The sequence below is a fragment of the Diadema antillarum genome, unplaced genomic scaffold (genome assembly GCF_040938485.1).
Source record: "Diadema antillarum isolate AM-2024a unplaced genomic scaffold, OU_Dant_1.0 seq00000861_RagTag, whole genome shotgun sequence".
In the NCBI taxonomy this organism is placed as follows: domain Eukaryota; kingdom Metazoa; phylum Echinodermata; class Echinoidea; order Diadematoida; family Diadematidae; genus Diadema; species Diadema antillarum.
This window is the reverse complement of record NW_027271731.1, coordinates 157,502-218,449: the sequence shown is the minus strand read 5'-3', so window position 1 is coordinate 218,449 and position 60,948 is coordinate 157,502. Positions and strand designations below refer to the sequence as shown.

Genomic DNA, 60,948 nt, shown 5'->3' with positions numbered 1-60,948 from the left:
TTTAAAATGTCTGAAAACATCTAAAATCCCATTGTTTTATTAATGACCCCATAGCAAAATGCATTTGAACATATTAGTAAAATGTATATGGAAAATGCGCCATACAACCCGTGTTATTTTCATTATTCATATATTATTATCATTATTCATAGCCCATTTTGCGATCAAACTCTTAAAACACAAATTTGATTTAGGGTATAATCTTCAATTTTTATCGAGAACTTCATTCTATAATTTTAATTCTTATTTTAATTCAATGTCATCTGAAAGTGATGGTAATTTCGTTCCTGTCACGATTGTAATAAAATCAAACAGTAAACTTTTATATTTGTTTTTCAACTAAGGAGGATCGATGCATCCACACATTGATTTCCTTGTCCTTCCTTTGACTCCTCCAAACGATCCAGCGCTGGGGGGGGGGGGGGGGAATTTGCCCCTTGACCTAACCACTTGCACTCCCCTAGCTCCCCCCCCCCCCCACACACACACAAAGTTCCTTGCCCTGTTGATTACTATGAACCTCGATCTTCTGTCATAACGCTGTTCTATAATGTATTTAAATGAGTATAAATGTTTAGCCATTATTCAATTGGGCTATGATTATTCATTAATCGTGTCTTGTTGTTTGTCATATAGGCCTACTCGACATGAGTAGTGGCTTTCCGATCGGGGCCCATTATCATATATGAGTCAGACAGGAGACTTAGCTACCTGAAGAATCAACAACAACATACTAAAGACTAAGCTATGTAAGATCATAACAGGCCTTTGCATCCAACATATTATACTGGAATACAGATGGGTGGGTGCAGTTGGATTCTATGGGCCTTTGTTGGTGCAGTGCAATTTATCAGAATTATCTGCATGATGTTCAGTCTTCTTTGATGATATTGGTTTCTGTGAGTGCTTTTATATAGGTAGGCTATCATTATTCCACTGGTTTCTATGTTGGTCAGAAAACTTAGTGATTTCAGTGGTCTCTTTGTACTCTGTCGGTTTCTATCGGACCATCACCACCACTACCAGCAAGAAATTCAGTCAGACAGTCTCCTGTCAGTCTCTACTGGATCTTCATTTAACATGGGGAAGTTTTTAATTATGTAAAGCTATACCATGAATAACATAAGAAAAGTAGCCCTACACCCTTAGAGAACATGATTTCATCAGTGACAAGAATTATATCTTTAGTTTTACATAATTCATATACATTGTACATCTGTATACTACCTGCCATCTATCTATCTATTTAGTTAGTTATTTATTTATCTATCTATCTATCTATCTATCTATCTATCTATCTATCTATCTATATATCTATTTATCTATAGTACTGTATATCTATGATAGCTATATAGCTATAAAACTATCTATCTATCTATCTATCTATATATCTATTTATCTATAGTACTGTATATCTATGATAGCTATATAGCTATAAAACTATCTATCTATCTATCTATCTATCTATCTATCTATCTATCTATCTATCTATCTATCTATCTTTCTATCTATATTATCTATCCATCTATATCTATCTATCTATCTATCTATCTATTTTTCTATCTATCTATCTATTTATTTATTTATCTATCTATCTATCTATCTACCTATCTATCTATCTATCTATCTTTCTATCTATATTATCTATCCATCTATGTATATCTAGCTATCTATCTATCTATCCATCTATCTATCCACCCATCTATCTATCTATCTATCTATCTATCTATCTATCTATCTATCTATCTATCTATCTATCTATCTATCTATCTATCTATCTATCTATCTATCTATCTATCTATCTATCTATCTATCTATCTATCTATCTATCTATCTATCTATCTATCTATCTATTAGTATCTCTATCTATTTTATGCGTGTACGCAGTTTGTAGTCATCGGTTTTTGATGACGCTGTGAGTGCAGTGACACACACAAGAGGTATAATAGAGAGGAGGTGCCGGGAATATCCGGAAGTGCTCCTTATCTGAAAGCCAGCGATCAGTGTTTCATCAAAACGTCTGTTAATTTACGCAATCCACAGGGCTTAGAGTACAATCTCCTGTAAATATGTCACATCAAACAGGAATCAAACGTAAGTTGCTCTTATTTTATACCAAGTCACAAGTGGAATGATGTTTCATTGTTTTCGCACCTAGCTGAATTCAATGCGTCTGTACTGTAGGCCATGTAGCATTTTTAGCAGGAACACCGGTAGGCGTGCCAGATGTGTAGCCCCATGCATTTAAATATGTGTCTGTTCAATGTAAAGCTAATTACCGTGTGTAACTTCACTGAATCGTCAAAGTCCTCAACGATCTTATTCTTAGCTTCGCAGCGTAGCTCTCACTCGACCTGTTTCTTTTGGAGATGTGTATTAAATATTAGACATTGACAAGGCGGGCTCCACGAATTCTCTCATATACCGTAAATGCTAATGGTACACATGTGTAGATTCTAACCATTTGCATTTAAAACTATTAGGTTGACATAGAGCCAGACATGACCTGACACAAAGACAAAGTATTAAAATGATAGCTAGGCTAACCCACCGAAGGCAGCAGGCCAAAGTAAATATTGAATAGGGATCTGAATTACTGTAAAACGAGAAATGTTCGCGTGCATTTTAATTTCACGAATTTCGCGAGCGCCAAGATTCGCGAAATTAAAATGCACGCGAAATTTCTTATCTACACTAGACTATATGCATTGAACGCAAGAGGCAATTCGCGAAAATTTCTTGCAACAAAAAAGGCCGTCGGCTCCAATTTGCGAAAATTTTGTGCCGTGAATATATCATGTTTTACAGTATCCAACAAGGCCCAAGCAAAGGAAATAGGCTGAAGATTTCAGACTTGGTGACTTGGTAGATATCTGTGAAAAGGCTCTATCGGTGCTATAGCTAGGGTAGAGATGCTTAGACTCGAGAGTTAGACTGGTGAGTGGTGGAGGTGTGTCATGTGCAGCCAGTCACTAACTTAAAATGCTGGTAAAATGTCAGATAAGCATTTTGAAATTGTCCGACATCCATACCCATGCTGGTTATAGACCCCTATAGACTGAAACGGCACCAGGAACTGACGACCGGGAGACTGACAGGACCTACATGGTACCTAGGCTACACTCCCATTGAGATGATGATGATGATGGTGATGATGATGATGATGATGATGATGATGATTATGATTGTAATATGATTATGATGATTGATGATGGTGATGATTGATGATGATAATGATGATTATGATGATGAAAGTACATTGTGAAATGGCCATTGCAGTCATTTAAACTAGAGTAAAGATAATTTTATTCTTTGTTATTGCAAGTAATTTACAGATTTAAAAAAAAAGAGTAAAGAAAAATATATGACACAAGAATAATTTAAATATGCAGTAGTATCCTCTGTCATATATACTGCAAGGGATCTGAACCATCAATGGCTATCGGGTGACATCTTTGTATTGGGTGTGATGCCTTTGTAGTAATCAGGAGTTCATGTCTTCAAATCCCATCAGAATATTTATAACCCATGATTTTTAAAACATCCACTATTCAGAATGCTGAATAATTGGTGTTTATTAATGTGAATGTAGGGAAATTTGTCATTCTGTTTTCTTCATTTACAATACTGTGGTTTTTATCTCATGTCTCCAAAAACATTAGCAATGGGGAATAAGTAGATCAATCTACTACACTAAATTACCAGTCAAATTGTGTTCCTGTGATTCTTTAATTTATGCCAAACTGGACTTCAGAAAAAGATGTTTGTCAATTAAATGCTGAAATCATCAACTGACCAAAACCATAATGAAATAAATGTCCTAAACCGCCTCCCTCCTTATCTTGTTGTTCATGATTTCAGACTATTTTTCATCAAAATTGCACATTCCATCAATTTGATAAACTTGACATTTGTTAAGGGTAGCAATTATTCCCCTGCTTTCTGAAAGCACTTAGTCAGGTGCTCTTTCATTATGCTGGAGAAGTGACTTTTGAGGAATTCCCTTTATAGTTTCTTTACATTGTATGTTGTTATCCATACATGACATCATAACCTCTAGTAGTCTCATCATCCAGCGGTTCCAATACCAAAACTTCAAAAATTCATAACTTTTGTATTGATTGTCAGATTTTCCTCAAACTTTCACTGATGTGTTCTACTAATGTTGCTGCTTTCACTCAATCCACATTTCTCTTTGAGCTTTGGTTTCCTTTATTAAGCGTTTGATAACATTGTTTGAAATGTTCTTGGATTTGTGAAGTAAACAACAAGTGACTGGGAATCTCAGAGATTCTCTTACAAGTTTGATAAATATATTTCAATCCACTTTTGCAGCATCTGAGGAGCTGGCAGCGTTCCTAGCATCATCTAAAGATGGACAGTACAGAGTCATCAAAGTTATTATAGACAATGGTAAGTCAAATTCATGATGATATAAATTCAGTTGGACTTGTCAGACCAGCCATGGAAAATTGAAACTGTGACTGTAGATCTTTGAAGGTTTGCACTTGTCTCTTCATTATTCCCTGTCACTCGTGGCAGTAATTCGTAACTCATTTTAGAGTGTGAATGTGTCAATAACCTACAACCCTTGTACAAGTTTACCTAATCTTACTCTACTAGAGAAACTGTTTTAGTTGATTCCTGATCTGGACAATGAATACTGGATGCAAATCTCAAAATGAGCAATTTGGGGTACACTTGATCACCACTGTGCTCAACATAGGGTGTGTGTGTTTGTGTGTGTGTGTAGGTTTTAAATTTGTATTCCACTGCAAATTCTATGCAAAGATTCTGCAGACAGGGGAGTTTAGTAGGTCTAGCTACATTAGTCTGCATGTAATCATTTGGAATGGGCTTTTAATATGACATCTAGGAATCACAGTGAACTGGTGGTCATTATGGTAGGTACAGTACTCTCCGCACAATCGGTTAGGCTCGGGCAGAGCGTTTCTTACCCGATTAAGCGGAGTACCTGATTAACAGAAGAACGTGCACGCATCTCATTCACACACAATGTATATTTATATGCATTGTACACTCCACCAAACACCTACACTGTATGCTCAACACGCGTGCTTGCATTGCACATTATGCATACCTTACACTTACTTGCTCAGTCATGAGCAATAATTTACACTCTTTTTATGGACAAATATGTCTTCAGAAAACTGTGTCGTTTGATTACAATAGACTCCTCCCTAACACGCAGGGGTTTCCCGAAACGAACACGTCTCTTTGCGTGCACTAGTAACGTAGAATGTCGGGTTACTTTTCGAGAATTGACTGGGGATAGCAAAATTATGGAGCTGGTACATGGCCTGATTTTCGTTGCAAACTTCTCGTATTGTGAATGTTGTTGCAGAGCAAGGGAGGAGCGCAAGTGTGTTCAACTCCTGTCTGTGATGCAATTGTGAGTGCCAGCTACATGTGGAAAGGAATGCGATTAGCCATGGAAAACTTGACATGCATGATTTCTTAAAGTGTTTATGCAATAAAATGTGGGTAGAAATTCGATTAGAAGAAAATTATTTACCCGTTTATGCGGAGAGGCAACCCTATTATCAGGTAATTTTAATGTGCATTGGAACTGACTCTGACATTTCTACCCAATTAAACGGAGTAACCGTTTAAGCGATACCCGATTGCGCGGAGAGTACCTAGTACTGTAATAGTTTCTGTACACTTGCAGAAACCGTCAATTTTTATTTTGTGTGTTAAAATGGACACATAATTACAAAGTCTGACTATCAGATATAAAATGATATTGGCTTGTTGGGAATATGATTGTTATAGGAAAAGATTGATCATCACGAACGTTCTCTCCCTACATGTACCAATTATTAGATGGCGAGGGTGTACTTGGGTTTTTGATTGTTATTTTCACGTCATGGTCACTGTGTTGAACTGTAGGATTGCATAAAATTGTCACTGCCATTGTTAATCGCTAATAAAAACATATTCTAGTCTTCAGATTGTTCCTTGTACCACATTTGACATACCCATTTAATGCTGTAATATGATCTCCTTCCTTTCACATGGAAATGTGTGCGGAAACATCTGCACCCTTAACAACTTTCAGACATGAGGTTCTAGGTTGTGTTGTGCCAATCACTCATTAAAGAGATGGTACAGTTTTGGTTTAGCTGCAGATTTCCAACTTGTGTGTGTGTGTATATATGATGTGTGTGTGACTGTGTGTTTGTGAGATAATGAGAAAATATGAAAGAACATGTAATTCTAAGGGGAATTCACAATTCATTTGATAAAAATTGGTTTTGATTTGGCTGAGGTATCAAAAAAAGCAATCCTAATGTGACTGGCCATGACTTTTATTAGAATCTCTTTCTTTTACTTTGTTTTCTTGGATATCTCAATCATTTCAAAACTGATTTTCATCAAATAAACTTTCAATTCCCTTAGAATTGTAAGCTCTTTAACATTTTATGTTTAGTTTTTTTTTTTTTTTATTACCATCCCTTTAAAACTTTGATGAGGAAGTGGGATGAAGTGCCTCGAACTTGACAAGGCTTGGCATTTTATCAAAAAAATTTAAATTTCAAGCGAAAACAAAAACAAAAACAAAAAGAATCTCAACCATTTAAAACTTGGTTGGCCTGTCAATTAATATGTGTCTGTGTTTGCGTCTGTGTCTGTGACTGTGTGTGTCTATACATACAGTATGTGTCTATGTCTACACTGTATAATTTGTGTTGCGTGTAGTAATAGAGAGGTCATTTGCCTATGTTATGAATTCATGTTCCAAATGGAAACTTGTTCATGATAAATCAGTGCACACATAGACCCTTTACTGTTAACCCATTGACAGAGACTCCAACCCCAAGCACCTTCTGATCTGGAGATTCTCCCACCCGAAACCCCTAGCAAACGGGAGACTCCAAGTTGATGTGTGCGAAGCGCGAAGTTCCTAGGATTCTTGGATGTTCTTTGGTGCTATCTAAGGCTTATTTTTTCAACATACGATAGAAATAAGTAAGAAATCCTTTCCACTGGGAGACACAGAGCCAGGGCGGGAGAAATTAAATCTCAAACGGGAGTACGGGAGGTTTTGCAAAAATGGGTTTTCGGCGGGAGATCTCCCGTCGAAAACGGGAGAGTTGGAGTCTCTGCATTGAGGACGAGTCCCGAATAAACTTAGGCAAGTGCCTATGGGAAATGCATGTTGTTGCAAGATCAGCCCGTCCTGAAAGGGTTAAAGGGATAATCAAGTGGTGGTTTGTAATTTAAACTCATCGTCAGAGTGATTGACAGCGATCTGTGTTCCCTTCTGTCACCACTGCATAATCAATGGTCTCTGTGACCCATTAATACTCCTGAATGTGCTCACCTGTAGACAAGAGGAAGGTTAGGGCTGGACTTTCATATGATGCATTCCAAGTTTCACCTTAGAACTGCACAAGAACTTAAGAGTTGTAATTACAGTGCATTTGTCCCATCCACACTAACATACTGTATGTAATTGATTTGTGATTTATGATTTTATGTGTATTTGCATTTACGTGAATTACATATGCTTATGCACTCACAAAAACAAACAAACTTTAATCTGACTTACAGTAGGGGATGAACTAAACTCTGCCATTATGTGTTTGTTCACTTTATTTTCACTTTTGCTTGCATTCTGATTTTCATTCATAAGATTAAACTGCTTTCACTACCTCCTGAGTGTAGCACACATCTATGTATGTTTCATTACTCAAATCTAAAATGTTAGTCACCGATAGCAATGTTAAAAAAGAAAATTGCAGATTTTTCAATCAAAGGGGGATTGTGTTCACTGACCTAATATCAAAATATTATTCACTATATTATAGAAAAGGTGGAGATTGATCATTTAAGAAATTTGCACAGAAACCCCATCTAGAATGTAGGGCACAATATAAGTTGTATGGTGTTACTGTAGGTAGATGTATGGGAGTATCAGTCAGAGTAGAAACTTCTGGATGTATTGCCATTTTGGCTTGTCTGAAGACAGCAAATTTTTACTATCAAAGAACATACATTTGAAAATGCATTTTTTAGCAACATAAAGTGCAGATGTACCCATACTACTAAATTGCATTCTTCAGATGGACTTCTGCTGTAGATCATCCCTGTTCATTGTAGTTTCTTTTTTTTTTCTTTTTCTTTTGTGGGGGGGGGGGGGGGTTGTTTGTTTGTTTGTTTGTTTGTTTGTTTTCATTTGGGTTCCTTTGTACTGTGCATTAAAGACATTTGACGGAAAGTGGGCCCACTGCACGTATTATATGCATTGCAATATTTCAAGGCAGAGAAAGATTTTAATTGCTCAGCCTCTGAACTATAGGTATTTGGCTTATTAATATGTCTAGGCATCAAATTACCGGTATGCAAAGTTACAGTCAGTTGAAAGTTTGTTGAAAACTTGAAACACTAGACGTGTAACCTGAGACACCATTGTCTTCAATCTTGCAGTTAGGATGGATTGCAAGGATAATGATTGGATATGGGGCTCTGCTTACTGGTGTTCCTTCTTAGTGACATACTTGCTCAGAATTATGTTGTTTTTATTTCCTCCGTTTTTGTCTTGCAGAGGAACTGGTACTGGCAGATCACAAGGAGACTAATGGAACATGGGAGGAAGATATCCTTTTGTTACTAAAGGACAAGTCCACCTTCAGTATTATACAGTGCACTCCCGTTATAACGAAATGCTTGGGACCGGCAGTTTTCTTTCGTTATAACGAAATTTCGTTATAACCGAACAAATACAATATATAACGAAAACAAGGAACCACATATATTATGTTTGCTGAATACTCATCATACAGCGTACACTGCAAAGCTATGTGAAATGTGATGGGATAACTGTATTACAATAATAAACGCAAGTTCCCCTCAGAAACTGTGTGTGACACAAGGAGCGAACACACAGTGGTGTGAAGCGTTCACCCATGCAGAGACGCTATAAATGCTTGTTCCGTTACGTATTTTCGAAAGCAATTCGCATTTCGTTATAACAGAGCACATATCTTTTGTTTTTCTTTGTCTGTGGCGCTCGGAAAAGACTTCGTTATAACGGAAATTTCGCTATAACCGTGTTCGTTATAAGCGAATTTTGTACCATAGACTTTAATGGTGATACAGTTTTGGGACCAGAAGATTTACTTCGTTATAACCTTGTATTTGTGTTCGTTGTAACGGGAGTGCACTGTACAAGTGGATTGAGTGAATGCAGCAATATTTGTAGAGCACATCAGTGAAAGTTTGGGGAAAATTGGACAATCTGTTCAAAAGTTATGAATTTTTAAGGTATCATGCACAGTCAGTGCTGGATGAGAAGACTACCAGAGTGTACGATGTCACATGCGTACAACGATATAAGGGAAATATAAAGAGAATTTCACAAAATTTTACTTATTGAAAAAGGTGCACATTTCCTCGACTTGTCACTGACGTATGTTAAGGGTAATATTATTCCCCTTGCCTTCTGAAAGAGGGAATTGAAGCGTCCCTTTATTATGCGGGAAAAGTGAAAATATCTTGAATTTTCCTTATATTTTCTTTATATCGTTGTACTCATGTGACATCACAAGCTGTGGTAGTCTTCTCATCCAGCAGTGACTAAACAGAAACTTCAAAAATTCATAACTTTTAAACGGATTGTCCGATTTTCCTCAAACTATTGCTGATGTGTTCTATATATATTGCTGCATTCACTCAATTCACATGTCTCTGAAGGTGAACTTGTCCTTTAATCATATTTTGTGTACTCTAAGGTGCATTAGCCCAGACACTTCCTCATAACCTACATTAATTGTACTACTGACTGATAGGACATGTCCCTTGGGAAAGTATAATTTGTATGGCCAATGCCATATCGGTGAAATTATGACTATTCCCATAGTTTTTAATCAGTTGTAGAAAACCTTGGCATACCGTATACATGTAATGACCTTCATGCATGGCTGTGTACAAACTGTGTGTTGTTGTTTTTTTAATTCTTTAGTGTTGAGAAGCTTTGCAATGGCTTTGCTTTGTGAGAGGGTACAGTACATGCACAAGGTGTAGGGAAGAGAGTTATCTTACTGATGCCCAGAATGCAAGTGATTTACTCAGGTGCTGTATCTTACTAGGTACCGGCATCCTACAAGAACAAGAGAGCCTTGTGACTCGTCAATTTCAGTGGTCAGTTTTCAACAGTGAGTCACTGGTTTTACAGGGTTACAACTACCATGAATGGACACAGGAAGTGGAATGTTTATGTTGGCTAGTACTGAAAGTAGATTAGTGAGTAACTAGACATGATGAACTGTATTACAGTCAGTGAATTACACTTCTAACATTTCTTCTTCTTTTTTTTAATTCCTCTTCTCCCTTCTTTCTTACTCCACTAAGAAAAAAGTCCGTATGTCACTGATCTTGTACTAAATGTAATTCAATTCAAGCCATAATGTAAGCTAGGAATCCCTGGGTTGTAATGATATGTTAAATATGTAGCAAGGGCAGATATAAAGAGATAAATAGATCATGAAATCATATGGGGTGAATGGTCAAAGGTCACCGTAGTTTTCCAGGCCTAACTTTAACTTCAAATTTCTAATAATAATTCATTCTGCTTTTAAAGATTTGAAGGAATAGGATAATTTTCAGTAATGGGATAAACAGATTGCAGGGGAATGTATCCCAGTCTACTTTGTGCTGAGCCTACTGTCAAATTGTTCCAGTTTTTATAAGGAGGGGTAGAGGAAGCCATCAAAATGACTTTGAAAATTAGATTTATTTATTATTCAGATTTCTTTTTTTTTTGTGGTGGGGGGGTACTGTAGGAGCTGAAATTTTTGCTGCGGTTTTATTTTCGCGAATTTCGCAAATCGCCTTTGAACCGCGAAAATAACATCACGCGAAAATAACAACGCGCAAATAACAAAGTTCAGTTTGACCCTCGCAACCGCAAAATTAACAACACGCGAAAATGTCCTCCACGTAGCAATTCACGAAGATATCTGTACGCAAAAATTTCAGCTCGTACAGTATTCATTTTTAAGACAGTCATTGAGGGAATAGTGTTGAGAACGATCTACAATGTATATCAGAGCAGTCTTCCTTAACAACTGGGCACATTATGACAATTGTGTGTTGTCGATGCTGGAGGAGAAAAAGGCGTGCTACATCTTTTACCGCATGGACACAAAAGACGAAACGGGGTACCGATGGCTCTTCATCAGTTACATACCAGACAACTGCCAAGTGAGTTGATTCATTTTGACATTGAGTGCTTGGTATTGAGTGCTTAGGTCTCCAGTGTACGTGGACACAAATCTAGCTTGCTTTACATGCTTGAGGTAACAATGACATAACAATATGTGAATAACTGCTATTATGGGCAAGACCCAAGGAAATTTTCAGATTTGATGGATCATCAATAGATTTAAACGATTTACAACCTGTAATGCAATGGAGTCTACAAGAGTGAGCCTAAGGAGTGTACAAATTTGGTTGAATGATTGCGTGTACAGTGAGTGAGTGTTGTAAATGAGCCTTAGATGGCTTTTTAATGCAAGATTTGCGATATCTAACAAACATGATGTCTAATTTGTGCACTAAAAATCTTTTCACTTGCCTGTTCATTGACGTGCTTGTCATGTATTTGAATAGACTGCAAGGCAATTTGGTCTGAAGTAGCTCCATGAAATTTGTTTGTTTGTTTGTTTGTTTGTTTTAAGATGTGTTTGTGGTAAGTAAAATTTGTCACAATGATGAGAGGTGGAAAGCTTGTTTCTCCAAGCCATCATTTTTTTGGAGAACAACTTCTGAACAATCTTTTTTGTGTTGCGTTTTCCAATCGCTGTATATTTACACAGGTTCGCCAAAAGATGTTGTATGCCAGCACCAAGGCCACAATAAAGATGTCATTTGGAGCGAGTCAAATACAGGAAGAACTTTCAGGAACACTGAAGGTGAGACAGATCTCTAAACATCTTTATGCTCTGTATATTGCTCGTCATGTGTGACTTTTGGCACATCCGCTCGATTGCTAGCCAAGAGGGACATGTTTGGCACAAACGAGCCACAATACACACAAAGTGCCTTACTGAAACTGTGAAGTGTGGATGAACACACAGTATAGCGCATAGCAATGGGATTAATGATTTTGGCTTTGTTGTCTTTTATAGATCTAAAGTTTAGGAGAGGGTAAGGCAGAGTGAATGACATAACCAGCCCAAGTGTGAGTTTTTTTGAGCCCACCTGGGGTGTTGGGAGACTAAGGGATCGCCTGCGGCGTCCGTCCGTCCGTCTTCCGTCCGTCCGTCGTCCGTCCGTCCATCGTCTGTCCGTAACGCTACAAAAACTTGAAAAACTCTCTGCTGAGGATTTCAATTTCAATCAAACTTGGAGGGAAGAGTGGTTATACACCACACAAACACATTTTACCAAACATGAAGGGCACCTCAAGGTCAAAGGTCACAGGCAGAGGTCAATGAACTTTAGGGCCCAACGTTAAGTTTTTAGGGCGCATTTCGTTTATGGCTCGTAACTTTTGATGTATCTGTCTGTTTGTGACCAAACTTATATGGTGGATGTCCCTTGGGAAGTTGAAGGTTACCACAAGGTCAACAGGGATCAACGAACAGACAACAGACAGGGATCAACAAACTTTTAGGGCCCAATGTTAAGTTTTTATGGCACGTTTTGATTACAAAGTGGGTATGGCTCATTGATCCCTTTGTCCGTTTGTGACAAAACTTGGATGATAGATGTCCCTTGGGGAGGTGAAGGTCATCACAAGGTCAAAGGTCACAGACAGGGGTCAACAAACTTTTAGGGCCCAATGTTAAGTTTTTATGGCGCGTTTCGATTGTGGCTCATAACTTTTGATCCCTTTGTCCGTTTGTGACCAAACTTGGATGATAGATGTCCCTTGGGGAGCTGAAGGTCATCACAAGGTCAAAGGTCACAGGAAGGGGTCAACAAATTTTAAGGGCCCATTGTTAAGTTTTTATGGCGCGTGTCGATTATGGCTCAAAACTTTTGATCCCTTTGTCCGTTTGTGACCAAACTTGGATGGTAAATGTCCCTTGGGGAGTTGAAGGTCACCACAAGGTCAAAGGCCATAGGTGGGTCAATGAACTTCTGGGAGTTAGCAAAATATTAATTTCTTGTACGCGAATGGGCGAGACACAATTTGGCGCTTGCGTTGTTTTTTTTCCAGTACAAATTTGCTTTTAGAAAGCATGGGGCCTAGTACATGTACTTGAATAGGATTTATTTTTATCCTCAATAAGTATATCTGTGAGCTTTATAAGCTCAACTGTCATTCAATCTCTTCAGTCTTGTCCTGCCATACATACTAGTTTAGATATCAGAAACATACTCGTGGCTGAAACTGGAAATTTCAGAAATGCACCCTTAAAGTAGTACAGCTAGTGCACCACCTGTCTTTGGTGTCTTCAACATCAACTTTGCAGTCTGAGGCAGCAGCAGACATCAAGCCGTTAGTCCATGCAAATTGCAAAAGTCCTCTATCTGCAGAAAAATGTACAGTTTGTATTTTAGATTGTATATCATGTGAAAACAAAAACAATGTGTATCCAAAATTGGAATAGACAAGGTCAAATACACTAAAACAGCCAGCTGGTTTTAGAAGGTGCTGTAAAAGTGGATTCTTTTGCGGATAAATTTCCACACCTCGAAAACTTCCACTTTTACAGCTAGTGTTTACATAGACCTACCAAAAATAAAAAACAAAACAAAACAAACAAAACTAAATACTTTGTACATTTGAATAGCTTCATGCTTTTGCACTTCAGTTGTTTGCACACACACAAAAAAAGGAGTAATCCTGTGAACTAATACACCAGATACTTTCAGGCCTATCAGGAAACGTCCTCATAAAATATTTTGTGGGCTGTGTGGTGCAAGGTCATTCATGTTGGGTTTATGTGTTCAATCGTGGTCTCTTGCACAGAGTGAGGTGTCATTAGATGGGTACGGCAAACATCTGGTATCCAAGGCCGCCCCAGGCCCACTCACAGACGCTGAGATAGAGCATAAAAAAGTGCTCGAGATGGAGACGCGGACAGAAATCGGCGTGGACACCAAGAGTCAGACACTTCCTGGTCTCGCCTTCCCCGTCGAAGAAGAAGCCCTGGCACGGATACGAGAAATAGCGAAACTCAGTACCACATACGTTCAGCTTGTAAGTCTAGCTAATGCAGTTGCATGTTTGTTGTGTGTGTGTATATATATATTTATATGTGTGTGTTTGTATGTTAAGAATTTATTTCATTGTCATTATAGATATGTGGACATTGATTATTTATAAGATTATTGCCCACCAAAATATTTGCATTTTACAACCACTGCAAAAATATACAAGAAAAGAACAGAAAAATACTTCATAGATGACCATATTAAAGAAAGACAGCTATATTTCTTTTGATTACCAAGCTATCAACAGGGTTATGCTTGTAGAACTTATAGGTAACACCAGATGCATTATTCCCAAGTGCCCTCAGAGAACAGCAATGAAAATCAAAGCCATACTTTCTTTTCTCGTCAAATGAGAATATGGATTGATTATTATTATCATTATTCTTCATTTGGCATTCCACCATAAAATACAAACAGGAAATGATATATGACATTATATAAATATTGTGGCGATTCTAGGTGCATATATAAGTGGCATCTAACACCAGTTACCCATTTGCGAATGCATTTAATTTTGACACCGGCTGCTCTTTTTCGAGCTGTATGGTTGTGGGAATCTGAAGCTGAAATGGCTACATCTTAGTTAGGAAATATAGAATGACACTTGCCTCATTGACATTTCCTACCCGAAATTCCAGTTTATCGATATGGAGGCGGAGGTTATCAGGCTGGCCAGATGTGAGGAAACTTCAGTGGCGGACCTCCCATCAAGAATTCCTGACGACAGTCCACGCTATAACCTCTTTGTCTTCCCCCACACGTACGAAGGCGATATCTACAACAGCATAGGTAACGCTGAATGTTTTTTTGTTTGTTTTTTTTACTCAACAGCAGTACTACCTGCGGTATTATGTTATAGGGATCAGTTTGTCTCTATACTGCATGTTGATTTTGATCTATACTGATTTGTTTGTTTTTGGGTGTTTGGTTTTTTTTTTTGCATTTGAGTGTGAACATTTGAAACCAAAATGTACTGAACTTTACTAGATTAGAAAGAGAGTAGACTATGACGGAGAACGTAATTTCAGGTTTGGGGTTTTTTTGTTGTAACTATGCAGTAAAGGTAAGCAGTGAAAGGGTAATGTCCATTTGAAAGCTTGTACATTGTCTGACATGGCATTTTATGGGCACCTCATAAAAAAAGCATCTCAATCATGTTGTAAGTCTTGGATGATGCCTGTGCTGTTTGTTAAGCATAAACATGAAGAAAATTCATGTTTCTTCTGGAAAAAAAAAAAAATGATAATCTGCAGAATAGTTGCATTTTGTGGACTAGAACGGAGGTTGATACTGCAAAACACGATATTTTTGTGGTATTATTTTTTTGAGAGTTTCTTTTTACATTCAATGCATATTATACAAAATTTGTAGTGTAGACAAGATCTGTAGCATGCATTTTGACCCATTCAGGACGAGTCCCGAGTACACTCGGGCAAGTGTCAATGGGAAATGCGTGGTGTAGCAAAATCAGTCTATCCTCAACAGGTTTATTTCACGAAACTCGGCTCTTGCGAAATCTGCAAAATTAAAATGCACATGAACTGAACATTCCTCGTATTAGAGTAGTTAATGTTGATTTTCTGACTGCACCATCCAATGAAGAAATAAAATCTGATTTCAAAACAAGCAATTTTTCTTTTTTCCTGTAAATTCTAAGGTAAATACAGCAGGCAGGAGCTCCCATGGAAAGTCTTTGTTTGTGTGTGCGTGTGTGTGTATGTGTGTGTGTGTGTTTGTTTGTGAGCGGTAACAGAAAGTCAGTCAGAATTGGAATCAAATTTGTGAAGTGCACTACATGTGTTGCCAAGGAAACATGACTCTGCAAGCAATCAGCTTCATGTGGCATCCTTTATGTCTTCCCTCCAGTTTTCATCTACACCATGCCCGGCTACAGGTGCTCCGTCAAGGAGCGGATGCTTTACTCCAGCTGCAAGGCCCCGTTTCTCCACGTCATGGAGCAGTTGGGGATGGAGATTGCCACCAAGGTGAGACTCCACAAGAGATTGAGCTTGAGAGGGGGGGGGGGGGGGGGGGGGGGAGGGGCCGTCTCAACATGTTCGATGAGAAGAGGAAAACACAAATAGGCAAATCAATGATTCTTGTCTAGAGGTGTTCATTTACAGTGTGTATTTACGCCAATGAAGGACAATTTGTCAATCATTTGCAATAAAAACAACTTGAAGCAAGAATCATTAATATGAATGAATATGCAGAACCAGCTGCTGCTACATATAAAGGGATTAGAACCATCACTGGCTGTTGGGCAGAAGCTCAGTAGTCTAGTGGATATGATGCCTGTCTAGCAATCAGGAGGTCAAGGGTTCAAGCCCCATCCAAATATGTACACCGACGGTATGCCCATGATTTCTGTCATGGCTATTACTCTAAACACTGAATAATTGGGTCTTATTTATGTCGATGGAGGGCAATTTGTCGAGAAATTGCAACACACAGACAAATAAACAAAAGCCTTTTTATTGCAGACTGTTAATCTTTGATAAAAATCAGCCCTTAGAGAGATATTTAGACATTAAAGCTTTGAGGAAATGGCTCAAGTGACCTATTGCTACAAGTTCTGCTCTTATTTATGGTCTTACAGTAGTTTGTCTCATAGAAATGTGCTTTTCCCTCCCCACTGTCACAGAAAACAATGTTTCAGATTTTGTGGGTTTCTTTGTTTATTTTCCCATTTGCAGATTGAGATTGAAGACAGGAAGGAGCTGACGGAGGATTTCCTAATGAGCGAGGTCCATCCCATCCGAATCGTCCACAAGCCAAAGTTCCAGAAACCAGCGGGACCAGCGGGAAGGAGAGGTCAATCCCGTGTCACAGGAGCCCGGGACAAGGCACAATAAGTGAACTGGACCGTCTCCGTGAGATACGATCCTCTCTGAAGACGTTAGAAAGAAAATTCAATAACTATCATAAGCTTTATAGATTTTTATTGTTGTTATTTACAGAGCTCAGGAAACTGCTCTTAGGAGCAGAGTTTGAAGCCCATACTTTCCTTAATTATTCCAATGCCCAGTCTATTTACCTGTGGCTAAGCTTTAAATCTGTACTCACATCTTTCACCAGTGCAGAGATACTTTAGAAATTTCTTCTATTGGACAGAATCGGTGTGTCTACTTTTGATTTGATGCACGGCATCTTTATATCTTCATTAGATAGAAATGCAACAGAGAGTCAAAAATAATCACCCGGGGGCCGACCCCACCCACTCTTTCTTTTGTATTCGAAGAGAGTAAACTTAACTGTGCTCCTGTATATTACTTTTTTGCCCGTTATTGAAAGCTGTGCAAATGATGACATATATCAAGCAATATGCCAAACTGTGTGCCACATCATAGATTGACACACAGAGAGAAATTCGGAAGGAAGTTGGATGTTTCTATAATTCGTTCTGCATTTCTGTGGAATGGACATTGCTTTGCATGTAGTTTCCATAAAAGAACATGCAGTGTCGTATGGAGACCATACCTCCAACAAAAATCATCTTCAGTTTCAGTGGTTCATTTGGAATACGATTTCAGCAATGCCTGGCATATCACATTTGTGTCAGAATAAAGTGTACAGACACTTTGTAAGCCTGATGTTGTCACTCTTTTGTTTGTTTATTTTTATTTTTTTTTGCTTGTTACCATAATCATGCATGTTTACAATCATCCTGATGGTATATGTTTTAGAATTGATTTTCATCCATTCCCTTTTTTGTAATACTTCATTTCTTTTATCGATCCATGTTATGCGTTATTGTGGATAAAATACGTTCAATAATTATTTAGTGTCAAATTTTGACATCATAGTTATACTATACACATTGTTACTCACATGCACACATAAAAGGTAGTGTTAATTGAGGGTTAATGCAAGAAATACTCTTGATTTTGATACCTACTGTATGTTATAACCTTTTGGAAATGTGAGGTGAAAATGCATAGTCACATAAGATGGATTGGCCATTACTTGGCATTGATGACGTCTACTATTGATATCACAATAAAATCAGGAAATCAAACAATCTCTCCTGGTTGAAAAAGAAAAAGGGGGATATTTGCTGTGAGTATGTGCTCATAACACTTGATAAGTGTATTTGATAAGTCTCCAAGAGACTAATCGGAGTGATTCAGCCAGTAGTCAAGTCTGCATTCATTGTATGGACGTTTGGGGGGGGGGGGGGGGGGGGAGGAGTTGGGCTCCATTTCAATATGATTATGTACAACTTACATCAAGTTGCAAGGTGAACCTTTGCCTTAGTATCCCTCATCATCTTGTTTGATTCTTTTGTCATCAGATTTCTAAGCCAAAAACAGTGCATTGTTGTTGTTGTTTTCTGTGCATACCTCTTCAGCCTAGTTTCTTTCACATCTTCATGAATCAAGGAATCTTGTATTGCTCTTCTTGAGCACTTCTTGAGCATGATCTTGTAGTGTGGGGTGAACCATGTGAAGCTGTCTTTAAATATCAGCAAATATCATGATGCATTTAAAGAGTGCAATCTGTGTTGGCAAACACAGTGTGTAGTTTATCAGTTGAACACAACACTGCAGTCATAAAAATTCTGTGGTACACATACCACAGAACGCTGGATATCATGTAGTGTGTTTACTTTAATGTATAGTAATCTAGAGTGTCAATGTATGTATCTTACAGTGTTTGAAATGCTTACACGGTAAATGTGAAATACTGTGCATTATCTTCAGAGATGGCACCCTCAGAGTGAAAACAAACTTGTATGTTTGTTTCTTTGTGTTTATGTTTACACAAGTTATGTGTAACTGCAGAATCTAGAATACCCTACCACCATGCATGACTTCCTCTTTCAGTGTAAACTCTGTGCCTGAATTTGATACATTTGTAAAAACGCAGGTGTGTGAATGGCTAATAGATGTTTTATTGCTCAAAATATCAGGTTTTAGGGATAAAGTGTGATACAAGGAGCCTGTCTCGAGTTGTATGCATGGGACTACAACTTCTGTATCTCAAATATACCTCCCATGAAGTAGTATAGACTGTATTTAGAATTACTCAAAAGAAAAATCTTAGATGTATCGCGACGAGACAAGATTTGATGAAACTAGTAGGCCCCATCCAGAATCGAGATTTGACATGAAAAAGTGATCTGCTGTTTGTTTGTATTTTAATTGAGATATACATCGTGTCTGTAGAGGCATGCACTGCTTTAATACTGTAATGTATACCTGAAGCTTGGCTGAGCTGAACTGAAACACACAAAGCCATTCAATAATGCAAGGCAAACTGTGTGCAAGTGTGTTGACAGATAAATGTAAAATCTCTTTTAAGCATTTTGGTTTTCCGAAATGTTACTTCTCACAGAGAATGGATGTCAAAATTCATCTTCCCCACACGAGAGGGACACAAAATTTTTGTGGATGTTTGATGAGTTTACATCAAGTCATCCATGTGTGACTATATTATTGGCACCGCTTCCTTCGGCATAAAACAAAACACATTGCATTGGTGATAGGCAACCCTGAAAGAAAAATAAAAGAAGTGACAGCTGGTTTTAAAATGATATAAAGGCAGGTGTTAATAGAACTACTTCAATTTGATTTACAAGGACTTGTCCTTCTTTAAATTGATGTATTGCTTATTGTTGAATTTTTTTTTTTTTTTGAAAGCTGTTGAAATAGGATGGAATCTTTACCATTAGAATGAGTGGTTCGATGCAGGATTCATCACTGTATGTTTGGTAATTAGGATTTTTTTTTTTAAATCCTGTCACAGTGATTTGTGTTCTTTTATGAACAGTATGTACTGTATGCATGTGATTGAAATTACTACTACATATACTGACATTTTTTGTTATCTTTTTGCAACTACCACAGACAGGCAAATGCCATACTGACGGGCTGGGTGTCAAGAATGCCCAATTAATGATCAACATTTCTTCATTTTTTTTCATGCACATAAGCAAAAAGGAAACTTACTGTTTTTTAACAAGATTTGATCATAATGAAGTCAACTGGATTAGCTACAACCTTCATCATTCTGGGATTTGCCTGTCGTGAGAGAAATATATGTATTGCTTTAATTTGTTCTCAGTATATATGTGACCTTTGAATTATGCCTTGGGATAGTGTGGATTTTGAGCTTTTTAAATGCAGTTTTATTTAAATAAGAGCAACATTATACATGCAGAAGATGGTGTACAATTATGACATTTGTAGAATGAAAACAAATAAAATTTCACTACTTGATACAAGTGATGATTTTAAGTTTTCTTCATCTTCAAGTGCAGATCAGCATCAAATTGATTCACACAGCAAACGAACAATCATTGAGAAATTCACCACATTAGTGGCACTGTGGTAAGTGGGAAGGCATGTCAGTGTGCAACTCACAGCAAGTCGATACCAAGTTCTGGACTTTTGTAATGATTCACCCCATAACATTTCCATCACGGACAACTGAGTATACACAGCTGAAAAAGGCAATGCCTGCAGCATGAGCAAACAGTCTATTAAAAGTACAGCGCTGGCCTCCATTACATGAATGTGCTGGGTCTACTGGCTCTGGAAGACGGTCTTCTTTACACAGTTAGTGGAACGAGACACAATCGGTACACGTTATTCAGCCCGACTACAGCTTTTCACTAGCCAAATTTTTTTTTTATTATTATTCCTCTTCTGCATAGCATTTCTTCCCACTTTCTAAGTGCCTGTAAGATATTAAAGACAAGTTCCCTCTTGTTTTGCAAAGGATCATGGGACAAGGATTTCTCTATGCAAAAAAAAAAAGGGGGGAGGGGGACAAGCTTACAGAAGCTGAAAATAATGCATCACATAGTAGACCTCAGTCAGCTTGTGATAACAAATGTATTGCACTTGATTGCTTCTGACAAATTTCTTTATTTTCTTTTAATTTGTGTAAAAAGCAAACAAACATACATATACCACTCATGTAGTCTGGGCATTATGAAAACTAAGATGACTGCATGTAATTGAATGTATACTGTAAAACATGATATATTCGCGGCATGAAATTTTCGCGAACTGGAGCCGACAGCCTTTTTCGTGGCATGAAATTTTCGCGAATTGCTACTGGCATTCAATGCATGTAGTGTAGACAAAAGCTTTTGCGTGCATAATTTCGCGAATTTTGGCGCTCGTGAAATTCGCGAAATTAAAATGCATGCGAAAATTCCTTATTTTACAGTACTTGTTGCCCACTTTTTTCAAGTAATTTCTAACTTACATTCTTGGGCAATATGAAAACTAAAGAATTACAGGCAAATTCCAATATAACCAATACAAGAGCATAAAAGAGGTCAAGGAGGTTTTTATAATGCATATCAATAGCACAACTTGGTTCATGTAGCAAGCTAATTTTGGAAACAATATTTTGTGTGTATGAGGTTTTTTTTTGTTTTGTTTGAATGGTATAATGGTCATCATTTCACTTGATTGATTTTTTTGTAACAAGATTGAATGAACAGCAGACATGATCAACTTCCCAATTTATACATTATTGACAGATGGGCACCAAGCTCGTACACATTACACACTCACAAACGTGTGGCACACATCCCTGGATGTTATCAGTCCAATAGGACCAGCAGGACCTCATCAATGGAAGCGAGAACACCCCCCCCCCCCATCATGTTGACACTAATAGATCCCACAAACACTGTAAAAGTGGAAATTTTTGCGGTGTGGAAATTTTCGTGCATTTTGCTCAACCAGATGCTAGCACAAAAATAAATGCAAGCGAATACAATTGTATTTTTGCACGCCATATGTTCCAGTAGTAAAGGTCCTGATTCCGTGGAATTAAAAACACACGAAATCCATCTTAATACCCGGCCGAGCGCGAAAAATTACTCACGCAAAAGTATCAGCTTTTACAGTAGACTTCATGCTACGAAGATGGATGGTTGAAATTATAGTTCACAAATACACGTTCATAAACTTACTGTTTAGTACACTCTTTTATTTGACACAAAAATATGCTGACAAGATGAATTTCTCACCTGTAAGTGGAGACTTGATTTACTGTGCAATAACAGTCTGCAGTCCTACACATTGTGTGTATTTGTGTATGATTCTATGGGCATCCATGTAAAGCAGATTTTTGGCATGACGAGAAAATTCTTGCAGTCCCAATAATCTTGTTGCAATGGGAGTCTGCCCACACTTGAATCACTCCAAGCCAGATCTCAAACGAGTACAATTCACTGACTGACCTCAACACTGTCATTACTGCTGGTGACTTGCTTGTACATGTATATTGTCAACATCCATCTTCCTCACTTCATAACCCAAGCTCCATACATCAGTAGAAGAGATCATAACTCAAACTCACTGTCCCCCAAGCAACAACTGATTCCTAAAAATTCTCTTTTTATCCCTGAACAACTCACATCTGGAACCAGTTACCAAACCTTCCAGGAGGCTGCCTTTCCTGTCATCAGAGGGCTGAAACTTCCTGTGGTTCCATGTTGCTGTAAATCTTACAGAATTTTTAGTGCGCACATTACTATTTTCATTGTAAATACAGTCAAACTCGGATACCTCGAATTCGTCGGGACTGAAGAAAATGGTTCGACGTACGCGAATTTCGAGGTACGCGTACGTCGAATTTTCTTCGACTTATCCAATGTTTATCGATGTTCGACGTTTATCGATGTTCAACATGGTGTCTGTTATAGTGCCTATTGATTATTTGCATGCTTGTCAATTTGAATTGAATCAACTTTTATATGAATGAATTGAATGAAAATCGGAAATGAAATCAAAATTTCAGAAATAAAGATTTTGGTGGCCCGATCGCGCCACCAAAAAAAGAAAAAAAAAAGTCGGATGTTTGCCTTTACTTTTGAAAATGAACAGCGGTAAGATGCTAAAATAAAGGTCAGAGGTTTGCGTTTAATTGTGGAAATGAATGACGGTAATATTCGACTCGGTATGATACTAAAATAAATGTCGGATGTTTGCTCATACTTTTGGAAATGAATAACGATAAGACTCAGCTCCGTATGGTGCTAAAACTAATGTTAGATATTTGGTTTTGCGTTCGGAAATGAATAAGGATAACATTCGGCTCCGGAAGACGCTGAAATAAATGTCGAATTTTTGCTATGACGTGCGGAAATGAAAAACAACATTCAACTCCGTACGATGGTTAAATAAATGTCGGATGTTTCCTTATACTTTCGAAAGTAAATAGCAATAGCATTCGGCTCCGGAAGATGCTAAAATAGATGTCAGATGATCGTTTTTATGTTCGGAAGAAAATAGCAGTAATATTCTGCTCAATCATGTCCATATGATGCTAAAATAACTGTATGATGTTTGCTTTTAAATTTCGAAATGAATAACAGTAACATTCAGCTGCGTTTAATGGTAAAATTAATGTTTGATGTTTGCTTTGACGTTCGGAAAAGAGTAACAATAATATTCAACTCCTGACAATGATGAAATAAATGCTGGATGTTTGCTTTTACGCTCGAAACTATAAATTGCAATAACATTTAGCTCCGGAAGATGCTAAAATAAATGTTGAATGTTTGCTTTGATGTTCTGAAGTGAATAACAATAATATTCAACTCCGTACGCTGATAAAATAAATGCCGGATGTGTGCTTTTACGTTCGAAAGTAAATGTCAATAGCATTCAGCTCCGGAAGATGCTAAAATACATGTCGAATGATTGCTTTTACGTTTGGCATATTTGGAAGTGAACAGCAGTAACATTCTGCCCCATACGATGATAAAAAGAATATTGGATATTTGCTACGGTACATTTCGAAATAAATATCACTAACATTCAGCTATACGTTTCATGGTCCAAAATGTCTGATGTCTGCCTTGACGTTCAAAAATGAAAAACAGTAACATTCGGCTCCGTGCGATGATAAAATAATTGTCAGATGATTCATTTCACTTTCGGAAGTGGACAGCAGTATTATTCGGCTCCGTTCGATAATGATTTTAATGTCGGATGTTTGAAATGAATAACGGTAATATTCTGCTCCGTACGATGCAAAAATAAATAACAGATTGTTGCTTTATCATTTGGAAATGATTAATGGTATTAATCCGCTCAGTTAGATGCTAAAACAAATAGCGGATGTTTGTTTTCACGTTTGGAAATGGATTAGGATAGTATTCAGCTCCGTAAGATTCTAAAATGAATGTCGGTTGTTTGCTTTTACATTTAAAAATGAATAACTGTAACTTTCGGCTTTTTACAATGCTAAAACAAATGTCGGATGCTAACAAATGTCAGCAAATCCTCCCATTTTCTCATTTCAAACGTAAGTTTTGACCTCCTCAATATATGGGCATCAACTTTTATAATAATCTCTACACCTATTTGTCAAATCTTTAAACACAGAGTAAGATGATTGAATTTTCTATTCATTTGTTTTAGACATGGGCATCTGTATCACTTCAATAATGCTTAATATTAATTTGTCTATATTTAGTAGGACCGATTTAGTTTTTCTAATGTTTTTCCTGATTTTTTTTTTTTTTTGGTCACCAGATTTTACTTTCAACCACCAGAAAATAAAAATCAATGATATTGGTGGCCCGATAAAACTTACTGCGGAGCCCTGTGTATTTTATTCTTCATTGTGATCGGCCTATACTTCCAGATTTTCATAATCGCATTGCTGGAAAAAAAAAAAGTTTCTGTATTTGCGTTCTCGGGGAAGTAAACTTCGTGAAAGGCAAAAAAAAAATAGTTTAAGAAAAGGCACAACGAGGGAGATTTATGTTTTGACAGTGGAGCATGATTAATGGCAAAGATATAACTGTCAACGTAAGCAGGTGCGCCCCGACGGTTGAGAAATCTACGCGCATGGTGTGACTGTCTCGATCAAAAATCAAAACACAGTGGTTAAAGAAAAGCAAATGATGAGGCAGCGCGTAGTGCTATCGTAAAGCACTCCATTGGCACGGGTGCTATGTGCATACCATGTATGTGTGTTAGTAGGTGTTGGGGATTTTCCTTGTCAGCTGTGTATCGGGTATTTCTTCTTGGGCGCGCGATTGTTCTGGTCTCAGAATATTTACAATCGAGTGTGAAAACATTTGGACATGTCTTCGCTGTCCACGCGCGCTTAATTGGAGATGCTGAGTGATGTTTGCAATTTCGATTCGAGCAACATGCTGGGAAAAACAATAAGTTAATTAAGATCGGGACATTAGATTTCCCTTCGAGGTAACCGAACTTCGAGTTATCTTTTTCGAGCTACGCGAATTTTAATACACGGAAACTCCATAGGAACAATCGGGACTTTCATTTTGCCCCCGAGGTAAGTGATATTCGGCTTATCCGACGTCGAGGTATCCAAGTTTGACTGTATGCTAAAAAATGTTGACGGCACCATCATCTACTGTCACAGCACATCCCATCCCAGTTTAGTTCGAAAAGAGCTGCTTCAGGGATTATCTCGTCAAGGTTCAAGGATCAGAAGCATTTTGAGGTGGGGCCTCAGGAGATTTAAAGGGAAAAAAAAATGCCTTCTAGCTCATCCCATAACTGCCACCTGATCATTCATTTAGTAGAACTGTGAGTCTCAACAAAGCAGAATACCACAAAGACAAGAGAGAAAAAAATGCTCTGTTTTGATGTACCATCAAAGAGCTCCTCCTCATCGTTTGCCATCTCAACAGTCTTTCAAATGACATGGTAATCGCTATGAAGGTGTGGTGGTCGATGACGTCAGCTCTACTTGCTTCTTTTCCTCCAGCAGTTGGTTGCCGCGCTGGATTGATTCCTCCATGAGGTCCATCATCTGTGGTGTCACCTGCATCCGCATAGACCTGGCAATGTCGGACCAACAATGAGATAAGTTCATTGGTCTAGAGTGCCAGTTAGGGCTAATCTCTGAATACTATGATTACTTAAATTCTCACGTGTTGAAACAATCATTTGTGGACTACTGTCTACGCCATATATTTAGCAAGTCTAAATTTTCGCGAATCGGATCCTGACGATTTTGCAAGTGGTTAAATTCGCGATCGTGGAGTCCTGTACCAAACGGAGAAATTAAGTATACGCATAGGTCACATTCATAGCGTCATCAGAGTCAATATTTTCACGTCTTTAATTTCGTGAATAGCAGCTGACTCGCGAAATTCGCCAAAATAAAAACCTCATGAAATATTCAGCGTATATACTGATTTATAAGAAAAATGTACAAGGGGGTGTCAATTGAACTGTCAAAGACACAGAGGTATCGTCATCCTCAACTCACAGTGGCTCATCGACGTCTTCAAACAGATCATAGCTGTACTGGAGCCCGCAAGCACATGTGGAAAATAATCTTTATACAATGTTTCAATGGTCATTTGTTACATCCTGCTATCGAGATGCATCATATCATTTCAATCAGATTTCTCTTGAATGGATCATCTGCATGGAGCAGATGTGTAAGCAGATGGGTATGGGTACTTAGTGTGGACCCATTATTCTTTTTACCCAAAGTTCCTATTGAATACTGTATAACACAATATTTTCGCGGCATGAAATTTTGAAAAACTGGAGCCGACGGCCTTTTTCGCAGCATGAAATTTTCGCGAGTTGCCTCTAACATTCAATGCATATAGTGTAGACAAGAACTTTCGCGAAATTTGCGAAATTAAAATGCACGTGAACATTCCTTGTTTTAATGCATTAATGTATGCAAATATAATTCAGTTTCCATGTTTGAAGGCAAGTAGCCTATAAAAAACATTGAGAGGAGAAACTTGTTGATTAAGTTTGCACAGAAAGAAATATCAGAAAGCAGCTCACATTTCTCTTGCTCGCTCTTCACTTCTCTCTAAACGCAGTCTCCTGTACTTCTCCAGCGATGTCTCACCCATGATGTACTGGAAGCCCAGTAGTAATGCCCCAGAGGGAATCCTGGGTTTGGGGGAAGTTTTTTAAAAGGAAGAATGTAGATGATGGAAATTGCAGTAAAATATGAAAGTCCTTCCTTGTCACGACAATCTACATAAATTCATTCCATACCCTTTCAATACAAGCCCCTTTGGTATAATTCATCTACATGCAGACAGTGTTTTTTGTTTTTTTTTTCACTTCAGGACTTGTCGGCATGTGACATCAAATCCTTTGCTACAATCGACATATGCCTTGCAAACCGGAACCCTGGGATGAGAAGACTTTGTGCAGCCTTTGAATGTGTTTGGCAACTCTCCTTGTTTGCGGTCTGCAAACAGCATAACGACTGTGTTCCAACAAAAATATATTACCAGGGGGGTGTTTCATAAAGCTGTTCATAAAGTTACGAACAACTTACAAGCAACTGGTGATCAGTTCTTGTGCTGAATTATTGAAATTCTGATAAGTATAGCACATCAGAACTGATCACCAGTCGCTCGAAAGTTGCTTATAACTTTATGAACAGCTTTATGAAACACCCCTCTGGTAATATATTTCAATTCAAGGAAATGAGATGCCTCAGCAGCTGGCGTAACAAATGTGATACTGATACAACCATTTAATCAGTCATACATAACATTTTCTGCATTACTGATAAATTTGTAGCTTTGGCTTTCTGAGCAAAATTGCTGATGCTGCACAAAATCACAGAACTTCCATCATCTCCCTTCAAAATGACAAAAGAAAAGAAAAGAAAAAAGCAGCAGACCAAACAGAAGACCCTCCAAAGGATCTACCCAGTAATGAAAAAATGGTAAAGAACACATCACAAAGATAAATGGAAGAGAAAAATCAAATCAAGAGCATACTCTCTGTGTCAAAAGATATCAGCTGATAAAAAGATTTGTGAGTTCAACAAATTGTTAGCTAAAAAAAAAAAAAACTCCACATAACAATGCAAACAAAAACACATCTTTGGGATGGAGATGCCCGCCAAATATTGCTATCATATGTCCAACCATTCTAATTAGCAAGCTACCTGTATTATACACTTCAACAAAGATAAATGTAATGTTAATTCTCAACTTAAACTCAATGGCAAGGTGCCTAAAGAAAAACTGTACATAGGCAGTCAGCACTTAGCACTGTCAGTATTCAAGTTGAAAGTTTTGCTTAGGAATTGTAAGAGTTGTCTGCAAACTCACCCAAGCAGCCCTCCTATGAATGCACCACCGACCATCCCACGTAAACCGAGATTCATGCGGAACAGCATACCAGTTGTCACTGCAACGGTGGACAATAGCCAGAAACAACAGGTAACCAGCAATCATTGACTTCTCAAGAGATGTCATCCATGAAATGTAAACACTTCAATTGTTACAGAGGACAATCACTCCTATGGGGTGTTGCAAACCTTGCAATAGATACTGTAGATCAATTGCAACTTGCAATCAATTGCAAGCGTCTGTAACTGCAAGCTGCAATTGATTGCAACTTTCTTGCAACACCCCCTAGAATTACATTATTCTCAAGAAAGCAAGCATCATACTTTTTTTCTTATTCAATCCAGCTGCCAAATGTTCATAAATACCACTAAGTACTGTCTTCACACATTAACTGGGAAATACAGTATGCTTTTAATAATGGAATCGGAAAGGAACTGTGTGAAGCAATGAAATCCTACCACACAAGCACAAACAAACACATTGATACACACACACACACACACACAAACACAGACATTTACTTGTTTCTAAACTCTCATATATGCACAAGTTTGCCCATAAATCGAACTTAAGCACATTGCTCAGACAAAAATTATGTTTTGCATCAGTGTATATGGGCGAAGCATGAAATCCTTTGAGGCCATGGTCCAGGGTAGTGGCTCTTGGTTTTTGATGCTCTCTGGTAATATCTTATAAGGCCTTATTTTTTAAACTTTTGACTTAATGAATTACCTGCAATACAAGGGGAAAAACACTGTAGCTAGACTTTCAGTATGTTTGCAGACACATTTTATTTTATTGCAAGCTTCTTGCATTCAGTATTCTCTCAATTCTTGGTATGCCGGTCAGTATGTCATGCAAAAATTTCAGCATTTTGCTGCAACGCTCTGACGACCCACATGGACCACCCTGTTTTCAGTTCATCACTTATCACTCAGTGATCCTTTCTGGATTAACTACCAACATCACTCTACCCACCTCCAGCCACGGAGTAGCACAGAAGATCCTGCTTGTCTCTGTACATGGCAACAGTCATGGCAATGCCACTGCGCACGAAAAACAAAAACAAAAGAGAGAGACCAAACATTGCTTCATGTACAGTTTTGTCTTTTGTTGCACATCTCTTCTCGTGTTCCTACAGAACACCAATACTCATGAGATTAACATGAAACCATCAAATCAATCATAGTCACATGAGATCAAGATGATATTTTTGAGCATGGTGATAACAATTTTTTATTCCCTTTTGACAGAGACTCTTTTACTGACTGAATGAATACTTTCTCATGTAGCCATAACTAGCAGAGTTTACAGTGCACAAGCAGCCTATCAGATCAATATAGGGTCATGCATTAGAATATGCTTGATGCCTCTGTCTTGCACGTATGCAAGGACTTGAGTTGGTATTTCCTACCCGAAAAATGTCAGGATGAACATGATATACCATTACCTGTGCATTCACTTGGAATATCGTTTCTCAAACATCATGTGTACCTCACAAATACATGTTGTACTTTGCGAACATGCAGACAGTTTTCCGCACAGTGAGAACATCAAAATGTGATCATCAAATGTTTCAGGCTAGCTTAAATGATGCACCTATTCCTTTCCATGACTACTACAGTGTACCATAATCCTTGTTAACAATCTTTCACTCCCACATTTTGGCCTTCACTCACTGGTATCCTCCAGCTATCATGGCTGTCCTCCAGCCCCATCGGAAGCCATAGCGAATCATCCCTCGAGATGCAGCGTTGTATGAGGAACCCTGCATGGGAAGATGAGCAAATGAAGATGGAACACATTTTAAATGGATAGTGATAATGAAAATAACAACAACAATGATAATAATAATAATAATATTAACAATAACTACTACTGCTGCTGCTGCTGCTACTACTACTACTACTACTACTACTACTACTACTACTACTACTACTACTACTACTACTACTACTACTACTACTACTACTACTACTACTACTGCTACTACTACTCCTACCACTACTGCTACTCCTACAACTACATGTACTACTATTAATGATAATAATAATAATGATACTATCATCAATAGTGAAAACAATGATATCAAAATTACAACAAAAGAGGATTGATTCAACAAATTCTGAAGAAAAAAAACCAAACAAACAAACACATATATTTGACATCAATCTGGCAAGATTTTGACCATAATCATTACTTTATGCATACATCAGAAAATTCACAACAGTTCTGCCCTGTATAAATTGTTTCTGATCCCAGAGGGCATTAGTTGCATGTGAATGTGACAGAAACTACAATCACTACAAGCTTTCTTGTCCCATCCCACTTTAATAGTGGTGACAGGCTGCAAGCAGTCTCTGAGTAATTTCTGTTACGCTGTAACCGAAGAATGAGGAGTGGAAAAACACAAACCGTAGCTTCAAGCTTGCTGTGATAGATGGCGGCCTGACTACTCTGGATGTATCTCTTTCTTGCATGTCTGGACGCTGGGAATCCTCCGTAGACAAAGCCCAGCATGCCTCCGAGGATGAACATCATCACCAGTTCGTACAGCTCTCGTGAAAATCCATCAGCATCACTGATAAGGGAGAAACAACAAGTTCTTATTGTTGCAATATGAGCCCGCCAGGGTGGAAGAATGTAATGCGAGTGTGATTTCTGGGTCCAAGATTGAACTACCAGGTATTTAAAAGCTTGGTAAATCAATACATTACTGTGGATATACATTTCCTTGCTTTATATTTTGTCATCTCCTGATATTTCGGCCAAAGTAAAACTAGGATAATTAAGCTTGTTCTGTAATTTTTCAAGTCAAATCTGTATAAATCAAAAATCACATGCTGACGCACCATGACTTTTCAAACCTACTACTGATCACACATCACGCATGGAAGTGTTGCATTCAGCAATGGATACTTACAGCACTGCCAAGTATCTTGAATTTTTGCCTGCAAATAAAAGCTGCTGGATACTTTTAAAATCCTAGTTACCACTGGCTGATTGATAATTCACGAATAACTTCATTTTGGAAATTATTTCAGCAGAAGTCTCTTATCATGCTTAAACAGTCAAACTTACATAAGATGAAAAAAGTAAGACAGGTGGCCGCTATCGACAATTTTTTTTTTAATGCTTTTTCTCTTGGAGGGCATTGTTTTGTAGTTGTCATATACGGCAGGTGGCTGCTATAGACAGGTGGTCACTAAGACAAGTTTGACTGTACAAAGCCACAGGATTATCAGGTGAAATGAATGATTTAGATATGCAGGAAGATTGCATATATATTTCATCCTCATCATTTCCCCCCTCACTAGTTGTAATTTTCTACCTCAATGTTAAAGTTAACTCGTTTAGGATGGAATGATTTTTGCTATAACACACATTTCCTATAGACACCTGCCCAAGTATTCTCGGGACTTGTCCTCAACAGGTTAAAGGGCTTACTTCTTCCTCATTCTCTTTTTCATCGATAAATTTTGAAATATTTAAGCCAATCACCAGTGTGGAAAATACTCACTTGTATCTATAGCCCTCTCGTATCCTATCCCAACCACTCTTTTCTTTCAAATCAGATGTTTCCATGGCTACAGTGCCTTCATCTGCATCTCTCTCTCCTCCATCAGTCCTTGAAACACTGCTGTTGGCATTAGCTTCTCTATCTCTCTGCACTGATGAAGCATGAATCACTGGTATCAATGCTATCCGGCTGATGGCCACCCTGTGCAGAGCATGCTGCAAAGTTTGGAAAATAGTTCTGGTAGATTCTGGTGAAGAGGTCCCGTTGTCTTCATTTATTGCACTCCTTCTCGACAAGTGCTGAGCTGCACTGACTGGTGGGATTCTGTCAGACGCATCACTACTAGGACCCATCGCATCAGACTGGTGGTGACTGCTGCTGTGAAGTTCATTCCTTGGCTAGTGAACAAGAAGTGAAAATTTTCAATTATACTTATTGGCTCTGCAGACAAGCTACTTAATACTTTCGTGCTCAATCAAGTCATATCAAGCATATTCTAATGGGACAATAAAAATATATAAAAAAAGAGCAAGAAGTTTGCTTCTTTTTAAGTTGAGGTCCAAACAACCTAAATCTAGGTCTGCCCTATTTGCATGCAAACAATTAATTGATGTATCATAATGCCAAATGCTTAACCGGGCTTGTTGCACTTGACAACCTTTAGTCACGGCTTTACCTATGCAGCCACTCTGTCTAAAACAGAGAGGTACAGTGTAAAATAATGTAGAAACTTACATACATTTATATGAGGCTTTCATGGATCTTTTTTTTCCTGATACTGTAATGTATTTGAAATTGAGAGACCTGTTTTAAGTTATCATCATCAAAACTTATAAAAAGTTATGGTGTGATTGAACATGGCATGGTAAACTTTATGTGCCAGGAACTTTAAAAGGGATGGTATAGTTTTGGTTGAGACCTAATTTCAGGTTCCTAACATTTTTTTTTGGTGAGATAATGAGAAACCTCTTATGAAATATGAAAGAGCCTGTAATTCTATGAGGAATTCAACACTTATTTGATGAAAATTGGTTTTGAAATGGCTGCGATATCCAAAAAGAATGATTCTATACGATGTAATAAAGTGTGGGACCCACACTTTATCACGATCGCTTTGTTTGAATTTTTTTTTTTTGATGTTTCAGTCATTCCAAACCCGATTTTCATCAAATAAACTTTGAATTTCTCTTAAAATGGTATGCTCTGTATATCATAAGTGAGTGTTTTCATGGCATCTCGCAAAAAGTATAGGCCTAAAAGCCCAATTCTCATCTCCACCATTTACTGTACCGGTACCCTCCCTTTAAAGACTTAAATTATTGAGATAAAATCAGGTAGGCCTAGGGCCTAAATTTATTCAATCTTTTACTTTTGCCATTCATTAACTTCTCAAGAAACTTAATTTATTTTACTACTAGTAACTACATAGGTTCTATAGAATCTACATCTAGATCTAGGGGTTCTATTAATACAGACAGACAACATGAATGCGAATGGTCATTAAGAAGGACAAGAGTGAGACTAATTTTTAAATCTATTTTAAGAGAAGGGAGAGAAAATGCCAGCAATGTAATAAAATATCTCTGAGCGGGAGATGGGAGGGCGGCACGGATCTCACACGCTACCTCACAACTAGCCCAACCTCGACCAGACGCTGTTAGTATGCTGTGTCGCGCTACTTACAGCGACTGGGCTGTGTATAGTTACCTCACAACATGTCCTGGACCTAACTAAGCTACATGGACAGAGACTAGTGTAGTGGCGTGCAGCAATTTAGCAATCTAATAAACATTGAATTCCTCATAGAATTACAGGCTCTTTCATATTTCACAAGAGGTTTCTCATTATCTCACCAAAAAATGTTAGGAACCTGAAATTAGGACTCAACCAAAACTATACCATCCCTTTTAAAGTTCCTGGCACATACCCTACCATGCCATGTTCAATCACACCATAACTTTTTATAAGTTTTGATGATAACTTAAATTTACAGGTCCCTCAATTTCAAATACATTACAGTATCAGGAAAAAAATCCATGAAAGCCTCATATAAATGTATGTAAGTTTCTACATTATTTCACACTGTACCTCTCTGTTTTAGACAGAGTGGCTGCATAAATAGGTAAATTTAAAGCCGTGACTATTTTTAGCAAAGGAAGGTTGTCAAGTGTAACAAGCGCGGTTAAGCATTTGGCATTATGATAAAATTTACATCAATTAATTGTTTGCCTGCAAATAGGGCAGACCTGGATTTAGGCTATTTGGACCTCAACTTAAAAAGAAGCAAACTTCTTGCTCTTTTTTTATATTGGCATTGTCCCATTAACGTTAGAATTTATGCGTGATATCGTGGATGGTGTCGAACACTACCGGTACTTGCCCATAACAAAAGTCAATTAGTGGGACTGATACATGTACGTGAGATTTAATACATTCGTGAACCGACAACTTTCGGACTGATCACTCGTCGTTTGTGAAAAGGGACAAAATGCAATTTAGCACATCAAACTTTGCAACGGTATATTTTTACGTGATCATGCAAGAGATTAATAAAGTAACCATTTGAACTCTACCTTTTCGCGAAAACCAGCTCAATTGACGGCAGACGATTTCGCATCAGCATCGTTCGGCCGCAATGCTAAAATGAGCGACAAAATAAGAAACTGCAAAATCTTGATCTTGATGTTGTGCAATGGTGTGGTATCCGTAAAACGTCCACGGAAAAGCAATTTCGTCGCGGAGGAGAGTCAAGACGAAAGATGAAAAAGCAATGCACATGCACGGTCGTTTTCTAATTGTCATTTGTTGTGATTGTTATCTGGAATGTATGTGTTTACAGGGCCCCCTGGAAAACAGTACTTGATTACTGACAGGGCCACCCTGAATGAATAAAACGAAATAATAATAATGATAATCAGTGGCGGATCCAGAGGCCAAGGGCGCAACCGGCGCACGCCCCCCCCCCTTTATTCTTCGTAAAAAACAAAAGAAATAAAAAGAAAAACAATGAAATGAAACCCGGAAGTAGCACCAGAAATATTAGTCACGCCCCCCCTTTACAGAATTCCTGGATCCGCCCCTGATAATAATAAGTCATTGACTCTTTTACGAACACGTCCCATGATATGTACAGCATTTTTTTTTCCTATACTGGAAATGCATTTGTTGTACAGGACTGGATTGATATTCTTATTAATTTGTTGATCTTCCGTTTTACTCGATCTACACAGATTATTGGTTTACTTACATGGTCAGAATTGCATGTGCCTGTGTGTAAAATTCATTGACTCTTTTGCGGACACGTCCCATGATATGTAATTTTTTTTTTTCCCTACACTGGAAAGACATTTGCCGTACAGGACTGGATTAATATTCTTATTAATTCATCGGTTTTACTCTTGTCTTTTTACAAAATTGCACAATTCCTGGAAAACATGCAAACACTCGCGCACACACAAGCACACAAAACAATTTTTTTTTTTTAATATATTGCACTTTGTTAGAGGAGCTTTAAAGCTATATAACAGTGATACACAAACACTTGGCTTCAGGACCAAAGAAACTTACTGTCTGTCACAACAGAAAAACTGTGCTAAATCTACATTACGGTGATGCAACAAACTCAGTCACTCACAGTACACGTACAAGGTCAGAAGATTCAATGTCATGGTTTGCTTTTCTGTTTTTTTAGCATGATGAATATCCTCCTAATTTGTTGCATGATGGCTTTCGGTTCCACACCACTGAAAATGAAATATCGAAGAAAATGTTCCAGTGTGGCACAATAAGTTGTGTTCCAGCCAATCAGGCTTCTGCTTCACGTAAAACCTACATCGTTGTGCAATCATCAACTACGCGCAAAGATCAAATTTACAAGGAGTGCTCATTCACAAAGCTCAGATCCACACAGCATGGTCATCTGCAGACACAAACACATACCACTCAATGGCTGTTAGTCTCTATCTCCCAAGACTCATTTCAACTTTATAGCAGCACCTCAGAATTCATACGATGAGTTTCTAAAAATTTTTTTTTTTTTTAAATATGAAAGAAGAACAGCTTTGCTACTAGAGTTTAAATACATGTTTATTGGACTTTTTTTTTCTTTGTACACATATATCTTCTCATACAAAATATTTACAGGGTATAGTGATAATACTTACAATGTAATGATAGATATTGTGGAATGCTACATTCACAATGATTTTGTAGTGGAGAATCCATCATGAATCAATTTCTTTATACACATGTGAAATACATATCAACTAATTCCCCAACATCAACTATGGATTAAATATTAATTTTCTTTTCTTTTTTAATCCTTATCACTGTAATGTATTGTTGTGTTTTCAAAATAAAACAAACGTTGGCATAGTGTTAGCATGAACAGTAGGACGGAATATGATGACTTTGACAAACTGATAATAATGATAATAACAAGGTATTAATTCTGCCTTTCCAATTAGGAAAACAAATCAATATGTCATCAATTGGGAAGGCTAATAAACCAATCATTTCAGCTTGTCCCTGATCATCCCACATTTATAATAACTCAAGCATTTTCACTGTTTTGTTATAGAAAGGACATACTATTTCATGTACATGCTGTATAGAATACATGTGCGTGTACTCGTTGCCTGCCTTTACAGGGAACACATGCTGGAAAAGACTGTTCAAAAAGCTGTCCTGTCACACACACACAGAGCCAAACAGAACTTGTTCTCGATTAGCAATGTATGCTGGTATGGGTCCCCAAACTCATGCTGCCTACTATAGACCATTGGCTGCAAAAACAACTACCTGGGGGGTGTTTCATTAACGTCTGTCAGCGCTGACAACTTGAATCACCATAGTAACAGTCAGTGACCAGAGCATCTCAGCCAATCAAAACCAAGGATTTCCCTGAAATTGTCAGCGCTGACAAACGTTGATGAAACACCCCCCAGGTATTAGTTCTTTAACCCGTTGAGGACGGACTGATTTTGCTACAACACGCATTTCCCATAGACACATGCCCGAGTATACTCGGGACTCGTCCTCAACGGGTTAAAGAATTAACTCCTTGTGTGCCACGTTCGCACGCCCGACTCAGTCGACGGCGTGCCAACTTCGCATATTCTGCTCAAACGCACAAACCCACCCAGACCGATTGATAAATCGCCAAATGCCACAGTACAATGAAAGCGTTTCTTGAGATTCCATTCCTGTCACATGTATAGCTTGCATTTTATGTGGTGATTGGCTATCAAGGGGTGTTCCCTACTGCATTTGCAAGTAAATTCTAGGTTTCTGTCACTGTTTTGCATGCAAATGTCATGCCTCTACAATAATGTAGCTACTGATCATTTGATAGAAAAACAATCATAAATTTGTCATACAATTTACATCAAAGCAAAGCTGGGCATTTTCTCTACAACTTTGCTCATTACATGTCCAGAGTAAAAAAAATTTATAAAAGTTACATACATTTGAAAAACAGAATGCTTTGTCAAAGTGTGACTACGTTGCAGTCTCAGAATGATGTGGCACACAGGGGATTTACATCATGGCACATAAAGAGTTAACAGGATAGAGGATGGTGCTCTACAAATTTTCTTACATCAACATCTCTTGACAAGGTTTAGATGTATGAATGCTGACAAACATTTTCCAATCATTTAGCTTTTCATTCATCATTTATTCATCTACATTTTCACTGTGGTTTAAGCTGTCGTGCGATAGAACCAATTAAGAGTTTCTCCTTTGTCCAAATATTCATGTTATAAAAACATTTCTGAGAGTGGGGGACCAGCTGAACATCGGAAGTACAACATGTTGAATTCCTTTGTGCATTAGGCAAGGTGACCAAGTATTTTCTGTGTTGCTCATATGAGACAAAAATTAGATTAAGTCCTATCACTCTCGATCTGAGGCCTGATCAGGCCAGACAGAAATATGAAAGTCTGAAAGGATCCATCATCCTGGGTGCAAGACTCTTTCTCATCCTAAGTGAAGAAGTACGCCATCTCTTCTTCCTCCTTGTTGGCCTTTTCCTTTGAACGATCCACTTTGCGCTTGGTCTGCGGGGGCTCTGAGCGGTACACCAACTTGCGGCCAGTCTGCAGGGGGAAAAAAAATAAGAACAAACTTCGTAAAAGTAACTTCTTTGATGAAACCCAGTGCATTACCAAGAAAACAAAACAAATAATAAATGATACACATAATGTATGATGACATCATTTGCTCCAAGTAAAGTACAGACATATATCACAGTTTTCTTTGTAGCTGAAAATAAGCCGCAAACCATATGTGACCGTGCATCAAAAAACGAACATAAAGTCGCACCATTTGGTTTTACGTGAGGACTCACAGAAGGTAAAATGGGTCAACTGAGTCAAACTTGAGCTTTCCATGTTTTCTGAAAGAGCTATCATTCTTCTTCATTCTTCTTTAGTTTGGGATCATAACATGAACGAGAAAGTGTGTTTTCAGCAGTTTTTCTACAACCCTTTTTGGGGGGAGAATAGAATGGTCAGGTATTTCTTAGAGTCCCCCTTTCATTTCTTGAAATCCTTTACACACTCTTCACTTTCAAGTCTACTAACTTTTCAAAGGATACATCTATTGCCTCGAAAGTTGGCATTATTCATGGACAGAATGTGTTAATAGAACTTGCTCAATTTCAGCTTAATCTGATAATCCCTTCATTGTTGTTGCTCCAGTGGTTTACATCCTGTGTTTCGTCCCTTTCATTGCACAGCTAGCATGGCTTGGTAAGATTAAGCGCTTGAATAGACCCTGTACTTCAGAGCCTCTTCACACTTTTCCAGAGTGTGTACTTTCTTTCTAGTATTTAGATAGGTTAGGGGAGTCCATTTGAATTGAGTACTACATCATTTTAAAGCTTAGAGTCTGCTCTTTCAGAATCTGCCCTTAACTGACAATCCATGTCTGGCGACTTTTTGTTGGTTTTGTGGTGCAGGGTCACATATATGACACAGGGAAGAGAAGGATTGCATAGAAGATGAACAGGTAAAGAACAACCAAAAATATATCTACACCAACCTTCTTCTTTGGGTCTGCCTGGGCTCTCTCCAGCGCCCTCCTGACCCGCTCCTCCTGGTGGATCCTCTGGGCCTCCAGCTTCTCTTCTCTCAGCCGCAGCCTACGCTCCTTCTCCTTGGCCTTCTCCGCCGCCTCCACCTTCTCCGGGGGCATCGTCTCGATGCTCTCAAACAGCTCCTCCAGCTTGTTCTCAATGTTGGTCAGCATCTGCAGGGTGCTGTGGTGATTGCACAGGCAAAACAAATATCATTAGACCCTCCTCATTCAGATAGTATTCAATTCAATTCAATTTATTGATTTCATAAAAGCAATACAGCTAATATTTTATGTTCACTGTAAAATAATCAAATGTCGAGTTAAACCATTAAAAAGCAGGTGGCTTGAAGATTGTGATTTCTTTTACACAGATACATAAAATACAAATTGGCATGAAAGTACAATGTTGATAAATGATACTTAATAGCACTGGATACTAAACTAAGGACAAAAGATACACACAAAAACAGACATAAATACAACAAGGAAAAGTAGAAATTACGCGGTGCGTAATATATGTCCCCGCCGGAAGTAGCATTTTGTAACAAAATGTGCAATATAGGTAAAAAATCAAGGTCAAAGGTCAAAGAAGTCAAAGGTCAAAATTCTGTGTAGAAGTTTTGAAGCCCTCACCTAGTGCTATCACATAAAGCAAATGGAATCGAAATTGGGTTAGAAAGGTATTGTTTCGATTTTAACTCACAAAGATTTAGACTCATAATACATTTGAGATTAGATTCAAAATTCCATATTTTTGTACCTTTATGTTGCACTATTATGCAAGGAATTGTAAATTTGTACAGTGTACTAGGTGCTGTGACCATATGAATTAAGGGACACAATAATGTTAAATAAACAGTCACAGAGGGCACAGATGTATACCAGAATCAATGTACAGGGTGCCGAGTCTGACATGCCAGCACACATGATCACTACACACCAAGAATAACATTTGTAGGGTGTAATAAAGCTCATGAGCTTGAATTGGGCACCATGCTAAGGTAAATGAAATTGCACAGGTTTGAACAACATTTGCTGGGAACATCAATGTCATGAACATCTACAGGAAATAATTATCTAAATGTTTAATAAACAGCAGCCTGGGCCCCGTTTTATCAAAAGATATAATCGATCATAAATTCCCTTAACACACAGGCTGCCATAGACTTATGATAGAAATCAACTATATAATCAATAACTCTTTATAAAACAGGGCCCAGCAGTGATAGAAACGCATAAACAGAGAGATACTGCTATCAACCATCAAATTAAAGAAAACTACCACTCCCATTACATTGACACTGACACTAGAGACATTTAAAGAAATAAATAAACAAATCAACTAAACTATACTAGCATTTCAGAGCAAACAAACAATCAGAATGAAGAAAGGAAAGCTCAATCTCAAGGGTTCTAATACTGAGATGTGTTGACATTTACCTGATATTTGCCTCATTGTCGCCTATGCAGTTTCGGTACACATCTTCCACTTTATTGTTTAATGTATCCAACATTGCTTCCTGTGGAGATTAAAAATATAAGATATTGTTCACCTGGGATATTCAAAGTCAAATGTAAAAAGAATTAGAATACAAATGAGGAAAAACACCTACATGTTGAAATATGTCAACTAAGAAATTCCTTAAGACTCCTACAAAGAGTGTAACTAATATAGCTTGCGCATTACGTTTAGTTATTGACTTGTTGAATGTAACTATATTCTTTGCTGTCCGCACAAATTTTTGTTCCTGAAAAGAACATTATATATATTTTTTTACAAAAAACAAATACATAATGTCCTGTTTTTAGTGCTTTGTATCTGTAGTGTCTTAAGTGTGCAACTTTTCTTCTACTTTTTTGCACACAGGCATGTCCAAATCGCCCAAATATTTCTGAATTCACTTTCCTGTTCAGTAGATACGTACGCATCTATACATCAGAATAGTGCATTACTGTAAAACATGATATATTCGCAGCACAAAATTTTCGCGAATTGGAGCCGACGGCCTTTTTCGTGGCATGAAATTTTCGCGAATTGCCACTGGCGTTCAATGCATATAGTGTAGACAAGAAATTTCGTGTGCATTTTAATTTCGCGAATCTTGGCGCTCGCGAAATTCGCGAAATTAAAATGCACGCAAACATTCCTCGTTTTACAGTATATGAATAATTATGGCATAAATTATGCACAATTATGCAACATGAAATTGCCATTGAAAAGACACAGAGAAGACGTGATAATTATCTTTTTTAATGCAAACTAAATTCTGCTCACCTGGTCCTCAGCCTTGAATTCCCCAAATGAAAACATTCTGTGAGAGAGAAAGACATAGAGAGAGACAATATTTGAAGTTTAATTGTCATTCACTCTTTCTTTTATTTTTTTGTGCACAACAAAATTTGGCAGGGTAGCAATTCATGTTCCGTGTATAAGAGTAACACCATCAAAGTTCAAGCAATGTTTGGTCTACATGTATCATCAAGTTCTGTAAAGTCTTGCACAGTAATTAAATATTCTGATATTGATGTATGAATAATTATGCATATCCACAGTTTTTATGAGTATATTCTTTTACTTGGGTGAAAAACAAAAACAAAGCCACAAATGCTGATAACAAGATATCTCAGGGTGTATCAACTATGAAGCAAATTTCTTCTCCATATGCAGTAGAACAGCACTGTGGAATTCTGCTTTACCCAGATGCATCAATTAGTTAGTCTTTAGAAAACACGTACGGTATGTAAAAAAAAAAAAATACAACTGGATTTACACATTGATAACTTTCAATATGATTCAAACTGTCTGAATGTTATTTCAGGGTCTAAAAATATTACATCTTACCTACATTTTGCCGAAAACTTCATTCAAATTGGTTAAGTGGTCACAGAGAAATGTGATTGTTGTAAAGCATGTCATGGGTCCATTTCTTCTGGGTTTAGCCGTTGAATGTTCTTGGAACTGCATATTAATTATTTAGATTAGTTGATATTGATGCATGTGTGTAATTCATGCTCTGTCTAAAGATGCATCAATGTGTACTCACTTTGATTTATGTTCAAGGTCCCTTGCCTTGTCCTCCTCCCGATCGATAGCGTGCTTTAACATGTCGATCTGCTGCTTCAGGATCTCCGTTTCTCGGTTCCTGTCAAGAAGGAATTTCAGAATGCATTGTTATATTCCCCAAAGTGGTTAGACAAGCAAATATTTCTAGCTATTAAATATTTCATTCATTACAAGTTCAATTTTATGCAAAATCTTGTCAATTTTCAATCAGAGTGATTACAGAAACAAAAGAACAGAAAAAAAACTCTTTTTTTTCAGCATCACTCCTTGTTCAATAAACTAATAGAAAACTTCTAATCAAGCTTTGACACTGATTAACTAGGATATCATTCCTTTTCATCTCTATGCTAAACAACTATATAATAAAGAATAAGATGAAGATGCTTTTTGTTTTTGTCTTTTTTTTTTTCATTCGACTTAAGGCCAATCCATCTTTATTTGTGGAAGATACGGTAAAACCATAAATACTGGCAGCATGAATTTTTGTGAATTGGAGCCACCGGCCTTTTCAGCAGCATAAAACTGTCGCAAATTGCCATTGGCATTCAATGCATTGTGGTGACAAAAACTTTCGTGTGCATTTTACTCATGTGAATCTTAACCCTATTCTAACTGGGCTATTTGTGACCAAGTTTTTACTGGGGGGGGGGGGTCAATTTGACCCCCCCCCCCTTCAGATCTCGGCCGCCGAGCGCCCAATCGCCGCAAAATTTTGCCTGAACATAGAGCCGGATGTCAACTAAAAGTTTACATGGTCATACAATAGAGAAATGATGATTTTATATTTTCTAATAAATTAATTATGCAAATTTACGCATGAAATCATATTTTCACCCATAAATCCATCAAAAAGAATGAAGGATTGCTAAATTTTTGTGTCAGAGTTCCTCAAGATACATCAAACAATTTTCTTGTTAAAAAATAGTGCAATCAAAATCAGTTTCTTTTGTTTCTTATTGTTTTGTTAATTTCTTATGTATTTTATTGTTTTTCAACCTTTTGTTTTCTATCATTTTTTTGCCAAAATTTGTTGCAGGCACTTTTTCAAGCTTATCTACATTAGAATTGATTAATTTCAATGTTCAAAAGTTGAAATAATCTAATTCATATCGATTAAACAAAAAAACACAATTTGCATTGGATTTGCACACGAAATCATGAATTTGAGCTGTTTTCGGGTTGACATGCATATCGTCGCTGGGGTGACAAGACCTCGTATCTCAAAAATGACAAATGTTCAGGAGAGCAAAAAAACATGGCGGCCAAAGCACTGTAGTGAAAGGGAAAGCCTTTCCTTTGACATGTCATGGTGGCTTCGTTTTTGGAGTAAGACAGTTGGGATTTGGCCAAGACATCACTTGACCCATTATTTGACCATTAAGCCAAAAAAAAAATTTTTGACATTTTTGAGATACGAGGTCTTGTCACCCCATCGACGATATGCAAAACATTGCGTAACTTCAGAACGGTGTACCTGGACGTCGCAAATTTGGTCTCAAAATATGCGGGAGACTTCAATGAAAAAAGTCATGAAACAACGCGGCAAAATCTTTGCGCGTTGCGGAATCGTAGCGCGAAATGTCGAGGAGGGGTCAATTTGACCCCCCCCCCCCCAGTTAGAATAGGGTTAAGGCTCCTTGCAAAAATTCGTGAACGTTTCATGCACATTAAATTTTCTGTAGATGAATGGATTGACAACCAGCTTCACTCACATCCTGGTCTCGGTGGCGTTGATGGTCTGCTTGATCTCCTCCAGGCTCTCCTCCGTCTCCTGGCTGTTTTGGATCAGGGACAAGTTCTGCTCCTCCAGGTCAGCAAAGATGTCCAGCAGCTGCTGGGGGTCCGAGAAGTACAGCTCCGGCTCCTGTTGGTTGGTTGGTTGGTTGGATGGTTGGTTGGTTGGATGGATGGATGCATGCATGCATGCATGCATGAATTGATAGATGGATGGATGGATGAATGGATAGATGGACGGATGGATGATTGATGGATGGATGGAAGGATGGATGGATAGATGAATGAATGAATGAATGAATGGATAGATGGATGGATGGATGGATGAATGAATAAGTGAATGAATGAATGAATGAATATGTGTTATTTTCATAGCTCGCAACAAATTTCTTCCACCTGAAAATTGTTCATTATTTTACTTCAGTTTCCCTTGAGCATCTAAACTTGGTGGTAAGGAGCTATACACAAAAATCTTCACAGTTGTTAATACTTTCATCATCATTCTATCACCATCACCATTATTATCATTGTATGTAGTAGTAGTAGTAGTAGTAGTAGTAGTAGTAGTAGTAGTAGTAGTAGTAGTAGTAGTAGTAGTAGTAGTAGTAGTAGTAGTAGTATCAGGTTTCTATCATCATCATAACATTTGTTGCTTGCTTCATTTCTAAAGTCCTTATGAAGTGTCACGAAGTAGTGAAGTAACATTGTGGTAGCATCATCCAACGTCTCATCTTCAAATGTCTAACCTTGTCGGTACTACAGTTGCGTTATCTTGGTACACGCATATATGTTTCTATATACTGTATACGCCAAATATTTCATGAGATTTTCATTTTGGCAAATTTCGTGAGTCAGGTGCTTCAATTTTTGCGAATTCAGAAACACACAAAAATATTAACTCTGATCCCAACATGAATGTGACGAGCACACACATATTTCTCCATTTAGTACTGTGCTCCACAATCATGAATTTAACCACTCGGGAAATTGTTGGGAAGTCCTGATTCACAAAAAATTAGACTCACTAAATATGGTGTATAGAGTATGCCCTGTACATACGTACCTCATCACTCTCATAGTCTGAATCGTCCTCTGCCTGTTTGACCTCATCTTCACTCTTGGTGGGACTCTGAACAGTGGCTCTGAAAGAAAAAAAAAGGGGGGGATAAAGTATCAATCTAATTACATTGGAAATGTGTGGATTCCAACCTTGCGATTAATCGTGCAAAGGAAAAAAAAAATGTTATGATAGAACAGACAAACGCAGGCCTTGCACAAAGTTACACAAACAAATAAAAAGTGCAGTTTTAGGTATACAAGATCGCATTACAAACTCATATACATGATGCCTAATAGATTATTGTTTCTCTGTGTTTACCAAATACTACATTTCTGTGTATTAATACAAACACACAAACAAGGTCTTTGAAGGTAATATTAATGGGCAGCACTACTTTCATACATATCATTACTCATTCTTAATCTGTCCTAGTTAAGTAAAGTTTAAGCAAACTCTATTTTATCAAGTTACTTAGCAGCTTAGACAACATAACAGGAATCTAAAAAAAAAGAAATTATTACCAAAGTAGCCACAAAACTAAAACAAAGAAGAAAAGCTGACGACTCAATCAGTAAATACAACAGTGCAAAAATCCTTTAAAAATATGTCTACCAATGGGGCACTGCAAAGCTAGTACCAACAAGGCATGAAGCAGAGATGAAAGGACCTGTTCCTCTTATCTTATATTGTCTTTCATAAAGGTGATATCCACTTGCTGGATAGAAAACACAAGTACACATCAGAGTCCTGTTGCATAAAACTTTTTTAGCAACCTTAGAAAATTCTGGTTGGGATTTGCCCAACCTGAATTTTTTAAGGTTGCTAATCTAAGAATGTAAAATCTGTTGCATAAAAACTCTGGTTGGGAGCTTCCAACCGGAATTTTGTGATTTCAACCGCAAAAAAAAATCCGGTTGGAGTTTTATGCAACGGGCCCCAGGAAGTCATCGCCACATTATGACCCCTTCCTTAATGCTTTGCTACACATCCCTAATAGTTATGCAGCACATCAATCAAAATGCTTTGTTCAACACAGGTCAATATAGCAGATCTAACGAGGACACACACACATACACATACACACAGCCCACGGTCAAGGCCCAGGAACTTCTTGTATTAGCTTTCGGTAGACCTCACCTCTTGTTCGCAGATCCACGGCTGGAGAGCCTACCGCCTTGTCTGGTTGCACTCGCCTTGGAATTCCTCCCGTCTGTGCTGGCTGAGGACACTTCAGGAAAGAGGATAGATGGGAGAAAAATGACATTTAGTTGGCTTCTGTTTCCCTCTACAAACTGCGCACAAAACATTCTATAGGTAGACATTAATCCTGACATAAATCTGAGCACTAAACCCTTCTTCTTTGTCTTCTCTACTAAAGACTATGACCTGATTTCTTGTAGATGGTTTAAATTTTATCAATTATCTGTAACTTGAATAATGGATTGCCATAAACCTGTGGAAGAAATTTAAATATTGTAGAAAACATTCACACAAATTTAGTCAGGCTTACACAGAAGGCTTCAAAGCTAAAACATAGGTATAAACCATGATTTACAACTGAATTACCAATTGGAATACGGACAGCTTTTTTTTTCTTTTTCTTTTTTTTACACCAGATCTGTTTCAACTTTTTCCCTTTTCAGGAGATGCATTTGCAAATTAAAAAAAAAAGTTTATTTACTGCAGTACAAAGACATAAAATACATTAGCATTGTCAGAACGTTTATACCTCCAATTCATATGTTCAAGTCACAAGGAAGGAGAAAAGTGCAATAATTCAACCATAATTCTCGCTCAGGGATCAATGTCATGATTTCTACAGGACAAGACAACACACATCCAAGATTCCTCTCTTTTAGTCTTGCTTTTCCATTTGAAAGTCTTTCATAATGTTATGTCTCTTGATTCACAAAATTATTCTTCACCACTGTAGATACTTTAAAGGACTGGCTACCTTTCTTCTTGCTTGCCGAAGCCAGCTTGTCTCTGTCCTTGCCCTTCAGTTTGCGCTTTTCGAGTCTCTCCTTCCTCTTCTCATCCTTCCATTCGTGGGGTGTGAGTGAGTCCAGGAATTTCTTGTAGAGCTGGTAGTCCTTCAGCAGCACCTCATTCTTAGATATTTCACTACACAATTGTAAAGAAATGAGTCATTTTTTACTGTTTTCTGTGCCTTGGATACTGCTGACCGAAAATTTTGGGCAAAATAGAGATTCTTTACGAGTGTGCCGAAGAAAGGAAATACATTGATCATTCTGTGAAAGCAGATCTGTTTTGGTGACGTGGTGACACTGTAAGTGTCACTAGCTGACAGCAAGAAGGTAGTAGATCACATAGGTAAATATGCACTGATAACAGTCTCCAGGATTCCGAAAAATCCTATAGCTTAGGGCATTTGATATAACCACACCCCATTGAACCAAATGTACTGGGAAGCCTGCGGTGTAATGACAATTTATAAAGGAAGAACTATATCTATGCATGTCTTTGTCCATGTCAAACAATATAGATATCTACATGATGGTATCAACTGAGATTTCTCTTTCCTTTCATCTGATCATATATATTTACTTGTGTACAGCACTTGATCTGATGAGTTCTACCATGCTCACTGATGTATACAGCAACCTTTGAAGCAGTAATTGTGTGTGTGTGTGTGTGTGTGTGTGTGTGTGTGTGTATGTGTGTGTGTGTGTTTGTGTGTGTGTGTGTGTACACAATTTATGTGTATGTCAAAACATGACATGTGTTCAGACTAATGGGCATCCACAACATTACATAAAAGATTATTCTGGCACCATTCTGTGGACATTTGAATTGTTAGCACCAATACTGTTCAAACCTAGAGGTTGACCAACTAAATGCACAGCATAACACAGTTCACAGAGTGGAAATAGTATTCATAATATAATAGTGACTGATCCTCTGTAAAGAGATAAGTGTGTTTGCTTGCAAGAGCAAATTGGTATGATCCCAGCAAAATAGGAGATCACAGAAATAAAACACACTACTTACCCTCTAATTCTGCCAATCTCTTCATTGATCTTCCTGATTTCCTGAACTTTCTCCATTTTTGCTTTGGTCTCTGACTCAGCTCTGAAAAATACAATATTTCATCCATGAACTTATCTCAGCCTGTCCTCCTCAAGTACATTAGGATAAGTGGAAAACATGAGTACAAATGCACACACGACTTCTCTTCATGTACGCACGACAGATAAATGACAAACATTCTGAAAAATCTTTTATGCCTCTTAGCGAAACATCACTTGGTTGATTCTTAGGTGAGAGACAAAACATGCATTTGTATTTTGCATTGTTAAAGAGAAATACTATAGTGCCATATAACTGTGACACTAGATATTGACATATTTTGTGTATGTGAACGTTCAAATGATAAAAATTATCGCAATTTGATGATGACATGATGTAAATTTCCACATCTTGCTTTCTGAGTGTCATTGACAGATTCATTGAGCACAATTCTGAATTGAAACTGTATGCTGGATTATTTCTGTTTACTACTGCATATCTTGACTCTAAAAATGTTTAGACTGGCAATCTGTCTACAAAAATATATACCCAAGACAAAAGCTGATCTTCCAGTTCGTCACATTTACATAATTTCTCAAGTGACATCACAATGTTAAGTTTCTTGCTTTCATCAATGTTGCTAACACAATAAAATAAAATGATGGGATATATGTTTTCCTCTTTAGAAAGCAGCCTTCTCAACCTCCTCCTCCACTCGCCCCCCCCCCCCCACCCCCTTTCCTGCTCCTCCTTCTTCTCCCAGAATGAATGAAAAAAAAAAAGAAACAACGAAATTGTGGAGGCAGGTCAACAAACGCAACAGCTTTTGGCTGGGAGGCTCATGGAGCACTCTAAGATATAGAGCTGTTCAGTTTGGACACTGATTTTCATATTAATGTCTATTTCAGCCATAACTGAGGAGGGGGCTTAAGTATGTCTAAAAATAGCTGATTATTGTACTGAACCTAGCAAGGCATCTGACCCATTGCATAACCCAGTGAATCATCTTTTCTTCTCATTTTATAACCCCCCCCCCCCCCCCAAGTTATGGCCAACATAAGTTACAGTGTTTAAAAACTGATTAGGTCTATACTGGTTGATAAAAGAGAACACTGATCTCACATCTTGATTGCCTCCACCGAGTTCTTGTCGTTCTCCTTGAGGAACTCGTCAAACATGGCCGCATCCTCCTCAAGGTACTGCTCGGCCAGCTCCAGCTTCCTCTCCTCAGCCGACGCGATCTCCTCAAGCTTGCGCATCTCGTCCCGCTTGACGCCCAGCGAGTACTGGACCAGGAACATCTCCCGCTTCTTGGCGATGTAGTCTGGCAGGCTCTCCTTCTCCACATGGCGATCTGGAGGAAGTCCAGAAAAATCCCAAATATGTCACGATTACTCAAGCCAACATTTCAAGGGGAAACAAGAGTGTGTTATTTCAACAGAAATCAAACAGACAAGAGTCTCCCACTGTAGCACAGTAGAATATATGTCTATAGCAATTGCTCTATATCATTATTACTAAGCCATCCAATGTGGGGAATCTTGTTCAAAATCTTGCCAAATTCAATGTCACTAGGATCACTGGATTCCTTTTCACCAATCAAGTGTCAGACACTCACATTTCAGTATTTGGTGTTGTGTCTTTTTGCTATAACACTTGTTATTCATTGTCATTGTTTCATGGGGTGAGTTTAAACACCCCTTCCATTTGAATCCCTTGTTGTCTATTAATGATAGTTTGTTCTAGTTGTATGATTAAAAAAACAACAACCTGGTAATTGCTCAAGTTTCTGATTCTGATTCTTAAATTAGCATCACTTGCCCTTTTGAAAATTGTGTTTCTCCGTCAGATGGGATTATTTTAGTGCATTTCTGATTTTTCATGTCTGATTGTGAAATATTATCTCAGCCTACAATATATCCCAGATGAAAAAAAAAAACAGAAGAAGTGAAAAGCATGCCTGACAATGACAAACAAATAACAATCATCAACACACTGTAAAACGAGGAATGTTCGCTTGCATTTTAATTTCGCGAGCCAAGATTCATGAAATTATAATGAATGCGAAAATTCTTGTCTACACTATATACATTGAATGTTAGAGGCAACGCGCGAAAATTTCATGCTGCGAAAAAGGCTGTCAGCTCCAATTCGTGAAAATTTCATGCCGCGAAAATATCTTGTTTTACAGTAACCAAGAGATGGATTGTATGGCTGCCAAGCAGTCTCATCTTTAAGGCTACAACAGAAGGACTACTTGTACCCAACTATGATTGGAATCTTACCTCTGGTGACAGCGATAGTGAAAGCAGGGTCATCTTTCACAGCCAGGGCCTTCTCATCTCCTTCCTCCTCCTCCTCCTCTGCATCAAGTTCTTCAAGGGGCTTGCGCATTGAAGCTCTGAGGGCGTTAACTCGTGATGTGTACGTCGTCTTCTCATGCACCTTCAGACCTCTCTGCTTAATTCTCTCCTGGTATCATGAAACAAAAATGGTGCTAACTTCAGCACAACATATACACACAATGTCATTATAATGTTATGTCACCATACACAATATCATCACAAGCCAATGCATGAATCTACAAACTCCTTCCTTTGACTTCCTGCCATCCTGCGGTCACAACTGCACTCACTTACTTTACTCCACTGGAAAAAAAAAAAAAATCACATCAGTAACTGCCCTGTTGCTTAAAGATTAAAGATATAGTATAGCATTGGTGGAGATTGGGCTTTTAACTTTTTGCGAGATACCAAGAAACCAGTTATGAAATAGTACCAAGCATACCATTCTAAGAAGAATTCAAAGTGTTTACTTGATGAAAATCGGTTTTGAAATGGCTGAGACATCCAAAAACAAAGTAAAACAAAGCGTTTTTAATAGAAGGTGGGTCCCACCTTTTATTCGGATCACTCTGTTTTGGATATCTCAGCCATTTCAAAACCAATTTTCACTTAATAAACCAACGTTGAATTCCTCGTAGAATTACATGCTCTTTCATATTTCTAAAGATTTTTCTCATTATCTCACCAAAAACATGTTAGAAACCTTAAGTTAGGTCTCAACCAAAACTATACAATCCCTTTAAAGTAGCATTCAGGAAGGAAAGTGTTGACAATAAAGGTACAGAATCACTAATGAGTATATATAGAGTTTCTAAGCTTTGCAGGCTTACTGCTTGCAAAGCTAATACAAAGTCAGAGTGAGAAGCAAGTAGTCATCCCATAAAAAACAACTGAATCTGGATAACAGTGGTTACTTACAGCCTTCTTCCTCTGCCTTTCCTTGTCCCGCAACATGAAGATGTCATTGTCAGCTGGCATGGTAAACGGATTGAAGTCTGCCGGCACATTTTCTTCACTCTCTGCAGGCAATAACCACAGTACATAACAAAACATTAGTTATTCAAAAGCTGTAAGAAACAATCTCAAACACTCACATGAGATATCAACCTTGTAAACAGCATTGCAGTATGATGAGGGCTGAAAAGCTGCAGTTTTAGTAGAAAAACAGTATTTTCACTTTGCCAGCAATAATAGACATGAGTAGTTATTACACAGTTTGGGAAAGGTCATTTTTTTCATGAAGCCTGAAGTATTTTTGGCAAAAACAAAAACAAAAACAGTACAAATATTGAAAAAAAAAGTATGGCATATGTGGCATATTTCTGGGATTAAAGCTATACATTTCATGAGAGCATAGTTTTCTCCATGATCAGTTGTATTCCATGACCATCCTGACTTACCTGTGATTGCAGAATGTTGTGAAGCAGATTTGACTGACTGTGGGAAGGTCACTCGCCCCGACTGGCGGGAAACTAAATCTTGGCCTGCATGTGCAACGAAAATGGAAACCAGAATTGAATGATAGATGGGGGGGGGGGGGATACATTTGTGAGGGGGTGTGTGCATTGCAGCATATAAACAAACAAATATATTTACACTCAAGTCAAGTTCAGTGGATCTTCTGCAAATTTTCAAATTGTGGGGAGATATCAAGTTAATTTCAACAAACAAGGTTTGACTGTGGTTCTCTGCGTAAGATCAAGAAAGATTTGATGCTCCACCTATCAATTTTCATTGAAAAGATTTTCCATAGAGACTTCAACCCACCACCTACTGCAGGCCTCAACACCGAGCTAGCTAGCTGTGGCCCAGTGGCCCAGGCCCACTAAAGATGTCCAAAAAGGTCATCTTTTGGACAGTTTTGGTGGCCCAATGGGGCAATTATGATATACATGTACATTGGATTGCTATTTTTTTCTTTTTGAAGCATAACATGTGAAAAGGTGCAAGGCTCAAGTCTCAGAGGACAACTCTTTCCACTTGTACACATCATCACAAAATCAATGTTTCAGTATCACCACCAATATTAAGGACCCCTGTTGCATATAATTTTCTGAGAAAACTCTTACTCAGGGTAAATTTTTGTAACAGATTTTTTTTTTTCCTGTGCTACAGTCAATAGTGGAATCATACTAGAGGTTTCTAACCTATGTTTTAATTCTTCCCAGCGTTCTTCTCAAGCAAAACATCTTTATGCAAATTTCACCTGGAGCACTATCACCTACATTGGCTACAAGTCCGTACAACGTTAATGCATATAATGAACTAGAAATAAGCAAAATTCGTTGACATTCATCTGATAGAGAGACTATCAAAGTTAATTACAATATTCACTTCACTTGTCATAACTCATTACTAATAATAGTCATTTACTCTTCAGGGTCTAATGTTAGACCTAGACCTAACGTTAGAATGTATTTTTTTTTTCTTCCTTGAACCTTGATGAGATAATCCCTGAGTGGCCTGAAGCAGCTCTTTCCGAACTAAACTGGGATGGGATGTGCTGTGACAGTAGGTGATGGTGAAGTTGTAGAATATTTACAATAAAAATAGTGATGTGCTCGCTAAAAATTCTGTAAGATTTACAGCAGCATGGAACCCACAGGAGGTTTCAGCCCTCTGATGACAGGAAGGGCAGCCTCCTGGAAGGCAGCTACTGTTGGGGCAGTAACTGCCATGTTTTATACTTCCATAATGGCTGTCTTACACGATGCAAATCCCTCTTTAGTAACAAAATGAAAGTTGACTGCTTCTTGGCATTGAATGGCAAACTTACGCGACTTCTTTTCTCCAGATGTAGGAGAACGAGATGGCGGAGATGGAGATCCGGCCGGTGAGCCTGGTGCAGACATGGTTGCTTTCCTGCAAGTGCAGAGAAACAGTGACAGAAGGGAGGGGGATTGAGATAGAGCTAGGGAAAGACATACAAAATGCAAATTAGACGTTTAGAGATTCTAGACTCTAAATCATCTTGATATCTGTTTGTTTATAGACATTCTATGTAGGGCCGAGGTCCATCAATACACGTCAAGTTGAATAGAAAGAAGAGGAAATTAAATATTTCAGGAAGAAGAAGAGCCAATGCCCAAACCAAACACTGACTTTAAAAGAACACGTTGTCGTTGATCTTTACAGCTAACCAGTTGTTAGGTATTTTCTACAAGATAATTGTAACGAGTCAAACTCTCTGTGTTCAAATACATACTCACCAATGTTATCACACGTCGTTTCCTTGGGAAATCAAGAGAGTTTTCAGTCGTGTGTCAGCAGTACGTGACACCATTAAACAGCCCGTGCACAATATTTAATCTAACGCTAAGGCCTATGCTATTTACACTCAGCAGCTACTAGTTTAATATCTACGCGATTCGACAGTCGTGATCTCAGCCTCGCATTGGCGAAATACAGAGCCTCAGAGGGCATTCACAACAAGCACACATGCACAGTGCAGTGCGGCAGCTGCTGCGGTAGTACTACGGGGGAGCAAGTAGCGCTGGCGTCATAGCAACAATGGCCTTTTTTGCATCGTAGAGGGCAGTAACATGCATTATTTCACAGATCTGTGCATCATTCTCGTTGACCAGCGTGAGTCTTCTCTTCGATGGACGAGGTTATTTAGCGGTTAGTGAGTAAAAAATATCTTGGTCGATGGGATAAAATTCTTGTCATTGGAATAATTATTCCTCGAATGTTATTGGTAATAGCGAAAAGATTTATAAAGGATGAATACCAAAAAAGAACAGTAAATCACGCAAAATTTTGATCGGCATTCATGTTTGTATCAATATATAAAACTGCTTCAGTTGATGACTTTAAAATGTTTGCGTTCTGCTTGAAGGTATAAGTTTGTTGTTGTTGTTGTTATCCTTTTTGCTTAAAGTCATTAACCTTTTGTGTATGAAATCCTAGTTCATAAAGTTTGCATGAAAGAAAGTCCGGCCCTTACGTGATGCGGGAAAATATTCTTCCTCTTCAATAACAGGAAACTTGATTTTCGTCAAAGTGACTTTTTGTACTGTAGACTTCCCAAATCAATTTCTTAAAATACATTTTTGGTAAGGTAAGTACCGGTACTTACAATGGCCAGGAAATAGCCATACCAAAGAGGTGCAAGAGAACGGAGTCACAACTGGTCCTTTTTCCTTTGCTAGATGTTCGATGCAGCCACTCAAAAATGTTTGACGCATCTGCCAAACTGCCAAACTATTGCATAATCACCAGCCACTTTCTAGGGAAGATATATTTGTGATGGTAGGCCTACTAAGTGTTAATTACTTTTCGTCATCCACACTTATTAAAGATAGGCGATGTAAGAAATAATGGCAAAGACACACAAAATAATGCAAGAAAATGAAAATTACTCGACTGGGCATGCCCGGTCACTAATCTGATATATCTATCAATGAACAATCATAGCTGAAGATTATTCCATATAAGTTTTATTTGTGGGAATTAAGTGGAAAAGTGAAAAAAAAACCTAGCTTTCCAGGAGGGTACCAGTTTTGAATATATTCACATGATAAAGCTCTGATTAACACTTTTGCACAAATTTCTGGACGGGGTTTACTTTTGTTTTTTATGGTTTACCATTAAATGGAATGTCATTTCATTTAATGAATAAACCAACAAAATATATCCAACAATATAATGTTAATGTCCAAAGTGAATCTTCAGATTGCTCAGAAAGACGACGGCAATGAACATCGATCACCAAAGACACGTATGATGCACCTGTAGAATTCTTTTGCACATCAGTAAAAACAAAACAAAACTGACAACTGTTTGAGTAATTACCAGATTACAGTCAGTTGGAACTCCAACGCTTCAGCCTCCTTTTCCATACCTATTATGTAGGCTTGAAATCATTTCCAAGAACCTGATCAATGCTCCAAGTCACGAGACAACAATTTAATCATATACACAAGACGAAAATGAGAGGAAGACGATTAGCTATGCCTGCAATTTCTATTGGAGAACTGGGACAGCCTTTTAAAAATTTCTGGTTAATTTTCTTGTTTCCTGCTGTGTTGTGCGTATCAAGGTACTTGGATGCCCTTTAGCCCGAAACAAAGAACTGCTATTTCTTCATAGATTGTATAATTTTTCATATTTTGATATTATTGATTACTGTATTTGTATTGACGGACGACCAAATATTGAAAAGACATCAACTAAATTCCTAGGCATTGCTATTGATTCAAAGCAGTTTTCTTGGAATGATCACTTACAAAATGTTCGTAATTTAGTTTCTAGATGCATCGGAATCTTTTACCACCTGATAAACTTGCATGATTTCTCCAAAGTCTTTACTTATTTTGTATAATGCTTATATTACGTGATTATTGTAACATCGTGTGAGGAAATTGTAGTCTAATCAAAACAAACTCAATATCACTTTTACAAAAACGAGCAGTGCGGATGATTGCAAGCTCTCACTTTTTATCTCCCTCTGACCCATTGCTTTCTCAATTAAAAACGAATAAAGGTTAATGACATTCATACTTTTCAAGCAGCAATTTCTATATATGCTCGAATACACGTTCAACCAACTTCCCTCGGTGTTCAATGATTTGTTTAATTCCTAATGCCATTATTCATTCCTACCCAACTCGCCGTTCATCTGATTATCATTTTGAAAACCAAAGAATTGTTTTAGCACAAAAATCCTCAAAAACATCATGGCCAGATGTTTGGAATTCTTTACCCAACAACCTTTAATGATGTAGATCTATTCATTTATTCAAAAACAGCTTTGTATGATATGATGTTAACTCAGTATGATTATGTCTGATTATTAGAATATGTTACTCTTTATCTATTTTTTCTATTCACAGCTATCGTCAAAGAAAGGGACCCGAACTGAACGCACACAACAAACATAAACACAAAAGACACATGCACTATCACATACCCACAACACGTCTCCACACAAACATTTCATTAATGCCCAATGCTATCATGCACCGCTGCACATTTTTTTTCTTCATTTTCCCTCTCTCTTTATTTCCACCCAGTAAGTAGTGATTTGAGTATATCTCCTTAGTATGTTGTACTGTTTAAACGGTCATTTTGAAGCCATTTACCTCGTCAAGCGTGTGCTCGTAGTCTCCTGTTTGTTTGTTTTTTGATATATACATATATATATATATATATATATATATATATATATATATATATATAGATATATATATATATATCATATTCATTTACGTCGATGTAAGGTAATTTGTCAATCAATTGCAACTATATTTAGAGTTGCTTAATTTGTCTTTTGAACCTCAGGTATACATGCAAGGGATTCTATGTTTGCATATAGGCATAAAGTAACGCCTGCTCGTTTTCATGTTGCATTATCATGGAGTACTGTCGGATATTTGAAACAATCGTTCATCTGATTCAATTGTTAGATTCAAATAATTTTGTACTTGATTAGTTCGTTCAATTGACCTTGTGTTACATTTATGTATAAAAAGGAAATTCAGGAATAAAATCAATCAATCAATATTCATTTACTTTCATTTCCTTCGGGTATATTTATCATAGGCTTTTGTATATTTTTCACAATCATGACAAGAAAACCAGATAAGTTATATCCCTTTTACTTTACTTTTAAATAACATTATGGGGGGGGGGGGGTGTCGAAGAACAAAACACAAACACACACGCAGACACCCCCCCCCCCCAACACACACACACACACACACAAGCTGTGCTGATAAGCACAGTCAATTCCACACACAGGTAAATATCATATTTGAAATACCAGCTATACAGTTAAACCTACCGCGGTGATGATCCATCATCTATAACGATATTCATATTTCTTTCATGCACATGATTATTTGATGCATTTACAACCTTGACAGGCAATGTTGCTATGATGCGATAATGATGACGGAGATAATTTCCCGTCTATTATAGTTTTCACATTTCTTTGTTGTTGTTGTCGTCGTCGTCATTGTTGTTGCTGTTTATTTTTATAATATGTTTTATTGATTTCAGCAACTGGCATACAAATATAGATCATTTCAAATTAGTGTATATAAATAACACAAGCATGCAGGAAAAATATATTCATCCCGATTCGCCAAGAAGATTTCTTTTTTTCCCCTATAACAGTTAGCATTTCTGCAAGCTACATAGTGATATAGCCTGGAACCTGTAGGTGGCACAAAGAGAAGTTTTCATGTGTCTTGTAAAGTACTATCGAGAGACTAGATGAAATGTCAGCTTTACTTCAGTATTATGTGTTCCACGTCCTACAAGCTTTGCTTTTTAGTGGAACACTCTTTTCCATCGTTATGATTACTTCTTCTTTTTTCAAATTCACGAAATTCTTCCGTCGAGATGCATTCATTGCAACTGATTGACAAATTGTCCGGTGATCAGGAGGTCGTGGGTTCGAATCCCGCTCGAGTGTGTACGCCCATGATTTTTTATCCTGGCGACTACTAAAACACTGATCAATTCAGTGCTTATTTACGTCAATGCAGGGCAATTTGTCAATCAGTTGCAATTCTTTTTTGTTACCATGACAAAGTGTGCATTGGGTTTTTTTGTGTGTGTGTTATATCATTCATGCATATATTTTATATTGTGTTTAGTGAACTGTCCTTATCAGTTTATGAAAGTCGACTGACACTGTCATGTACCGCCTTGAATCATTTTTGATGGAAATAAATAAACTATTGAATTGAATTGAAGGAAATGAGCACCAGAACTGTATATAGAGACAATAATGTCCTATTTTGATATCAGAATATTAGTACATGATTATCATTATCATCATTGCTATCTTAAGCATTAAATCAAATATATTATCAGTACCATCGTCATTATGCTAATATCATCATAACAATTATCATATTGGCGTACACTCATTATAAGCGTAGACCTAGCTATTACGTATCCATTAAGTCAGGCAACGTTTATTTTGCATTTGACTCAATAAGAACTCTGATTGATAACACAATCGCCCTTAAGCAGAAGAAAAAAAAAATCCACCTTATATACGTCCGCCATCCTCTCAGATATTTGCGTGTGGTAACAAGCATCTCTTCTTAATAATGATAACTACTCAAGCAGTCAAGAAACTTACCAAGAATTTGTTTGTATTCATTAAGGGGAAAAAGGTTCTTAAGTCTTGTTTTTCCCCCATTCTGCCGCGAGGCGGTATCAGTGAAATCGAGATGGAGCCACGAACGATAATCTTTTGCAAAGCTTTCTAATGCAAGAGACTTCGGGAGGGAAAAAAGGTAGGTCAGTGAATTCATGCTTCGACATTATTTCCTTAATCGCCGCACGTTTCATTAAATGATGTATTTGACAGCTTACACACGAAGACCTTCGTCGACACGTGCGACATTGATTATGTCACGTCTTCCTCACTTCCATAATTAGCAGTTTAGCGAACGTCGTGCCGTCGACTTCATGCTGAAAATCGGAGATTATCTTTTTTTCTCGTCTCTCTCACAAATTCATGGGTAGTTCTCCATGGTAAAAGCGTCGAGGCATCATGGAGTTCTCTCAGATTGGCAACGATACAGAGCAGCCATCAGATGCAAGCCTGAAGACGAGCATAATATCTGAAATTTCCAAGCAACATTTGTCGGCCGCGGCAGCGTTTTTGTGTCTGGTATCCATCAGCGGTGTTATCGGAAACAGCTTGGTGTTGGGTGCTATCGTAGCATCAAGAAAGCTGCAGACCAGGATCAATCGCCTCGTAGCTAGCCTCGCTGTGTGCGATTTGCTGTCCTGCCTGACTCTGCCAGCACAAGTCGTCATCATCGTCCAAATGGTGGACAACGACGAAAGGGTGTCTTCGGCGAGTTTTAAGCTCATATTTTCTGCCTTCAACATCGTCTGCATCTCCTGCAGCATACTTACTCTTGCTATCATCGCGTTCGAACGTATGATCCTCATCTCTCAAACACGAGAACTCTACAGACGCTGGTTTTCGCAAAGGAATATATCGTTCATCATCGCGTTCGTCTGGGGCTTTCCTGCTCTCGCTATCGTCATCATCGACGTCTCCAAGCTCGACACGATAACTTATTACATTAACGCTCACACCTGCGTATCGTCCGGTAATGACGGCGAGCTGCATCTGTACGATGTTGTCGCTTTTCTCAACTCCAATAGCGCAATACTTATGATAATATTTTGTTACCTTAAGATTTACTGTCACGTGAGGCGTGGTAGACGAAATGTGAACAGGACAACGTCACCAGTGCACCTAGATCAGCACAGACTATCTTCCGAACAACGAAGTCATAAATTCGGTGATTCTTCTACGACAACTAAACGTAGGACAAACAGTCCATCAGCTACGGCATGGAGTGGTTCGGGTTATCAGTTAGACAAGACTGATGTTCCTAAAGCCAATGGTCATGAGAGACAAGAGAAATACAGTCTAAAAGCATTGTCCAACGAGATGCACCATTCTGATTCAGAATCAAGTCTTTATCATCCCAGTACATCAAATGGATGTCCTAAACTCATTGTGTCTAAAATTCCACATACAGAGCTTTCCAGTGGTGCGCTTGATGGTTCCATGGTAAAACTCCCGAACTCGTGCGATCTACCTGAAGACAAAAGGCGCCACACAATTGCAAACGCAACAGACTTCACGAACCCCTTAGCTGCTGATTTAGTCACCGGCTTCTCTAGACGTCGCTGTCAAAGCGCAGTGCTTGAGCCATCTTCACGTTGTGAGACCTCTGGGGGATCTTGGGGAAAATTCATCGCCGAGTCACCGGATGTCGAAAGAAAAGCAGAAAGAGTAGATGCCACAGTTATTGTCAACCGCGCTGAGCAATTAGCCCTTCCACATGACAGCGAATCTGTGTTAAACGAGGTCTGCGTATTGCCGAACACAATTTCAACACGATGTTCAGACATTCTGCGCGCCGAGGAAGATGAGCATGTTAGAAACCCACCCAAAACTTCTGGCAACCGTCTGCACGTTAACGACTCGTCACTATCGCAGCCGCGCAATTTATCCGCTTTGTTGACGAAGGCAATGTTGGACCAAAAGGCGAAAAATCGGCGGAGGAACGAGATGGCGACCACAAAGAATCTCCTGTTGGTGGTCTTTACTTCCTACCTCTGCGTCTGTCCGGAGTTAGCCTGTCTTCTAGCTCGCATAGTTCGTGGCTCCGCCTGTGCTTGTCTCTATTCCTTCCTCGTCATCGCCTGCAACCACTGCATCAACCCGATTATCTACGCCTACCGACACCCAGCCATAGGTCCCGTCATGAAGTGCCTTGTCCGCCTGAAGTTTTCCGCCATCCCCGAACCCTCTCGGTGGCTTAGGTCGATCCTACTCCGCCGGCGCAGTCACTTTGGCAATTGACGGATGCCCAAATAGAGGGACAGCATCGTCAGACCGCTTAAAGGGGAAATCCAGTCCAAATATAAGTTAGTCTGATAAAAAAAGGTAAAATCTTACGAATTCAGCGGTAAAAATTTGACTGAAATCGGATGAAAAATAAGGAAGTTATGACATTTTGAAGTTTTGCTAATTTCTGCAAAACAGTTCTTGTACAGTGGATATGAATATGCAAATGAGTGAGCTAACCATGTCATACCCTCACATTTTTCCATTGATCGTGTACACACACACAAAAAAAAAATGACGAAAATTCAATGTTTCTGTCATTGAAGTCTGAAACATGATGTTATTCCTGGTTGAATAACTTCAGAATAGTGATCATTTAGATATACGAGGATTTGAGCCTCGGGCATAATTGCGTTTGAATGAAAAACTGGAAATTTCACAATTTTATATACAAACTATATGGTGAGGGAATGACATGCTCACTTTGCCATTTGTATATT

The 60,948-nt window shown here is 38.1% G+C and overlaps 3 protein-coding genes across 3 annotated transcripts; 1 reads left to right on the top strand and 2 right to left on the bottom strand.

Annotated features, from left to right (window-relative positions):
- Positions 1–1,960: 1,960 nt before the first annotated feature.
- LOC139740575 (twinfilin-1-like) lies at positions 1,961–17,908 on the top strand. The gene is made up of 9 exons (XM_071651162.1): positions 1,961–2,094; positions 4,336–4,413; positions 8,573–8,625; positions 11,104–11,229; positions 11,844–11,939; positions 13,949–14,179; positions 14,832–14,982; positions 16,060–16,178; positions 16,890–17,908. Exons 1-9 carry the CDS (start codon positions 2,070–2,072, stop codon positions 17,046–17,048), a joined length of 1,038 nt encoding a protein of 345 aa, XP_071507263.1. The 5' UTR covers positions 1,961–2,069; the 3' UTR covers positions 17,049–17,908.
- Positions 17,909–25,860: 7,952 nt separating this feature from the next.
- LOC139740549 (complex I assembly factor TIMMDC1, mitochondrial-like) lies at positions 25,861–34,397 on the bottom strand. The gene is made up of 8 exons (XM_071651138.1): positions 34,370–34,397; positions 31,797–32,194; positions 30,692–30,857; positions 29,956–30,044; positions 29,255–29,322; positions 28,256–28,334; positions 26,961–27,071; positions 25,861–25,987 (listed from the first exon to the last, which is right to left on the bottom strand). Exons 2-8 carry the CDS (start codon positions 32,147–32,149, stop codon positions 25,861–25,863), a joined length of 993 nt encoding a protein of 330 aa, XP_071507239.1. The 5' UTR covers positions 32,150–32,194; positions 34,370–34,397.
- A 3,383-nt stretch (positions 34,398–37,780) lies between these two features.
- On the bottom strand, positions 37,781–53,370 carry LOC139740574 (cilia- and flagella-associated protein 100-like). The gene is made up of 16 exons (XM_071651161.1): positions 53,319–53,370; positions 52,886–52,971; positions 51,510–51,593; positions 51,028–51,128; positions 50,050–50,236; positions 48,887–49,118; positions 47,747–47,827; positions 46,689–46,858; positions 45,872–45,962; positions 44,738–44,816; positions 43,653–43,804; positions 41,921–42,019; positions 41,152–41,188; positions 40,317–40,396; positions 38,841–39,057; positions 37,781–37,894 (listed from the first exon to the last, which is right to left on the bottom strand). Exons 2-16 carry the CDS (start codon positions 52,959–52,961, stop codon positions 37,781–37,783), a joined length of 1,800 nt encoding a protein of 599 aa, XP_071507262.1. The 5' UTR covers positions 52,962–52,971; positions 53,319–53,370.
- Between the last annotated feature and the right edge of the window lie 7,578 nt (positions 53,371–60,948).

Bases quoted from the DNA above. Each gene is read 5' to 3' on its own strand.
- LOC139740575 (XM_071651162.1), top strand. From the start codon at position 2,070: ATGTCACATCAAACAGGAATCAAAC. The intron at 4,414-8,572 runs GTAAGTCAAATT...TTTGTCTTGCAG, and splicing joins CAAAGTTATTATAGACAATG to AGGAACTGGTACTGGCAGAT. The intron at 8,626-11,103 runs ATCCTTTTGTTA...AACTGGGCACAT, and splicing joins ATGGAACATGGGAGGAAGAT to TATGACAATTGTGTGTTGTC.
- LOC139740549 (XM_071651138.1), bottom strand. From the start codon at position 32,149: ATGGGTCCTAGTAGTGATGCGTCTGACAGAATCCCACCAGTCAGTGCA. The intron at 30,045-30,691 runs GTTTGTGTTTTT...CTTCCCATGCAG, and splicing joins ACAGCAAGCTTGAAGCTACG to GGTTCCTCATACAACGCTGC. The intron at 25,988-26,960 runs GTGAGCTGCTTT...CGACATTGCCAG, and splicing joins GAAGAGCGAGCAAGAGAAAT to GTCTATGCGGATGCAGGTGA.
- LOC139740574 (XM_071651161.1), bottom strand. From the start codon at position 52,961: ATGTCTGCACCAGGCTCACCGGCCGGATCTCCATCTCCGCCATCTCGT. The intron at 51,129-51,509 runs GTAAGTCAGGAT...TATTGCCTGCAG, and splicing joins ACAACATTCTGCAATCACAG to AGAGTGAAGAAAATGTGCCG. The intron at 47,828-48,886 runs GTGAGATCAGTG...TGTATTTTTCAG, and splicing joins TCGGTGGAGGCAATCAAGAT to AGCTGAGTCAGAGACCAAAG.